At 42.1% G+C, this 71,483-nt stretch overlaps 3 protein-coding genes and 1 long non-coding RNA gene across 6 annotated transcripts; 3 read left to right on the top strand and 1 right to left on the bottom strand.

The window, feature by feature from the left end:
* Nucleotides 1-17,341: 17,341 nt before the first annotated feature.
* Nucleotides 17,342-20,698, bottom strand: LOC126398934 (uncharacterized). The gene is made up of 2 exons (XR_007570835.1): nt 20,339-20,698; nt 17,342-17,980 (listed from the first exon to the last, which is right to left on the bottom strand). It is a non-coding gene; the product is annotated as an uncharacterized LOC126398934 (long non-coding RNA).
* On the top strand, nt 19,143-34,045 carry paplnb (papilin b, proteoglycan-like sulfated glycoprotein). Of its 2 annotated transcripts, XM_050058592.1 has the most exons (14): nt 19,144-19,303; nt 23,109-26,484; nt 26,673-26,771; nt 27,122-27,231; nt 27,940-28,000; nt 28,112-28,214; nt 28,503-28,633; nt 28,750-29,103; nt 30,279-30,455; nt 30,556-30,706; nt 30,786-30,866; nt 31,200-31,356; nt 31,476-31,554; nt 33,413-34,045. In XM_050058592.1, exons 3-14 carry the CDS (start codon nt 26,715-26,717, stop codon nt 33,695-33,697), a joined length of 1,746 nt encoding a protein of 581 aa, XP_049914549.1. In that variant the 5' UTR covers nt 19,144-19,303; nt 23,109-26,484; nt 26,673-26,714; the 3' UTR covers nt 33,698-34,045. The 2 variants fall into 2 exon arrangements, with proteins under 2 accessions (XP_049914550.1, XP_049914549.1); XM_050058593.1 differs by having other exon boundaries at nt 19,143-19,296; nt 23,109-26,771.
* A 948-nt stretch (nt 34,046-34,993) lies between these two features.
* On the top strand, nt 34,994-37,660 carry erh (ERH mRNA splicing and mitosis factor). The gene is made up of 4 exons (XM_050057884.1): nt 34,994-35,143; nt 35,595-35,682; nt 36,668-36,788; nt 36,898-37,660. Exons 1-4 carry the CDS (start codon nt 35,141-35,143, stop codon nt 36,998-37,000), a joined length of 315 nt encoding a protein of 104 aa, XP_049913841.1. The 5' UTR covers nt 34,994-35,140; the 3' UTR covers nt 37,001-37,660.
* A 297-nt stretch (nt 37,661-37,957) lies between these two features.
* smek1 (SMEK homolog 1, suppressor of mek1 (Dictyostelium)) lies at nt 37,958-53,694 on the top strand. Of its 2 annotated transcripts, none has more exons than XM_050057883.1 (15): nt 37,958-39,114; nt 39,319-39,374; nt 39,471-39,569; nt 39,716-40,333; nt 41,353-41,430; nt 41,531-41,647; nt 44,907-45,023; nt 45,139-45,270; nt 46,670-46,772; nt 46,888-47,046; nt 47,175-47,344; nt 47,667-47,806; nt 48,782-48,972; nt 50,020-50,231; nt 52,485-53,694. In XM_050057883.1, the coding sequence occupies exons 1-15, from the start codon at nt 38,973-38,975 to the stop codon at nt 52,608-52,610; spliced, it is 2,460 nt and encodes an 819-aa protein (XP_049913840.1). In that variant the 5' UTR covers nt 37,958-38,972; the 3' UTR covers nt 52,611-53,694. The 2 variants fall into 2 exon arrangements, with proteins under 2 accessions (XP_049913840.1, XP_049913839.1); XM_050057882.1 differs by having other exon boundaries at nt 47,664-47,806.
* Nucleotides 53,695-71,483: the final 17,789 nt, after the last annotated feature.

Genomic DNA, 71,483 nt, shown 5'->3' with positions numbered 1-71,483 from the left:
CTAAACTGGGCAGTAAACTCAGAGCCTGTTTATCCTCCACACTCTGTTCACAACATGTTTTTTTAAGCTTTCAGCTTCAAAGTTAAATTTTTCCTTGGCTCGAGGGCATCTCAGTAACCTGTGTGAAAATGAGTCCCTGAAGGTCCTTGTAGGATTTACAAACAGTAGCTGAGGTCACATTGTTTTAGGTCATGTCAGGTGTCAGGTTCGACCTCTGACGAACATTCTGAGCAAAGCAGTTTTTCTCCGTTTACGTAATCTCGTCATATATGTCCAAAAAATGATGGAAACCTATAGTAACCAATAATTACATTCCCGGATGTGATCTTTTTGTTCTGATATCATTATGCACCCTTTGTTTCTAGATGTTACCAGATCTCTTATCATTGTATGATAAGGCAGAAGATTCCTTCAGTCTGATTAAATTGTTTGGCCTATAAAAGATGGTGATCATGATCATAATTTAGAGATTAGAGAAACTGGACTGAGGGCCTGACACTTTGGGCGCATTCAGTAATCCATCCATGCTTGCTAGCACCATCTGCAGAGATCATGTTGCTTTAAATGTACCACCTTGATAACAGTTAATACTTTTTTCCTTACGCTGACATTTACAGTGCCAGTAATTGATTCCAGTAACCTCCCTGCATGCACACAGAATGCAAAGGAAACCCAAAACCCAACTCAGTCCTTTCGTCTTTATTAACAGCCTATCATCTCGGCACATAAACAGTGTAGGGGCAGGACATGCCTAAGCTCACTGAATGGAAACTGGGCCATTGTGAGGAACCCACGGAAATGGTGAACTCAGTCCTGTACCTGTTCCTCATATCCGTGCCCCTCCTTCTTACTATATTCACACTTCATTGTGATCATGTTTTCTTGAGAAATACTGAAATAAAGCCACAGTTTGCAGCTTTCATAGAGAACCATATCACTTTGTTTGGACTGGTGAGTAATAACTTGGCACCGGTGAGGTCGCAGCCTAAATGATTGTCCCACAGGGGATAGGCTTGGCCCCGCAGCCTTTCCATACAATATCATCTTTCTCACAAGCAAGATGACTTCATTGTCAACCGAAACCGCTGAAATCCTGAAGGTGATAAGGATTTCCCCTCAGGTAGCAGCTGAACAGACAAACAATGCCAAAGCTGTCTGTTAACGGTGCTGTCCTCTCAACATGTCAGTGTCTAGTCCTCCAGTGAAAGAAATTATACTTGGCTAATAACTGTTTTACTCCTCACATGTATAGGCATGCCTGGCCATTTTCAGTAAGTCCCATAGTCCAAATAGTTTTGAGTTCATGTGGGAAGGTTGCGGTCATGAACCTTTGGCAGCCTGAAAACAATTACCAATGGTGGTGACTGAAAATATTCAGTTGTTGATTTAAATAAGGTATATAAATCTGGTTTAACTGCTGTGATGCTGCCTAATTTAGTCGTCACTTTACAATGTCCAAGCGCCCTGTTGTATCATGTGACGCTCTACAACATCAGGAAATTATGTGCTGCTCAAAAACAGGCATTTATCTCAAATGACTTGGGCTGTGAGACACACAAAATGACTTCCTGAGCTCAAGATAGATATTTCCTGCGTTTAACGATGTTTATGCACGTCTGATAACGTGGGTTTGAGTTGTTGTGTCATTTCCAGCCTTCTGTTTTGAAGAATGTTCTTGCTGCCATTTCTCCTAAATGATTGGATGTTTTAGCTCCTGTAAAAAACAGATGAGAAGTTGTTTTGTTTTATCACATATCATATGCTCTGCCCTGATCGTCATTGTCCGACTAGTATCTGACCCAACAATGATAAAAAAAAGTTGCTTTGTAGGCAGGCCTGTTGTTGTACATTCTTTTTTGCATCCAATGAAATGCTTTCTCAAATATAGACACAAGCATACCATTGAGATGCATCAGCTTTATTGCAGGAATGAGCTTGTGTATCTCATTTACCAGCAGCACTGCTGGCTTTGGATCTGGGCTCAAACATGTACAGCTCAGCTCTAAAAACCTCACGATGGTCATCTTCTTCCAATTCATCCCTCTTTGATTTGTTGTAAAATCCCCAGGCGTAGGCGATGGTGGTGGCGAGCAGTCCTTGACATTAGGCTGTCTTCATGGCTGTTGTACATGTTGAGCCAGTAGCTGCTACTGTTTATCTGAAATTTGGCAGTGGGGTTATAACGCACATTCAGCACTAACACTAACACAATTAATATTCCTTGGCTTCTTGATTTAACAGGAAACATGTAAATATGCAGAATCAAATAGCACACTGCCAGCTGTTTCATGACAGCTTTAACGTTTCTTGAACACTTAGTTGCTAGTAGCAACCACTACTGGCACAGTTCCACAGCAGTTACAGTTTAACTGTCATTGTTACATCCACCATTTTGTCAGATTTGTCAATTTGTCAGATTTGTCAATTCAAAAATTTGAATTACCTGTCATCTTTTATTTACTCCTCAAATGCTAATGGTAGCATTATCTGTGCTGCAGGTAGTACCAGTTGTTTTTGTGCTATCTATTTACTCCTAACCAAGCTAGTCATTAGCTGTCCAAAGCTAATTTGGTGCTAATACAACATTCTAGGTAACTGTTGTTTTCCTGTTATGTCAGGCCTATGTTCACTAGATTAATTGTACTGTGTTGTAGTTCCCCTGGGCCTTTCCCAAACCACTCCCTACACCCTCTGCTTACCTACTTTCACTCAGCTTCTGCACTCACGCGGAAGGTCCACCACATTGAGAGCGGGAACTGCCCATTGGTTCGACAGCCCATTGGTTCGACATCCCATTGTTCTGACCATATTAAACTCATTGTTCCGAAGTCCGTTCCGAAATCATCATGATGCCCTGTGGTTAAGGTCTGGTTAGGCTTAGGCACAAAAACCACTTGGTTAGGGTTAGGAAAAGATCATGGTGTGGGTTAAAATGAAAAAAAAAGGGACAAACACATAAGCCGTGAGCCTGCTCCGCCTCAAGCCGGTCGCGGCGCACCATACGCCCGCCGCAAGCCGTTCAGCACCGCGGACAGTCGGACTAATGGGATGTCGAACCAATGGGCTGTCGAACCAATGACATGGACCCATTGAGAGCCATCCCAAACCAACTAGTGAGGAGTGGAAGTGAGTTATAAAACTGAGAGTCTGCATTGATGCCGCCTCACTTATCATGTGCAATGCCATATTTTGTTTGTCATGGTCTAAGACGTTACAGATAAAGTTCCGAAACTAACCTTACAAACGTAACCTAATCAAACTAAGATAGACATTTAGCCTACTGTGATACTTATGTTAATATCTTACAGGTTACAATGTATTTAGGATCAAATATATCCTTCTTTAATCTGTAGAAATCAGTAGAGTTCATATATCCTACACCTTGATGGAGGGTGCTTCATTCAGCGGCGAAGGTGACTTCAAATTAGGTTACACTCCGCGATGGAGTGGGAGTGGGTAGGGTCTGGTTTTGGAGGCTCACTGTTAACATTTCTGTGGTGTTTCTACTTTGTCCAGCTTCCTTGTTACTGTACACATCTATTTCTACAGTTAGATGTACTGTTGATCCAACTAGCTTTTGTTTATGATATCAAATATCGCCCTAAACTTTTGAAGTGGTCTTAGCTCACTATATATCTAGGCCACATGCATAAGCAAAGAAAAGAATCACTCTACTAGTTGTGTTTTAAGGGAGTTGTATAGCAGGATGCTATGTTCTCATTATGCATATCAGTTCATGTTGTTATCAGTGAAAGTACGTTATATACCTAAAATCGTGCAAAATTAGAAAGTGGGGCAATGAAGTAGCAGATTAGCATCTGAAGATAATGCGGCTTTATGTGCTAGAAAATGCTGTTAAGTCCCTATATGCCATGTCATTACCAACACAGGAATGTGGAAAGTAACTCCAAGGGCCCATCCTGTTTTGATTTCATGAATATTAGTCACGTTTTACTGAAGACGAGGACGCACAGCACACAAGTTATGTTGTTCCAACTGTTCACATATATATAGCTGGTTATATAGCTGGTTGTTATTGAAAGAGAGTGGGAGGTGTGTGTGCATGGTTTAAGAGTTTCGCCCACTGCATTGGTGTGTCACTTAGCTGATTAGTGTAATATTGAATGGCAGCATGGTTTAGGTTGAGCTTATCTGTGGCAGACTGAGGAGGAGACATGGCAAGGACTGCTGTTGAAATGAGTCACGCCAGAGATAAACGATGTCTGCTGTGTTTATGGTGTAAAAAGGGCATTATGACAGATGAGATGCCAAAAATAGAATAGAGATTTTGCTGCCCCACAAACAAAGGCTGTAACTGAAAGAAAGATGAGGGCAGCCATAATAAAATCATTACAGACTTGACTGAAACTGCATGTTGGATATTAGATGACACGCAATGTTGGTTTTGGAAAAACTTCTCATTAAGCTTCGCAGACACAACAATACAGAAAAACATGCATTGCAGGTTCGAACACTGCTCAGCTCATGCCCCCATGTCTTAACCTGAATACATCCGTTTGTGTGAGCACTCACTTACAGACGTTTTTGACACAGATTCTGTGCAGCTTGGCATCAGTTTCACAATTTCCCAGACTGTTTTTCCCCCCGAGCTGAGCCACACTGTTTGTCCTCTCATACACGCACACACAAGCATCTGTGCATGTACACCTACACACATCAGAAAGCTTATCTCCACCATCGGCTGTGAAATAGTGGGAGCCCCGGTCTGCTGCTTTCGGTTCAGAGCCACGACTGTGTGCGAGAGAGAGAGAGAGCCTTTGTGATATCAGAGCCTGAGACAGAAAGAGCTGTCGAGAGTTTGCCAGGATTAATGGACATTAGCACATGAAGTCGTGAAGAAAGCAGGAAATGCCACAGGAAATGCCTCAGAGGGTGTGTAATGCTATCTCTGATCACTGCCCATGTGGCACCCGCATTATATGTGCTGATGTGGTGGGAAAATAGTGGGGGCTTTTGTACATTTGGCACACCCATGAGATGCTAAATATACCGAGATGTTTTAGAGAAAGTGATTGTATCGTTTCTGTCACAAGACACAAAGAGTGCCAGCAGAAATAACAGTCACAAAGCTCAAGTGGAAAGACAAATTAGATACACTGATTACATTTTCAACACAATTTGCTCAGAATCAAAGTTCAAAGTGTTTTATTGTCAAATGTAAAACAATTACAAGAGCAGTCTTTGCCACTGAAAATCTATTAACTCAGGCTCCCTCCGACAATGCAGCTAAATATAAAAAAGAAAATCACAAGAATAGGAACACAAAGAGAACTGAAGACATAAAGTAATGCAAATAAAAGGGATACATTAGAACACAAATACAATATGAAATAAAGTTATATAAATATGTGATAGACCTAACCTGCAAAATGCCACTCAGATTAACACGTACTGACCAATGATTCAAAATGACAACAAAGAGATTCAAAGAAACTACAGAAAAAGGAAAAACAACCACAAAGAGACACAAAATGACCAAAAAAGACACTAAATTACCTCAAAGAGACACAACACAACTACAAAGTATTACACAAAAACATGCATTATGACTTATACTAGCCTACGGTCTCCTATTTTTATAAGCTGAAACCATTTCCCCCAGTGGAAACAAAGCTTTTCTACTTTAATTTCACAGATAAGAAACAATAAATTATGAAGACAATAAAGCCTCAACTAAAATAGCATTTTAAGTCCTGTGTGTGATTTATCCTGGTTTCATATGAGCACAGGAAATCTCTGCTCGTTGCTAGGCTTATTCATACAATGTAAAATGCCATAGGCTTGTGCTAATCACGTTAGCATGTTGTATTTGTTCAGGAAACATGTTTAGTATAAGACAGTTGTTTTGTCGCTGCACCTTGTGAGTTGTAATGGAGCCAAATTTTGTGACGTTACCTTTGTTAAATGTTGCTGCTGTCGCTGGCTTCATATGAGTAGGGGAAGCATCCGCTAGCTGCTAGGCTAATTTATACAATGTAAAATGCCATAGGCTTGTGCTAGTAATGCTAGCATGTTATATTTGTGGGGAAAATGTGTCCAGCAAAAGATAAATGCTTTTTTTGTGAATGCTGCGAGTTATAGTGAAGCTGATTTGTGTACTTGCGTTTGAAATTGTCTCTATTAAGCCATGTTTAATGTGTGTTTAATGTGTGTTTTAAATTAACTAAACTGTACAGCACTTCACAGAAACCCCACTGCCAACTAGTGTTGTGGAGGTGTAACTGCAGAGTGACACAGACACACCACCTCACAAGTATAAATGTGTAGGCTACAGCATAGGCTCTGCATAGAGCTGACTCACAAGTATAAGTCCTGCTTGAACAACTAAGAAATGTGTGTGTGTGTGTGTGTGTGTGTGTGTGTGTGTGTGTGTAATAGTAATATACACAGTAATATGCAAAACGATAGGTATAAATAAATGTTTGATACTGGTTTAAACCATTTCATAGCTTATACAAAATATATAGACAACTGATATAGTAAAAGTAAATTATCATTATGCAAGAATATACAGCTGTTTATATTTTAATCTGAAATAATACTATTTAAATTTGAAAACCAGAAAAGAGAGCATTTATCAACTTTATATTACCCCATACAACTTTTTTCTCCAACATCAAAATTGTACATTCCTCTACAGTGATTTTACTTTTAGCTTCTCCTAGCTTTATTTTTACAATATATTTACAAAATAGGAAGTCCATGTTGAAAAATGTTTGATATCTCCAGGTATGTGAGCCCAGTCTCGTCCCCCATGTGTATATTTCACACTCAATGAAACGGAGAGATGGCGAGCTGCTATCTAATCAGCACAGGAAGAAACTATGTGCATCTGTCATCTCTGTCATCAGGCTCATGAAGAATCCTCAGGAAACACGAGTTCACACTTTGTTATTCTTCTGGGTTCACTGAGTAACAGTGAAACTCTTTTCTTTTTTAGCTCAGCCGTCGTGAGAGGATTAAATTAATCAAGGTGGATGTTCAGGCAGCTGGTTGGAAGGTGTCAGCATGAACTGCATCTCATGATCAGATCATGTTTTATGAATTCACTTTTTACTGTTCATCCTCCATGGGCCAATGATGCCCGCATGTACGCTATATACGCCAACAAGGGTACAACACTGGACGATAAATTTAAGGTCCCTGTGTAGGAATATGACAAGAGATGTTATGTAAGAGACATCAGTGTAAAAGGAGCACAGACCCGGAGCCACACAATCCATTAGTGTTTGACCTTCAGTAGAGAACGTTTCTATTCATCATATCTGCCGTCTCTGCCCTTTCCTTCTATTTTTAACATATTATTTGTTACATCACTACCTGGTGTCAGGTTGTCCGGAGATGATGATGTCATCTGGGTGACTGGCTGCAGTGAAAGGATGATCCTGGGAACTCCTTCACACATATCTTCTTGAACTTGACTCCAGATTCTGTTGTTCAGTCTATTCAATGAGTGAAATGAATCATCAAAAACTAATAAATGCTCGGCCTAAATGATGATGAATGATTCAGACTTATCTGAGACAAACAGCATGTTAGCACAAGAGGTGATTTCTTTCCTTTCTCAGTTTACAGCCTCCCACATTCACTTTGTATATTGTTGATATTGGCTTTATTTGCTCAGTGTTTGGGGTCCCACAGACTCAGACTACATTATGTGTACTACTACTACTACTACTACTACTACTACTACTACTACTACTAAGTACTCCAGGGTGTACCCGCCTCTCGCCCAATGTCAGCTGGGATAGGCTCCAGCCCTGGACAGGTCACCAGACTATCACAGGGCTGACACATAGAGACAGACAACCATTCACACTCACATTCACACCTACGGACAATTTAGAGTCACCAATTAACCTGCATGTCTTTGGACTGTGGGAGGAAGCTGGAGTATCTGGAGAAAACCCACGCTGACACGGGGAGAACATGCAAACTCTGCACAGAAGGGCTCCTTCCTGGACTCCCTCCTCCTCCAGTAGTAACCCAGTGATACTCAAATTGCGGCCTGTGGGCCAAATCTGGCCCATGATACAATGCCGGGTAGCCCACCGAACATTTTCTATTTCACAATGGAAATCAACTCATTCCAACTGGTATGTTTTTTTGGCACTATGAATGTTAATAACATACCAGAGTGCATTAAAAAAAACATTAAAAATGATTAATGTATTTTTAAAAAAACAACCAACGGAGGATTCCCTGGACCTCCCCCAAGTCCAGGCTATGTCCTCAAATCCTAGAAGGGCCCCTGCATACACCTGACCCATGTGGGGCTGCTGCAACTGGTTTTGTCTCTCCGCAAAGATCAGTATGGACTGGGGGCGTCTAGTTGCTTGGTGGGTGGAGCGGGCATCCCATGTGCAATAGCAGTGTCCCTGCTGCGGTGGCTGTGGGTTAGATTCCAGCCTGTGGCCCTTTCATTGTATGTCTACCCACCTGTCTCCACCTTTCACACGTAAACTGTCCTATCTAATAAAGCCAAAAGCCGAAAGAATAATTAAAAAAATAAAATAAAATGAGTGAGGACAGCAAATTTTGAAGGTTGAAAACAGGCAATTTATTTATTTATAGACAAGATAAGATAAGATAAATATTATTAAAGTTTGTTTATTCAAAATTGCTGCAATCTGGGCTCACACATTTGATGACGGTGACAAAGTACAGAGAGCAGCGAGGAGTGGGTCTGACTCAGAGCCTGAGGTGACGCCTCGCAGACAGCCTGTCATTTAAAGCAGCCACAGCCTTAATTATGTGTAACTGTAAGCCTTAATGAAGCTTACGTTATATAAAACTTCATCCTCCGCACAGTTGTTAATAATGGGGAAATTAGTTAAAGAGACCAAAACAATTTTTGTACCAGACTGTAAACATGTTAGTCTCTACTGTAAAGTTGATTTTAACATGGTTGTCTATGAGGATTGACTCTCTTTTCTCACTGTGGATCACTGTACAGCAGCAGCAACACACACCCTGACCTCTGATCTCACATTATACCTTTCACGAGGATTTCACTTTGCACCTGGACCGGACATTTCTAAACCAGGTGCAACTTTACCACCACCTCCTGTGAGTGATACGTTTACATGTTCACTTTAACAAGTAAGTTAGACGTTAAGTCCCACTGGTGCCCCATCTCCTCTGTAGCCACCCCTGTACGACCCCGCAGCTCAGTTTCCCAGAAACCTGATACGCTGCTACCTACAAACCTTGACTTTAAATCCTCCCATCGTAACTCTGCATCGTCTTTCTTGTACTGTCATCTGTTGCGTGTTGGTTGCATTACATATCATATTTGAGTCTCATCCACCCAACCTCAACTGCAGAAGGCGAGTGACAGGTGGGGGGTCTGTTGGAAGTGGGCGTCTGTTTTCTTCATCAAGAGAAGTCTAGGTCATCAAACCACAAGAGCCTCTGGCTCACCTCAGACAAACTTTGGTTTCATCTGCCACAAAGGGAGCGGTGTTTAACGAGCTTTAAACAAGGGCCATTATTATCAAGCTGCGAATGTGAGAACGTGTGTGAAATCTTTCAATCTGAAGACTTGGTGACAGTGCAAAGTTTTTTATTGCCTGTAAAAGTGTGCAATCTTATAAGTAGCGATTATGGCGAGTCTACGCAGTCAGAAAAAAATACTAGAAAACATCATAACGCATCAGAGCAAAGACATGGTTTTAGGAGTAGACTTTAAAGGGTTCACTTACTTTTATTTGCCCAGGTTTTCAGATCATCTGCCTCACTCACAGCAATGAAAACACGTGTTGAATCTGTAGAAGTGTCTATTTGCACCTGGGTGAGAGTAGTTAGGCTGCAGGTTTCATTTACACTAGTCCCCACAGCACATTGTTATGGATTCCACTATGTGCTGTGATTGGCTTGTACTCGTCACGTTGACAAGCAGTATTAGGGCAAAGAGGTCATAGTCAGGGCTAGTACCAGCCAATCTTGGATATACTCTGAAAAAGTGGTACATTTATGAGAAAGAACTCACACATGTACTGCTATAAGATCAGGTGATTTAGTATAAATAGTGACACAGTCCACAGAGATAGAGGGATGTGAGGTGTGTGAGGGTATCACAGTAGACTTGGGTTTCAGTCCTGTGAGGATCGTGTTCATTTTTAGACTTAGCTGACTTATTATTTTTAGTTTGAGTAATGTATGAAGTTGCTGAATGCACTCTGTGTACCTTAACTTTAGCAGAGTAGCTGAATAGACCTGTTTGTCCTAATGTCATTTCAACATTGCCATGACGCCCAGGAATATACATACACCAGGGGTGAATAGCCACATTGGTTATTCCACCATGGCTGCAAATAGCAATGTTGCCTGTGGCTCACTTTACCACCAAATAGCATCTGCCTTAATGTAATTTTACAATGCCATGAGCACAATAAAACATTTTCATTCTCCCACATTGTACTGGGATGGAGGCAGGAATGTCAGAGAAACTATCTGACTATCTGCTTGGATAAATACCATTGAAAGGTAGAACAGAAGATATGTTTCCTTTGTAATTTGAGTGAACTGAACCTTTAATAAGGTGTAACAATACACATGTAAAGTAGTGTATGTGTAGCTCAGTGGCAGCTGCTGGTCTTTCAAACAGGGGAAGCTCAATTTAAGTTTACATCATAAAATCTGTCATTGTAGCAAGGTAGTAACTTATAAAAGGAACATTTAATTGATTGAATTTATTGAACCACACTCATAGCTGCTTCAAAGTTTGTACATCATGTATGAATCCAGAGCCAGCAGGCAATTAGCTTAGCTTCGCATGAAGACTGACATCGAATAAGGGGAAAACACCTATTTGCAGTGGTGTAGTAATGGCTGATGATGTGGGTGTATCACTAGGTAGATTGGTAGGTTACAGAGCAGTATGAGGGTACAGAGTGGTCTGGAGATGACATTTCTCTGTAGGCCGACATGGAAGTTATCATCCCATTGGGTCCCTCATCAAAAAGCCTGAGGTCACTTTGTTACTCAGGTGAAACTTGATGGCAGGAGAGGAATGATCCTGAACACGGAACAGACAGGGTATCAACATGGAAAAAAACACACAAGGAATAAAGTTACTTAGAATATCTTACATGGCTGTGAGGTCCTCTACCACTTCTAGCAGTGAGTGGTTGAAGAGCCGGAGAGGACATACTGCAACTTGATGAGATGAGCTGATGAGGCAAGTGAGTATGGTGAGCAAAGCAGGGAAACCAAGGAGGGGGACCAAGCTCACGCCACCACAAAGACAAAACTAAACACGGGAGGGAAGACAGACAGGAACACAGTGAAGGGGAAATACTGGGAAAAACACAGGTTACAGCAGATTTTGTCATTGGATTTTGGATTATTGCAGAAAATAAGCTCTGTGGCAAACAAACATCTAGGATATTTACACCTTTTGTTCAAAACAATAGTCTTCACTTTACACAACTTCCATGGTTATTGCAGTCTACATGCAATCACCAGAAGTGAAAGGTCAACATTAGGCTATAAACTAACTACACTTTGGTCACATGACCTAATGTCACCACCGTAACAAGACTGTAAAGCTGTGTTTGTCCCAGCTCGGTGTGATGACGTTCTGTGGTCTCTTTTAGCCACTTATTAGCAACCACCTTTTATGATGCACATAGTAGCTTCAAAGTTCATGAGTGGGGTATTTAATGCTGTATTTTATGCCGTAGAACAAAACATGAAAGTCTCTTACGCTTGTGTTAACCACAGACCTTATTTCAGGTCAACCAAAAACCCATTCAAAAAATCCATAGACTTTAAGACAAGTGCTAAAATGCTAAGTCATTTACAAGTTTTAGGACTCATTTGAGGGGCACTCCATTTCAGTGGCTTTTTGGCTGATAGGTGGGTATATTGAAATCTGCTAGAAAAAGAGATGGGTATACCTCATACACCTGTATATTAACCGTCACTAAATCACTGACTATTTGGCTGGGAGAAGTGGCTTTCCGAATTTGCCATTACCATGAGGTTGACGGAACCAAGACAGCTGTTTTACCACTTTCTTTATGCTAAGCTGGCTGCTGGTCAGCTCCATATTTAAACATGAGATTGGTGTTCATTGTCTCATCTAACTCTGGTTGAGAAACAGAATAAGCATATTTCCATTCGAGGTCCGACAGTCTAATAGATGCTCAGAGCAGCTGTGTTTCAACAGCTTTAGTTTGTCCATGCTCCAAGACACAACACCATGTTTGGAAAGTCTCAGTAAACCGGATACATAACTGTGGTCAATTGCAAAAGGTCTCAGTGTCCTTTAGTGTTCTGCCAAACTGACAAAAGATCATCCGAACCAGGCTGGACCAGCTCGCAGGCTCCCAAGACAAAAGTTCTTGCTAGAATATTCTAAAAGGAGCCTGGATGTCAGCAGCAGGCTCTACTCCATCTCCCTCCCTACTTTATAGATAGCGGACAGATGGAACTAGGCTGTCGCTTTGCTAAAGTTAGCAATGCAATTAGTTCACACACTAATTAGCTGTGAGAGGAGCAGAGGCGCACCAGATTTCCCCGGTGTCTCAAACCTGTTTCCCAGCCCTGAATAAGAGTAAATGAGGTCCTGGCAGCAGCAGCGGGAAATGTCCAAAAAGAAAAAGATGACATGAAAGGTTTATTGAAGAGTTCATGTACGTGTGGTTTAGTTATGGGACATGTTTTATTCTTCAGTGCTGCATGACAGGGACAAACATTTCACATTGCCTCATCGGTGCTAACGAGAACAAGTTTCTCAATTTTATAGAGCAGTGGTTTCCAACCACAGGAGGGCAGATCATCTCTCTAACCCCACACCCACAGATTCTTTACATTTTTAAACTTAAAGTCGTCAGCCTCAACCATCACCAACCCAAGTGACATCACTTGAGGCAATTTATCAGACAGTCTTTATACAGCTCTGTTTATACACGCAGTAGTAGTCCCCAGGGCCTGTCAACAAACTATGATGTAATGTTGGGAACTGCTGTTATAGAAGAGCAAATGGTTCATTTAATGTATTACAGTTTTTCTCAATTGCTAAGACATGCTTAATGAAAATGGGATCTCCTTGATCTTCATCATCACCTTCTTAACACAGCAGAAGTCCTTCCTTGCAAATGTGTTGACACAGCTCAACTTAGTTTTTCTGTATTATACACACACAAAAAATGAAACTATGCACACAGTTTGCTCAGTGACGCTCATGTATCAACAGCAAAACTCCAGACTGATGAACTCAAAGCACAACTTGAACAACACACCTTGTTCACCTGATAAACACCAGCCTTCAAAATGACACATCCTAATTACCAATCGGTCTCGCTTACGCCTACTTTCAGTTTGTTGAAACTCTATTGGCAAAACAGTCCAATCATGTGTCAGAGCATAGAGGAGGCCTCAGGTGACCTCTGCTGTGTTGGGGGGAAATGGAGCAGCATGGAAAACAGAGAGGAAGAGCTACCAAAATAAAAAATATTTACTTTGTAGTCAGTTTGGTCAGCTGAACAAACAAATGAATTGCTCTATTATCTTTTGTACTTGTGCGCTGATTTCGTCATAACAGAAAGACAGTCTAAACATTTTCTTAGTGTAGGGTTTCTAATTTTAGAAACAACACAGTTTTATACATTTGAATGTGTAAAATTCATTCATTCCTTTTTCGTAACTGCTTCTCCTGGTACAGGGTCGCGAACGTCTGCAGACTCTTCCATGTGACGTTGGGCGAGAGGTGCTCCTTCGCGTCGAAAGGGGTCAGTTGAGGTGGTTTGGGCATCTGATCAGGATGCCTCCTGGGCGCCTCCCACAAGAGGTGTTTCAGGCACGTCCAACTGTTAGGAGGCCCCGGGGCAGACCCAGAACACGCTGGAGGGATTACATATCTCATCTGGCCTGGGAACGCCTCAGGGTCCCCCAGGAGGAGCTGGAAAGCGTTGCTGGGGAGAGGGACATCTGGGGTGCCTTGCTCAGCCTGCTGCCCGCGGGACCCGGCCCTGGGTAAGCGGTTGAAAATGGATGGATGTTTTAAATTCATCACTCCAGTCTTTAATTTACGCTCTGTAAGAAATATTCATATGATAGCTGTGTGTATCATTTTGGTGGTAAGAATCAGTTTTGTGTTTACAGTTTTGACATACTGGGCTGCAGTGTCAGGAAATGTGTTTAAATGCTTGGGAAAAACTGTAATTTTCTGTGAGTAGAGTATTTTGCAAACAAAATGTGTCATGTTGGACAGTAACTTTCAGTTTAGGCCTGTGTGTGTGAGCTGTTTTGAAAATGTTACTCCTGCATGGACAAATGTGTTCAAGCAACTGATGAAAATGTGTCGACACATTTGCCAGAGAAGGTGACGATGAAGAACAAGTGGATTCCAGTTTCATTAAGCGTGTCTTAGCAAACTGAAAACATCTTTCATACTTGTCTGTCTCTCTTTACTCAACCCAGCTTGGATAAAATGTGGTTTCACTTTGGAACGAGTCATTCCTGCGAAGGCCACATTCCCGTATGCTTGTATTTGTTAGTACTGCTGGCCAGGCGTAGCACTTCACTGGAAAGGAAAAATAGCGTCTGATGAGTGTTGCCTCAATCTGATTGTATGACCACATGTGTGTGAGTGTGTGCTGAGGTGAAACGGCGAGCCCAAGAATGTGGAAGGGGATATAAAACAATTAAAGCTCTGTTAAAGGAGCGCAGCGCTGGCAGGCATCGCACATCAGGTGCAACAGGGACCACACAATGGAGCGCTCTGGGCTGGTGGGCAGATCAATGTCATGTGTATCGCTTATCATGAACGAGGCCAAATGCTTCACTTGACTGACACTCTGGACACATTAGACATTCATAATGGACACGAGTCACCAGAAGGTCAACTTGATGCAGTCCGCCTTAAATTACAAGCCTGTAATTTGAAAAGGATCCTCCTGGTTATCTCCTGAGGTCTTCGATCGGGGTCACTACTGTTTGCACTGATTTTTTCTGGCCTCCTCCACAGATCAGGTCACATGTTGAAGGACAGCTTTATAGGCCTTACTTATGTTAAAGCATCCCACCGATACAGCTGATACTGTAAGATAAGTCATCTCTAGTTTCTCTCAACATGTGCCAATAAAAACATAAATCTCACATTTTCCCTAATCTTGGGGTTTTCTTCCAAACAAATCAGGAAGGAAATATTTAAACATGCCGTCTGACTCAGGCAACTATAGTTTCGAGACGACACATTGTTGCTCCTCTGACAGTGAAGAAGAAATTCTCTGGCACCAAATGAAAGTGGGGGAGGTCTCGCTGGAACATTAGCTATTCATGCACTTGTATTCCCCTGGAGGGACGGGATCAGGAATCCCACCCATTTACGAGAAAAAGGCAACGTCTCAGGGAAACTGATCCAGATCTGAGGGCCCGGGGTGGAGCGCTGCTTAGCTGTTTTTCTTTCTTTTCCTTTAAGACTAAATCTTGCTTTTCTACATTGCTTTTCAACATTATCTCAAAAGGTATTGACTCTTTCTTTTGTGAGGATTTAACTGTTGCTCACAGTCAGAGTGAGTGGCATTTGAAAGAAACTGTGAAGGACAGTTTAAATCAAAATATCTCAAATATTCAAGGAAAAAAAGCTCCCTGTCTAAAGGTCAGCTTGTTTTTGTTACATCACTTTCATCCACAAAACATTTCTCAGATTGCTTCACACTGCATCTTCATCATTCTTTAGATAGATAGGGAATACCAGCAACAGTTGGTCCTTGATACAAAACATGAGACGGTATGTGAAGGCCTACATATACAAGAGGTATGTCATAGCGGTGGAGTGTGTCCCTTATCAGGAATATGAACGCATAGATGGTGTTATTGAGGTGCAGTCAGATGATGAAGATGCTAGAGAGGGTCAATGGTGAACATGATGGTTCTTCCCTGTTTTTATCCTTTTTATTCATTCATTTTTAGAATCATTTTAATGTTTTTAACATAACATCTGTGATATCAGTTTTTATGGAAGCCCATTTGTGCCAGTGTGATGAAAATGATAATGAGAAAAGTTCTCAAAATAATGATTTACTAATCCTACTATAATGACATAGTATATCAATTTAATGAGAAAGAATACATAGTCATTTTGAGACACTAAATGAAGATTTAGCACTAAGTTCGGGAACAAAGATTACACCTCAATCTCATCCATTTCCGCATTTTTTAAGCACACCTGTTTCATTTCCCTCCCCTTTGACTCCGTTCTTATATCATTCCCCCCAAAACTCCTTTTCTTTGTTTTTCTTTTTGCTGTTGTCTCTCCCTTTTCTCACCAGGGGGCTCTATCCATAGTAGAACAGGTGAGGAGACGACCCCTGACTCTGTCTTAACTTCCCTGGTTCAGTTGCGCCCTCCTCCCTTCAGCCGACACTGGACCGCCATGAGATTCCACCCTCCAACTGTCTGCGACCCTAATTTCTCCCATCATCCCCCACTGCCTTCCTTCCTTCCCTGTCTCTACATCCCCTCAACCCTCCATCTCTTCGACCCTCATCCCTCGACCTCATCTCTCCATCCCTCAACCCTAATCCCCATCATCCATTATATGTAATTAAAGAATTGCAAACTATAACTCTATTGGTATAGTCTTTGTTAGTGAAGTTATTGTTTTGAGAAAGTTATGATTGTAATGACTTCCAGCAGTAGTTCCCAACATAATTTATTTTGAAGTACAGTGAATTTCCAGCACAGAACTTTTATTTTGAAGTGTCGTTTCTTGCTGTAGAGTGAGTGAATAACAGAAAGCTACTTAACAGAAGCACCAAACTAGCTCGATGACAAGCAAGTATGACGCTGAATATTTCAAACTGTGTGGACCTTGAACTAATGACTAGGGAGAAATCTGGACCCCGTGGCTGGACCAGTCGGGAACCGCTGACTTACAGGATCTTATTTCATTACACTGGTGGAAATAGGCTTCCATAGTTTGGTGTCTTATGTGTATGTGCACTAGCCTATATCCACTTCTTTGCTGTTGTTTTTAAGCCCTGTTTACTTAAATTGGCAGTAGTTGATTTTTTGGCCACTTGGGGGCAGCACAACATACTGTCAACACAAACAGGCATATTATCACCTTATAAAGACAATATGAGGAACATATTGGCAAACTATTTTATATTTGTGCATCAAGCAGACACAGAGCAAAATTAGTGTTTCTTTGCATTTGTGTTTCAAGCAACCTGGCAGTGAAACAAAACAGTAAAAAAAAAAAAAGAAGAAGAATTAGCTGAAAGATGCTAAAATACTCCAAAGAGCTGAGGGGAACTGTAGAGAGATCCCTTTCACAACGTTTTGATATAAATATTCTTATAAGTACAGCTTTAACGTTTTTAATGCATTAAAGCACTTTGTATTGCACTTTTGTGATAAAGGCAGCAAACTTATCAACAACTTTTTTAGTTTAAAAAAAAAAAGTCCATAAAAGTGACAAAAACATTTATCTCTTCAGGCTCATTTTTCCTCACTCCTTTCCTTTCACTCTCATGTAAACTGACAAATGTCCACACAGCAGTTTAAAAGGACAGTAAATGTGATAAAGGGAGCCTAATGTTCAGAATTACACACTGATCCACACAATTCCAGCCACTCCATCTTTAACTCCGCGTCCCAAGTATTGACAACAATGTCCCCGCGGCACCAGATGGAGAGCCATAAATCACAGGCACATGCACACCCAGGAGAGTCCATAAATAGTGTAACAGTTCGGAGGCTAAAGACATCGTGGTGAGCCCCCTGGTCCCCCAAGGGTCCAGAGGGGCTCAGGCAGCATGTGAGCCACTGGCCCATAACTCTCCCACTCTCTCAGCGACACAGAGTCTTTTTATGCTCTCATTTACTTGTGAGTAAATCATAGAGGGGAAACACTGTGCACGTTTTCTTCAGCTACGAGCAGTGATGATGGTGGGTTGCCTGGAAGCGTTCTGCAGAGACAAACCAGATGTCTGGGTGGAGACTGTGAGAGACAAAGAAAGACAGAGATTAGGAAGAAGACATGGACGGGAGGGTAACTTGAGACAAGTTATTTTCGAGAAATTCGTAGGATTGTTTGGTTGAGTTTTGCCCCTCAGTTTGATGGACGAAGTTTTAGACAGCACCAAAGTTTAGAAACCCGAACCAATGACTGACATGTTACTATCTGCGCTACCTTGATTTGATAAACCTCAACTACCTGATGCTCAAATAAGCAAAAACAATCAGTAGGAAGTTTTATTTCAGACTAAACTTAACACATTTTCCATATATTTTCTTGTCTGTTCCTTGGTAATCAACACACTGTAACACCAGTCAGATATAACCCGGCACATACAGATGCCAAAGCACGAGAATTGATACATTTAATCCCTTCACTATCATAAAAGGAGTTCTAGCATGCTCATAATCTGAGGGGTCAGGTGGTTGCTGCAAGTGTGTTTCTGTTAAACCCCTGTGAGTGAATCTATTTTCCGAGGCACCTATGACACTCATCTGGACCACAACAATGCCCCCTTTCTCCTCTCCGCCTCACGCTCGGCTGGCTCCTCTGAATACGACCCAGGGTGAAATAATCCATACCCCTGAACCCCCCACACAGCACTCGCATACATAGAAACACACACATGAATAAACATGTTGGCACTTAAATGGTCACGCGTGTTGGGGCTCACTGAAAAGTAAAGTCTCGCTTGTTGTGGAATTTACAAGCACACACCTGAGACTGAGCTTAAGCAAACACCTACATACATGTATGATGCACTATTCACACTGAGGAGCAAATGAAACAGGCAGACAACACACTTAACACATGTAGGAACTCTCAGCAAGAGCAAAAACAGAACTCAGAATAACAACACTGCCCTCATGTGGACACAATGAAGAAATACAAAGGCTTAACTGAGTCCATTTCTACTTCACGCTTAAGCTCAATTCAATAGAACTTAATTTATCAGCTGTGAACATTTAAAAGTGACTATGTTTGGGCACTGATGAATTTAGTGTGTGAAATAATTCTGCAAGCATTATTCATCGGATTCAGTTGACCTTAGAAAGTCTGCACATGCCTTTGGGATGCAGGAATTACACAGATCCCCCCCCTTAACACTCACACAACTTAAGTTTCTCTCTGAATTGCTGATAATCAGCGCTCAGTGTGAAGTCTAAAATAGCAACATTACATAGGGAGTGAATGTAGTTGCTGAGGAGTGGGCAGGATCCATGCTTCACACACTATCTAATCTGCAGCCTGCATGTTGAAACATCCTGGATGCTCACAGCACATAACCACAGAAGCAAGTAAGTGGTGAGTTCAATTTCTCATTTCATCCTTGTAAATAATCATATTTGCTAAAATCTGTCTTTTTGTTCAGTCCTGTTTCTTTGTTATACTAAATGCAAATATTTGCAATGTTTCCTTGAACTTGCTCTGTTGTGTTGATTGCGTGTCTATCTGAAGCCTCTTAATGCCTCACTTTCTTCTACAGTTGTCATGTATTGTTATTTGCGTCAGTTTTGACGAGCTAAAGCTTTGATGAAGACATCCAAGAGTTAATGTTAATGTTATGTGGAGATACTGTAATAATCAACCTATTTTCACAAGAAAACAAAAGGTTGTTTCCTCTTATTACTTAAAAAGTTCACCAGAGATCAGGTGTCCCATGGCAGCATGCATAGATGGCGTTGTGATAACTGATTTAGGATGAAAATGTAGTAATACCCATTACTGATCAATGCATCTGACTGTATTTTATTCAAAGTTTAACACAGGCAGAAATTACTATCTTCTTGTTAGAGAAAACGTTCAGATCAGTCCTCGTATTTAGAGAAGACTAGCCTTCCAGCAACAAAATTCATTTTCTTGCTATAAATGATCTTGTTATCTCGAGAAATTAGCATTTTGTTTCATTGTGAATTACATAAATTAACCCATTGTTAGAAGTAAATTAGATTTGTTATCTTGAAATAAACACAATTAAAAAAAATTAACACATTACCTAGAGATAACAGTATTAAAAAATAATTGCAAACAGCACCATTTTTGGCTTCCGTACTTTTCCCTGTTTTACCTATAAAACTAATATAAGCTCCTCTGCCTTTCATGGTTTCTTTGCATTGATCTAAGGTGCAACTAAACAACTGAGTTCTTGTTTTGTGTTGTTTTTAACTGTTAGCTTTCGGGGTGCTAAGGTCTAAAAATTTTTTTACAATACTTGATACTGTTGCAACTATTTAACTGGTTCTCTGGGTGTTTTTATGGTTAATAATCCAAAGTCAGTGCCAAATTAATAACTAGTTAATGTTCTTCTGACACAGCTGATGTTTACATTGCTGTATTTACCTCTCAGTAGTGGCGTAATCTTCCCTCGACACTGGCCTCCCTGCAACAAGTCTGTTGTGATAAGAGACTGAAGGTGGTGAGGTCACCATTTAGAGTCCTTATCTTTACAGCCATTTAAAGGGCTGGTGCCTGTGTGCTCTTTAACTTGTTTTCAAACACGTGGAGTTTTGTCAGCACTTTGGTGTATTTTTCAGCTCTATGAGGTGACTGAAGGGAAAGCTGTTGTAATATGCTTTTGGAAAATGCCGCTGTCAGATATATTAGAGAATATGCTCATCAATGTTATGACTTTTATCTTCTAAAATATAAAAGTAATGGACACCAAGAATTATAATGAGGTGCTGATCACTGGCAATAGACTTGATTAAAGGAAACAAGTGTCACACACTCTGGCTCCATATGCATTTATTTTATTATGATGATGTTTCCACCTTTGGGCCATTTTCAAGATATGTTTGTTGATCTTGAAGAAGGCCCAGAGGAAGAAACATCATCAAAATAAAAGCAATGCATATGGAGCCAGAGTGTGTGACACTTGTTTTCTACAATCATCACTTCTATCTCTTACAAAAAAGCTAACAAAACAAACAGTCAGTGGTATTATTTGAACATCAGTACAGTTTTATCAAATTCAGATAAAGGAGCCATGATGACATTTTCAACTGTGAAACATATTATATCCAAACACCTGAAACACAATAGATTTAGTTCATGTAATTTAATATGTAAATATATGTATAGGTTTGATGGCTTGTAAACTTACAATCTAACTTGTACTAACTTGTACTGTAATTTACTTAAAGGTTTGGTGTGTGAGATTTGGGGGCATTTAGTGACATCTAGTGGTGAGGATTGAAGATTGCAATGAGCTAAAACTTCTCCCACTTAGAATTTCTGCAGTGTTCAGTGCTGTTTTTTACCAGGAGCCATATTATCCACAGAAATCTCCTCCTCTCCAAAACAAACAGATCAGGTGATTAAAACTGGTAAAAACACTGAATAAAACAGTTTCACGTTATAAATCATTGTTTGTCCTATGCTGTTCAACATGTCTGAGACGGGCCGCTAGCCCAGCACCTACTAATGTGTGCTCATCTTTTATCTCTGATAACTTAAAATCCAGATATTCCGGAAGTTTTTACTATGAGCTGAATTATCTGCAGATGTCTCTTCCTCTCCAAAACAAACAGACCCTGTGATTTAAACCGATAAAACACTGAATAAAGCAGTTTCACATTAGTGTTGTTCCAACACTCTTGTCATAGAGGGGCTACTTACTACGGTGGCCAATGCAAAAAAGCAGAAATGCAAATGGCACTATCTAGAGCCAGTGTTTGGTTTGTCCGTTCTGGGATACGAAACATGGCAATCTCCGTACACAAGGACCTGCTTCCTATTGTTACCTCTCTCTCGGTGACAGCTTAATTTTAGCTTTGCTTGTTATTAGCTGGGAACTAGTTAATTTTAGCTTTGCTTGTTATTAGCTGGGAACTAGCTTCTAGCACTCCAGACCATTCTGCAGAACAACACAATGATTCTTATTTTCAGGTGCTTATACACTAAAGAAAACATACTGATTATATTATACTTAATTTCTGCCAATTTGTCCCCCTAAATCCTACACACTGAACTTTTAAATCTCAACATATTTCACATTTCACACATTTTTATTTTAACATTTGAAACATTTTTCTTGTTTAGTTTCACAGTTGGACACATTTCTGTCTTAAAATGCTTCTTAACATAGTCCCATATGTTGCTGTATGATGTGTAGCTCTGCTATTCCTTCTTGGTGAAGCATCCTGTACCAAATGAGCCATCAGAGGGCGTCATTTCACAATCGTCTTCCTCTAAAAGTCATTCCATATTGAGAATCCAGGGTAAATATTAGTATAAAACGGACACTGTCACACCCACCTTTTATTTTAAGGATTACCTAATTTACTTTCAAACATGTGTATGCTATTGATAGAAGAGTTTTAAATATGTAGGGTATACATAGCAGCACTGCGGAACAGTGGTGTTAAAATTACAGGACTCTGATAGATTTGGTTTGTGATGTAGTAAATAAAGATACATCTGTTTCACTGCTGCTGCGCTTTGCATCAGCTTTGTGTCCTCTAAATAGCCATGTCTTAAAACTGACTACTGTAATCACTCAACACATCAGTTTGGCCCAAACGCACACAGTGAGACGTCCATTATCGGAGCAATACCTGCAGGAAGGGGAGGCAGACACACAGGGGGATAGGAGAGAATAGAAAAGAGATTATATTGTGCGTATGAGTGTGTGCATGTGAGTGTCAAGGCCACCCACAGATGAGTTCACGAGGACGAGGGGTTAATCTGTCTACTCAGACGGCCGTTGCAGTGAAAAGACTGGGAGGAGGAAGAACCACATAATCTGATGTCCCGCCTGCCGCTCACTTGAGCCAGCAATAGTCTGGGCTGGGGAGGGTGTTGCTCAGCATAGCCTCCCTAAATGGATTACAGGACAGCACATGCCAGTGAAAGGGCACCTGGATGCGCATACACAAACATGCATGCACACACACACTGTACGTGCAGGTGCACAAGCAGAGGGGATTAGTTGGGAGTGCATTTTTCAACCTCTGCGAGGAGCTTAAAGTCATTACCAGCTGAGACAGACAAGAGGTGGTGGAGCTGCTCTGCATCTTTGACATTTCTCAACCTTTTCTCTCAGTGTTTGAATTCTTCCTACACTTTGACCTTCACTGGCTGCCAGCTAAATGATTCCCCTTTCTTCCAGATATCTGTTTCACTGAAGTCTGACTTGAGTATCAGGTGCCTGAGAGCTGCCATAACAGGAGGATGGAGGCAAAGTCAGACCCAGAGTCCGAGGCCCAGGGCACGTCTCTGGACACATCGGGGTTCGAGGTAACCGCCGACCGGCTGGAGCAGCTGATGAAGAGCATGGAGGTACTGTTGTCGGATGTGGAGCAGCTGCGGGGACACTGCAGCCACCAGGCCACTGAGCTGATGCGTGCGGCGGTGGAGCTGAGGCAGCAGCAAGACGAGCTAAAGGAGGGTTACGCTGAGCTGTCCAGAGAGATGCAGGAGATCATGGATTCAGTGGATGACCTGTTCAGCACCAAGAGTGCCTTTGAAGCCAAAGAGAAGCAAGCACAGAAACTGAACCGGCAGCTCTGAGGGACAGAAAGTGACTGACGGACTTTGTTTCTCATCGAGGAGAAAACTGTGAGGGGTGTGGTTTTGGATTTGGATGTGTGGGTCTGAATTTGGACAGGATGGGTTTGGAGGTGGGGAGAGATGCTGGGGTTTGCTTTAATGAGATTCTAAATGGCATTATATAACATTTTTTTGTGCAACCTTGTACTTTTTAGGTCTATATCTGACAGCCACGGTCACTGAAAATAAGTTTGTATATTGCAGGAATCTGTATCAGTACACTTAGTCCATTAACTATATCACAATGCATACAGCCTCAAAAATAACCAGGAAGTTGAATCAACACTCTCTGTTGTAGTTTTAATAAAACGTGAACATTATGAACAAAGGTACAATTTGTTGCATTGCTTTCATACTAGATTGCTATGTGGTCCTTTGTTAAATCAATAACAAGACCATACAGACCTGCGCTGCATATCAACAAATGATTTACTATAAGCCCTTTTACACTGCCTCTTCAAGATGGGAATTTCGGGCCATTAAGCCGCCAAGCTGCCTCGCCGATCTGTATAAAAGGTTTAATCACGGAATGGAGTGATAAAGTTGTCTCGCCTTTAAGTCAGCATTGGAGGTATTAACAGCGCCGAAACGACATCTGTATAAAAGGGATGGCCAGCAGGACAGTATCATGGGTGGCATGGATGTGATGTATTGCAACGTCTAATGTGTACCAGGAGATTTAAAAAATAGCTGATAGCAGCTAGCAGACAACTCAAAGAAGTAGAACAGTGGCCGAAAATGTTTGCAATTTGGGAAACAATGAGGTCTGGGTGGTCCTTACCCTCAAAGCAGAGGACAAGATCAACAATCATATAACAGGGATGATAAATGCCATGTTAATGTCATTGTTATTGTTTATAAAGCGCTGCCCGGCGCATATGTTGTATGTCACAACATACAGTGACACAGTTGTGTTAAACGTCACACCAGTAATGCCTCTTTTGCTTAGGATAGGATGGATGGCACGGGTGTGACATTTTGACAATGTCTTATGCGTGCAACCCACCACGGGAGATTTAAAAAGCAGCTAGCAACAGTTAGCAGCTAACTCAAAAAAAAAGAACAGTGGCCAAAAATGTCTGCAAATTGGGAATAAAATGAGATTTGCCCTCCAATCAGAGGATGAAATCAGCTGCCATAAAACAGGGATGGTAAATGATTGTTATTGCCATGTCAATGTCATTGTTATTGTTTAGAAAGCACTGCTGATGCACGTGTTATATGTCACACTCCATGATGCTGATATGCTGTCTAAAATCATACACTAGATGATGCTGCCGTTGTTTGGTTCTGTATAAAAATGGCATAAATAAGGGGCTTCGTGGCAGCCCTATAGTACAATCTCTGCGTTAAAAGGGCTACTGCGTGTTCAAGGCGAGAATTTCCTGCTGGGGGACAGAGTTGTTTTGCCTTTAAGCTGGCATCAGAGGTAGTAACAGTGCCAAAACGACAGCTGTATATAAGGGACAGCCAGCAGGATGGGTTCATGGATGGCACGGGTGTGACGTTTTGATGATGTCTTATTTGTGCAACCCACCAGCTACCAGCAGTTAGCAGCTAACTCAAAGAAGAAGAACAGCTGCCAAAAATGTCTGCTAAAATAAGGAGATTCAGGCGCCCCTTACCCTCTGAGCAGAGGACCAGATTAGCCACCATATAACAGGAATGGTAGATGATTGTTTTTGACTTGTTATGCTATTGTTATCAGCGGCTCTATAGCGTGATCCATTATGTTAAATGGGCTCATGACTTCTGCTATCACCATTTCTTTTCCTTCCCACCCACTAACAAACATATACATCACAGCTATCATCTCCCTCTAACAAGGCATTCTGCGCTGACAGTTAAAGTATACATCCACACCAAAGTGTACATTATACGTTGCTCTTGTCAGCCTTTATGGCTCCTGCAGCTTTTTCTCTGCTGAATTTATGGCACAGGAATGTTGCTCCTCACCGATGGCTGCTGGTACATCTTCCATATTCTTTTCCCATCCGCTCTTCCCTCCACTGTGGCTTCTCACTAAAATAAACCTAAATGGAGCCTTAAGGCAATGTTTACCTCCCAGAGGCTGTGTGCTGTGACTTACTGGTCTGTACTTAGTGGTTCTGGGATGTGTGAAGGGGACAATCAGTGGTCAGCGTCCTGAAAAAAATCAATCAGCGGGTAACATCAAGAGTTTTGACCCTCAATCATATTCTGGTGGATTTCTTATGTAATATATATGCAACAATTCATAGGTGTGGAGTCTGAAGAGGGTGCAAGGGACAAGTCCCCTTCAATCTTTAGAACATGTAGAACATTTTGTCCCCCTGATAAAAATATGAAAGCAGCAGAGGACTTTTTTGGACATATATAAAGAGGTTTACACCATAAATTGATGCAGAAAAAGCACAAATTGATGCATAAAAGAATGAACCAGACAGCAGAATTTTAAAGTGTTTGATGCTCAAACTTTTCTGGCGAAGGACCCCTGAAACCCCCCGTTTCATATGTCCTCTCCAAAGTTGAAATGAAGCCTACACCCTTGCAACTATTAAATGCTGCACATCAAAATATTCTCTTCCTTTTCTTCTGTGTTGGAACAATTATTTAAATCAGCTGCTACAGAAAAGCAGATTTTTGTTTTTGATCATTTCTCTAACTAAAACCCACGGGTGCTAATGAGAGGACTCGACATAAAACTATAACATCAGTAGTCCCACAGCCCCGAGGGTCTTAAGTGGAAAAACCCCTGTTCCAAATCCAAGCTTATATTCAGCGTTAAAAAAAGAAGTCAACATTTTGTGGCTGAAACCTGACACTTTATGGGCTGTGGTGTTGGTGAGCAAAGAGGGTGAGGAGATAGAAAGCTGGGCGTCAGTGCCTACCTTCACTACTGAGGTGCACATCCCTCTGGACTGCTGGTCGACCAGCTGGGAATTCACTTCAAGAAGGTAAGACGAATCTGATGATGATATTAGCTGTTTAATATCTGTTGCCTTGGCACATTAAATGTACGTGTGAAACATTAGCGAAGACATCCAAGGATATCAAGAAATGTGGATACTGTTTGATAAACATGTATTACTGCACTCATCATTCATAATAAATATAATAGTTGCATTTATTTTTTGTTATTTAGCTTCTATCCTCATCAGTAGTTCTGCAGTATCTCCTGGTGAAAATGAACATCCTACAAGTTCTGGGTCTCCTGCAGCTACTGGCTGTACCTGCCTTCACTGTGAGTCTCTCTTTTACCAATACTAATAATTCTGTACCATTTGAATGTCCATGTCAGTAATAAGTACACGGAAAATTGCAAAGAACACAATGTCCTAAACCTCTGCAGAAAAAAAGCAACGTATGTTCTTTCTGACACATGTGTTTATGTCACACAGCGGGTTTATGCAAAGTGCATACTGTAGGGGACTGTTTGTGGCTAAATGTTCCAGCGTCTATATTTGGTGTCTCTAGCATGCTCTTAGTGTGTGTTAGTGGTTCGTGGTGGGCTCTGATATGGTGTGTCAGAGTACTATGTGTTCCAGAGGCTGAGCAAGAGGGAGTTTTACTGCTTTTTTGGTTTTTTTTCAGCTGACACGTCCGACCGCTGACTACTGGGGAGAGTTTGGCGCCTATGGGCCCTGCAGCCGCACCTGTGGCACAGGAGTGGCTATGAGAACCAGGAAATGTATCACCTCCAGGTAAAGACGCAGGGTGACAGGATTGTTAAATATTTTGAATTAGGGATTTGGTTTTTAATAAAAGTAGCACAATAATTCTTATGTTTTAAATATATCTGTGCACAATAGACTCTATAAGGTGTGTTATCACTCTTATCATGACATAAATGTTTTTATTTACTAGTATCAAAAAGCAATTGACAACCAACTATTACTCATGATATATTTAACAAAATAATTTAAAAATTTACTTTAAAATTAGGTTCTCCGTGAAGGTTTTTTAAACTAAATTAAATTAAATTAAATTAAATTGAATTAAATTACATTTTTTGGTAGAGTTTGCCTCCTTATTAGAAATGGGTGTGCACAATATACTAATACAGTAAATTAAAAATTCTTTCATAACTTTTTGTACAGGCCCAGTTGAATACTGCATTCCAATAAAATGTATCACAAAATCCCATGGCACACTGGGATTTGCATCACGGCACACCGTTTGAGAACCAATGTTTTATATCATAATCAATCATCAATTATATTGCATTGCTTTTTTATTTTTAGTTACTCCTTGACTCTATAGAAAACACCATAAGATGATGTTCAAAGTTATGTTCATGATCTGCATTTAAACGTGTAAGACAACACCAACACAGCCAAATGTATTTCACAATAAAGAGAAATATTTGGTTTGCAAGTACAGTAAATATCATTCTTTCCTCTCTCTTACAGGACAGACGGAGGACATAACTGCTTAGGGTCTTCCAAGTCCTTCCGTATCTGTAACACACAGGTAATTATCCTTAAACTTTATATATTTTAATTGCCTTTATATAAATTGCATCCACCCTTAACCTGCACTAGTGGTAAAAGATGCCGATAATCCAACACTGTGTCACTGCAGGAATGTCCGGCTGGATCCAGAGACTTCAGGGAGGAGCAGTGCTCCCAGTTTGACAGAGCAGACTTCCAGAGCAAACGCCAGACATGGGTGCCTTATTATGGAGGTATGGGACCTGTTATGCACTGTACATCTACACTACTCGAGTCTAAGTGGAGTAATACTTTCAATTAATTCCTGGTGCTTAATTTAACCTCCTTAGATTTTCACTTACATTAAAATTGTATATAGTATTGTGTATAGACATACATACTGTGATTGTCTTATTTTCCTGACTTCCTCTCTGTATTGTGCTACAGTATATAGAAAGCCCTGGTTCATAGCAGTCAAAACATATCAAAAGTTTGTGCAGATACTATTTAATCTATTCATTTATCTACTGTTTGTTCTGTAGCAACCAATCCATGTGAGCTGACCTGTGTCCCAAGAGGAGAGAACTTCTTCTACAGACACAGACCTGCAGTGGTGGATGGGACAAAGTGCTACGTGGGCCGCACTGATATCTGTGTGGATGGTGTCTGCAGGGTGGGAACACTATAATGACAGACTCTCAGAGCTCTATATTTTCCTTAATCAGTCACTTTTATTTATATTCACAAGTGCACAAGTATTGTAATTGAAAGTAGTTTATCTCTCTCCAGATACTGACCCAGGGAGACTTTATGGGCCTGGATGAAGACACTAATTCCGTACACGCCGCTGCCTCTGTTGCTGTAGCTCCCCACCCAAGAGAGACACTCACATATGTCTACAAGACTGGTGTCTTTGGCCAGTGCTCTGCCGCCTGCAATGGAGGCATGCAGTACCGCACCGTGCAGTGTTGGGTTCAGGACCCAGCGAACCCCCGTGTGGTGGAAGAGACTTACTGCATCACCCAGCGCCTGCAGAGGCCACAGAGCCAGCAGGCCTGCAACATGCATGCGTGTGCTGGTTCTGCTGGTGCTACTATTTCTTCTGCTCCTGCTGCTGAGTACAGCGTCTCCAGCTTCAGTGTGGTGTGTATCTTACAGTAGAGAACTTTACATTTTGACTCTTATACAGACAGACAATGACATATTGTCTCTGGCAAAGGAATAGGAAAAAGTGAAAGACCTAACAAAAACATACCTCTAGTGGAATTACAACATAAGTGTACCAATCAGTGTGCACTTTTGCTGCATTTGTGCACCGTCCATTGATTGATTTTATTTGATAAATTAAGAAACAGCACACAGATATGCATGAAGTACTAAAATTCATTGGGATATCACAATAAAGTCTCATGACTTATTTCCACTAATACACCTATAATGAAAATAAAATAAAATAAAACAAAATGAAATAAAATGAAATAAAAATAAAATAAAATAAAATAAAATAAAATAAAACAAAACAAAACAAAACAAAACAAAACAAAACAAAACAAAATAAATAAAATATAATAGAATAAGATAAAATAAAGTAAGAATCATAAGTATTATACAGTCAAGAGAATAAAAAAAAACAATCCAAAACTCAGAGTGGTCCAAGACAGGACGTTTTACTATACTAATCCATTTTTGTCTGCTGTTTTTTAAAACTTGTCAGAGAATGGACAGAGAAATGTCCTTCTCCCTACTTTGCTTTTTAGAAGGGGGTTGTTTCAGGTTAGACGGACTGGCTCTTGTATTTAATCTATAAGAGTCCCGATTCCGAACATTTTGAAAATACCCAGTAAAATAATTTTCACTGGGTATTTTATCATGGATGGGTTACTGAACAGGCCTACAGGGCACAGGCCAAGGGGCACAAGGTGTCAGAGCCCACAAAAAGTGACAGAGAGCAAGTACAAAAAGATTAAAGATGACTACAAAGAGACACAAAACAGTAACAAAAACTGGCAACACAACCACAGACACAGAAAAATTTTGACATTGGGGAGCCCTCTGCATGTCTATGCTTAGGGCCTTTTGTCTCATAATCCGCCCATGGTAGAAAGAAAAAGTAATAATATAGTCACTGAAACATTGAGGTTTATAGTCATTATTATAACATTTTGTTCTATCTAGTTTGACATGGCGACTACAAACTGTCTTGACTATGGTCCTGTATCTATGATCATTATGTTGAGGTATCAAAATTTATTTTGTCATGACATGATGTTTATTTTCTTGTGGGACTGACAAAAATCTTTGTCGCATGTGACGGTCAGTGCTCTGTGACTTGTGGGGAAGGCCAGCAGACGAGGGAGGTGACCTGCGTGGGTGCGAGAGGTGAACGCCTGCCTGAGCGTGCCTGCAGTGGACTGGCAAGACCCGCCTCTGTCCAGACCTGCCGACGACCTGCCTGCCACACATACATCACCTGGCATGTGACTGACTACGGACTGGTGGGTGAAATGAAGCAAAAGGGGAGAAAAGTGTTTGACTAGGTGTCTCTCCTTATGTATTATTGACCCTGACCCTATTTATCCTGTCTTGTCTCTACAGTGCACTAGGAGCTGCGGTGGTGGTGTGAGGGAGAGGAGAGTGGGCTGCTTCGACACCGATCTGAACCCTTACCCAGAGGACCAGTGTGGCCCAGCTAGCAAACCCGTCTCTGTGGAGACATGCAACGCTCAGCCATGCCCCAGGGCACAATGTGAGCTAAATCTGAACACACACTCTTTCAGTTTAATTGTCTGTGCTTGCTTGTATTTAACCAGTGTACTTTATGTCAGTGGTCCCAAGTGTGCAGGACCCCAGGGCACATGAAAACATCATAAGAGGATTTGTACCTCATGTTCCAGCAGACCCTTCAGGTATGTAGAGTGTGTGGAGGATGGTAAATGTTATTCTCTCTCTATGCATGGTTGAATGTACATATTATGTTCAGGTGAATGCATCTTCAGGCAGTAAAGAAAATGTGCCCTTACGTTGTAATTGTTGCTGTCTAGACCTTGATTGCACTGCTTTCTCATCATCTCCCTTGTTCACAAACCTAAAGCCCAGAGTGCTTCTTTTCCTGCCTCACCGCTGAAAGTCATATTTACATTCTAAAAAAAATATCCATCCAAACTTAACTGCAGCCAAATTTAATCTGGTACAGTGTGTTTGTTTTACCATGTCTGCGTCTGTGTTTACTTGCTTTATAGCTTCCAGGCCACAAACAAACATTGTATATGATCCCTATCCTGCTGCGGTCGGTCCTCACTGCACACAGTCATACTATGGCTGCTGTCCTGACGGCTACACCTCCGCCACGGGGCCCGGGAACGAGGGCTGCTACCAGAATGACTGTGTTCGCACCAGGTAAGACTGCTGCCTGGATCCAATTCTTGTAACCAATGTGACGTCAATGAAACTGATAAATAATGAACTGGCTCAATATAAAGTGTGTCCAACATAAAACAAAAACCTCTCTTCTTTAGGTTTGGCTGTTGTCTGGATGGGGTGACTCCAGCTCAAGGATTTGGAAGGATTGGATGTCCTGAGTTCCTGACAACTGTGGTAGGAATCACATCCGCTTCTTGTCTTTTTGCAGTTATCTCACAATGCAGATTCATTAAAGGGACACTCCACTGATGTTACAAGCCAAAGTTACTCTACTCTTCATGGAAAGTGCAACTCATCCTGTAAAAGTAGTTGTCTTTTTTGGCTGTGGAGAAGCTTTGGCAAGTCTGAGAAAATAACCTGATTGATATCATTATGACATCATTGAGGTTATCTTAGCTTTAAGTAACGAGCGAGAAATTACAGCTCCAACAGTTAATTTCACCGTTTTTAAGTTTAAGCCGCGCATATTATATTCTGAACCAGTTAGCATGAAACTTGTCTTTGGACTGCTGCTTTATCTTAGTAACATTATGGCCCAGACACTCCAAACTGACATCAGAGCTCTAGTGGTGATGAAGGCTGACTGTTGCCACTCCTCTTAACGCCTGTGTCTTGGTCAAAAAGTTGCACTGTGACCAACTACCATGAATGCTCTGTGCCTGCATGAAAGGGAATTACTCAAGACTGCAACAGGTAGCAGTAGTCTGTATTCGTCATTCAAAAAGGGAAACTGGAAGACCGAAAGGAAGGATTCAAGAAGCTAGTTAGCCAGTTAGCACATTAACAACACGCCCTGATTTTAAAAGAACAAAGGACATTTATCGTGTTAGTGAACAATAATGCAAACAATTCCGAACCATTTCTGCTAAAGAGCTCAATGGCTAAAGTGTGTTTCAATCTCACTCCCTCTTGACTTCAGCCGTTTGTTTACCTTCCTCATTTCCATTTCTCTTCTTATCCACCGAGCCGAACTGCCAATCAGAGTGACTGTATTCATTGACGAGCTCCGCCGTCTCTAACACTGATTCGACATGCTGAATCGCTGGAAGAAAAGCCAACAAGGGCAACAAGGGACACACCACAAAAACTAGGGCGACAAATGCTCACCACTGGCCCAACGTCACCTTAATGTGTCAGGGCCCTTACTGTTACGTGTTAAAGGATGCTGGGGATTACTGTTAACGCTGACATCACTAGAAATGCCATTTGTGCTAGTCTTTTCAGGCTCCATCAGTAGTCCATCATGTTTGCATGCCTTCAACTTTACATTATTGAAACTTGTCTGTGTATAGCAAGTGATGCTGCAACAGCAAAGGGGGCTCATATAGAGAGGGAAAGAGAGTGTGCCAGGTGTGTTGTCCAGGGGGCTGATGCAGCGTTTCAGTCTGTCCTCCAGTGCTGAAATTTATTAGACATCACTATAGATGTGTGCAGGAGGTGAACAAACAAGTACAGGTGCAAAGGGCTTCATTTAAATATTTAAACAAAATGGTTTTAAAATCCAGAATATAACTTCTATAGAAAGATTTATTTATTTTTAGTTTTTTTCTTGCTTTTTTTGTCTTTCTTTCTGTTATTTTTGTTGTTGCTGTTCTTTTAAGTCGTAATATTATGAGCTCCAGTACAGTAGGTGGCAGCATGCACCTTTAATGTTGGTCTGTAGCCTGCCAGTAAAACCAAAGAAGAGGAAGAAGAAGAATAAACGTGCAGGAATTTCATTATAAGCATTATAAGTGCTTAACTTGCGGTAATCTGTGAAATTACTTGCAATCCTGCACAGAAATTTAGGCCCTGTTTAAGTACAAATTTAGAACAGACAGCCTGGGGGTGTCACGGGTCACACGGGGGTGTGGAGTTTAAAACATGTGGACAATATGGGAAGAGTAGAATCCAGTGTTTTTGGAGCACTGTAAAGTACCTCATTTTAAAACTCAAATTAACCCTCTAAATAGTCCCTGTCATGTATATATACAGCATGTGAAATTTACTGGCCATACAGGATGATTTGCCATCTCTCTTCCTGTCCTTTAAGCAAAACCCACCACCTCCAGCCCCTCCATCCACCGGTAACGTATGCTCCTTGCCTCGTGACGAAGGCCCCTGTGATACCTGGAAGGTCCGCTTCTACTACGACTCAGGCACGAGCAAATGTACTGAGTTCTGGTATGGAAGCTGCCACGGCAATGCTAATAACTTCATGACCCTGGAGGCATGCCAGAGAGAGTGTGGGGGTGCGGTGAGGGAGACCTCACCTGCACCTCGCAGAGGGACCCCAAGGAGAGGGTCATCCAGCAGTGCTTCAAGGGCGAGGGCATAACCATGCTCCCCATTAATACCTCCAAATCAGTGCTGTCTCTGTGAAGCTAGCCACACATTGTACACGTAGTATTTACATACAGTATATAAAGTCACACACAGACGTGTATTGTAAAACTTACCACACCCTACCTTTCAGTTAAACATTAGAGTCTACATCATCTCGGTAGTCTCACGCTATAACTTACATGATTTCAGATTATGGTTCTGATTGTTACCTTTTAAATCTTTGGTATTTTGTTTGTGATGCTCACTATATTCACTTATATAGTTTGCCGTTTAGATCAGGACTATAATAAAATGATGTCAATGTGATTACCCATGTGAAATAATACACCTGATCAATAAATTCTCAGCTATCTGGTAACCTTGAAATAAAATGGCGTGGTTAATCTTTGTCTCTATCTGCTCTAGCAATGTTACCAAAATGAATTTCACCTTAATTTGACAATCATTTGTATTAAACTATTGGTCTGTTTTAATAAACAAAACACAGTGGTGTGATGTAACTCGCTGCATTTACTCAAGCAATGTAGTTAAATACAGTTGGAGGTGATAGTGTGCAAAAGATCCTTATTTTCTGTTAGGTCTATTTTACTTCTACGTTATGCTTTTACTCCATTACATTCATTGTTACTACAATAACAGTGATGTAATGGTAGTTGAGGAGGTGAGGATACTACTAGTAGACGGGTAGGTTACTGAGGAGGAGTGGGTGAGAATGGAATGTGGTCCATTGTTGTCTATAATTAACATTCTGACTAATGCAATTTTGACTAGGAGAAATGTTATTATGGATATCTAAAATATAATTACAGATAGGAGTGTGGTTCGATTAATTGATTGATTTATTTATTAAATGTCAAAAGGACTTGCCAAAGTATGTCATCATAATGTCAATCATGATATGGTAATAATAATACTTATTATAATAATTATATAATAATTTTTAAATTGTGTATGTTGTTTGTCTTGCTCTGTGCTATGGACCTCTCCTTGAGATGTGTCTTTAATAAAGTATGAATTAAATTGAATACATGTTGCAATATAAAACTGACAGAAGCCATTACGGTGCATAACATGTTCTTTTACTTTTTTATTTCTGATAATCAACTTAGGTAAGATCTTAATAAAAGACTTTTATGGGATTTCCTCTTTTAATTAAGTACAAGCATATCATTTTTTTCAACCGCAGACAAAATGTTTCTATACATTACAAATAAGATTTAAGCCTGTATTTTTAAGGCCAGACTTTTATTTTGAAACCAAAACTTTATTTTGGAGGCACCTCACTTTACAACCGGAAGAGACTTTATTCACATCCTCCAAATATTTTCCCTCAAACGGCTAGCTGCACCGCAAGGGGAATTAAGTAGCAATAAATATCGTTTTTTCGCAGCTTCGCATTCCCAGTAGATAGACAGGGTCTGCAGTCACCACAAACATGGTAAGAGCTTTTAGTTTGACGGTTCAAGCGGAAAAACACGGTGTGTTTGCTGTATTAGCGCCTGTTAATCCGTCGTAGCTAAGCTAACAAGCTAAGAGGCTAACGTGTACATTACGCTGTCAAAGGTGTATTTTGACCTACTTATCTGTTGCTACTGTGTCCTAGTTGTAATTTTTAGTCAGCTCTTCTCCGTTTGTTATCGTAAATATTATTAAAGTAATTTATACGGGACGTTTTTTTTGAAGATTAGCTTTTATGCTAGCGTTACAGTTAGTGAGCTGTTGCTAAATAACCATCTGTTTGAACGCCTCAGGGAGAAGGTAACGCTACTCGTAATGCTTTCTGTATCAGGGCAAAACATGAAACCGTGCATCAGTAATTAAGGTTATGTGGTGTAATATAACGAGCTGGCATTGTTGTGTGTGTTTAATATTATTAATCATCTTTACAGTCGCACACAATTTTGCTTGTCCAGCCGACCAAGAGACCTGAGGGCCGCACATATGCTGACTATGAGTCAGTGAATGAATGTATGGAAGGTGAGTCTGCAGCTGTTTCTAAATAATTTTGACTAATAAATCACATTTTGTCTTTAGTTCTGGTGTATTGAGTGTAGTCAAAACTTATATTCTGTTATTAGCATTAGTACATTTTTATTTTACCAATATCCTTCAATGAAGCCATTGAAATAACTGAATTTGGCTTTAAGCATAGTGATGGCTCCCAGTTATCGTTTGGATAGTCTCGCCACCAGACAATCAGAGATCTCCGGCTTCTGATGTAGTTAAGCAAAGCGTCTAAAGACTGACTTGTGAGTCTATCGTTTGGAGGGTAGGCTCATTTAATATCTTTAGCATAAAACATTATTTAAGACTATTTACAGGTTACAATCTGCCTGAGGCATATATAAAAATAATCAGCTCATTTGTTCTTAGATTTATTTTATGTGTATGTGTGGTGAATGTACAGTAGACTTTTTATTAATCCTTTGATATTCCTTTCTTGCTCCCCTTTTAGTGAAGTGTTATTTATTTTATGGTCTTTGCAGTGAATGCTAATACATTGTTGTGAATGCTGTGATATAGTCTAAATTAATGGTTCCCAACTAGTCCAGCCATGGGGTCCAGATTTCTCCTGTGTCAATAGTTTAAGGTCCACACAGTTTAACACATTCAGCGTCATACTTGCATTTGGCCATGTCGTTGAGCTAGTTTGCTGTCTCTGTTAAGTAGCTGTCCGTCATTCACTCACTCTATAGTAGGAAACGGCATCTCAAAATAAAAACTCTATGCTGGAAATTCATCGTACGTCAAATTAAAGGGGTTTTTTACAGCCTTGACATGTATGTGAGTCACTTGCGATCCATTCAGAATGGACCCATGACCCACTTTTGGACAGTGACCCACCAGTTGAGAACCACTGGTCTAAATTAAGTTTGTCATCTGTGCAATTTAGCTGTTTTCTTTTCGTGCACACTTTTAGAAATGTTTTTGCTTTTACTCATGTCCTGTGCCTCTCTTCCAGGTGTATGCAAAATGTATGAAGAGCATCTTAAGAGGATGAATCCAAACAGCCCCTCTATCACGTATGACATAAGTCAGTTGTTTGACTTTATTGACGACTTGGCAGATCTGAGCTGTCTTGTGTAAGTATGAGTCGGCTGGTAAATACCTGTCGATTTGAATCATGTGATCGCCCTTGCATTGAATGTGTTGATCGCTTCCAGTAACAGTATCATTTACATTTTTATACAGGTACAGAGCTGACACTCAAACATACCAACCATACAACAAAGACTGGATCAAGGAGAAGATATATGTCCTGCTGCGGCGTCAGGCTCAGCAAGCATCAAAGTAAAGGCACCAGTGAGGAGTTGTCCCGCTACACACATTTTGAAGGAGTTTATGCTGCACTACATTTCCACAGTGTCTTGAAGATCTGTGTACGAGGACAACAATGTCAGTTTGGCGAGGAAAGGGTTTACATACTATAGTGTACATGGGGAAAGGAGGGGGTTTGAAAACTGGAGAAAATCAGATGTTTGGGGATTTATATAGAAATGGGGTTCATGCTCGGCAGCATACCTGTGTTTGTAATTTGTTACATTAAGCTCAGAGTCACGCTACGAGGACTAACTTATTGATGGGGAGGGATCTGGAGGAATGCTGCACGGGTTTGACTTTTTTTTTTTGTTTTTTTTTTTGTTTGGGCAAATTTCTAGGTGTGTGCTCTCGGTTTCCCTAAACGTTACATGACATTTTTTATATACCTCCACTGGGCAGTTGGATTTGAACGTGCTGTGGATGTTTGAATGCAGGTGCTTTATTTTTGAATGAGATAAATGTCTGCAGACTAACCCATCATTTTTCATCGATTATTGTTATTATTGTTACTATATCCTATCATGTGATGTGAAATGCTCTTTTTTGTAATTATTTTGTTTTACATAGAATCTGATTTCAGCTACCCCCGTTTCTGTTTTCTGTGATTTAAACAAAATAAACAGTTGTTTTCTGACTGGTCTCCACTCTTGAATATACAACTGTAGTGAGGACTAGATTTTCCTGTTTATTCAGTCTCAGTATTGAAACTGCTGGTTTACAAGGATCTACATTTGGATCCATGTATTTGTCAAACGGTTATTCTACCAGTTAAATATGGTGTAGAGTGGCTTGATGGTAAATGAAATGAAAGGTAAATGGCAGAATGATGTTGGATGTTGCTGGAGCCCATTTGTGCTGATGACCATCAGAAATTGAGTTTCTGTGCATGTTACTGTCTCTTTAAATGTGGCGGGCTGCCCTGTTGTTGCTGTGCTGGAAACCCCGTACTGACTCTGAAGGGACCCAAGATGGCTGAATACTCACGGGGGGACAGTTAGCAATTATCTGAGCAAGACGTCGGGAATGAATGGCAAATAGCACTATAATGTAAAGCGTAACCTTGGAGTAACTACACGACTGCAGTTTGTTGGTTTGCATAATTTTTGGGATGCATGAATACCAGTAAGGAGAGAGTGGTCTCTCCGCGGCCCCGAGCCAGAACATGGCGGAACACTTGGGGAAGAAATAGCAGCTAACGCTAGCTAGCTGTCGTATTATTGAGATACAATTGGAAACATTGGTCCGGGGTAAACACGGTGTCTGCGGTCCGCACGTTTGAAATAATGTTATCGGTGCACAGCTCTGGTCATTTCTCTTCAACGACTTTAACATTGAATATGTGGAGCGTAGGCAGTTAGCGTACTAGCTAGCGAGTTAACTCGTTAGGTTTTCTAGCTAACGCAACTGGCTAACGTTGCCCGCAAGCGTACAAACTGTACTAATAAGCAGGCAGATTGTTTTGAGGGGCAGAGATCGTAACATTGATGCTTATTCTGAATACTCCTCTCTCAGTTGTATGCTGGGGCTTCCCAATGTATTGTCAGCCCTTGTTTTGTCGATTAACACGTTAGCTAAAGTCATTGCCCTCCGCACTGTAAATTGTTAGCTTGCTACAATGGTCTGTAAGCTGATTTTGTGTGGTGCTTTGCCTACAACACTGGCGAGATAAGTTTTGAGGCAGCTTGTTAAAAAACTCAGATATTGTAGTTGTAACTGCATAATCGATAAGGGGAATCTTCCTGGGTACTCGTCCAGGTGTTCCGCTTTTAAGCTCCTTCAAAGACGTGTTAGCCTGGTTGACCCCTGACACTAGATAAGTTAGTGCTGCATTGTAGAAGTGATCAGGTGGAGAATAAAAGTGAATTGAAGTTGTGGCGTTACTAGGTGAAGTCCTGTAAAAGCCAAGAAGGTCCGGAAGGGGGAACTGGTTACAACTACCTGCCAGAATGACGGACACTCGTCGACGAGTCAAAGTCTATACCCTCAATGAGGACAGACAGTGGGATGACCGTGGGACCGGACACGTCTCCTCAGGCTATGTGGACCGTTTGAAAGGCACGTCTCTACTGGTGCGGGCAGAGAGTGATGGTGAGTAACCAGCTATGGCAGGAGGAATGACATATACCAACTTAGAGATGACTTGCAGTGTATTGTAGGTGCTCAGGTATTACTATATGTAAACAATACCTCACACACACTTATTTTAACCAGCTGTAACCGTGCATGTAACCATTGCTTGTGTGTAGCATGACAGTCATTTTAAAAACACTTATGGACCTCGTTTCCTGACAGGTTCCCTACTGTTGGAGTCCAAAATCAACCCAAACACAGCCTACCAGAAACAACAGGTCAGTACATAGCATGGTGCACTACACTCTTGAATATGTATTTATTTTAATTTCTCTGTACTGATTGTAAGTTGGCTTTGTTTTTCTTTTGGAAAGGACACATTGATAGTATGGTCCGAGGCTGAAAATTATGATCTGGCACTCAGCTTCCAGGAGAAGGCTGGCTGTGATGAAATCTGGGAGAAAATATGCCAGGTAGCTGCACTTTTCTGTGTGTGGGTGTGTGTTTGTCTGCTCCATCTGTATACGCGTTTGATGTTGAGTGTGTTTGGGTCTTCCTGGCTGTAGTTTCTGTAGCTAGTCACATCCTACATCAATCATATGTTTGTGTCATTGTTTAGGTGCAGGGAAAGGACCCGTCTGTGGACATTACCCAGGATGTGGTGGACGAGTCCGAGGAGGAACGCTTTGACGACATGTCGTCGCCAGGTCTGGAGTTACCGCCATGTGAACTGAACCGCTTGGAAGACCTGGCTGAGCTGGTGGCCTCCTCACTCCCATCTCCTCTGCGGCGTGAGAAACTGGCACTGGCTGTGGAGAATGAGGGCTACATTCGCAAACTCCTGGAACTCTTCCGTGTGTGTGAGGATTTGGAGAACAGAGAGGGACTGCACCACCTGTATGAAATAATTAAAGGCATCTTCCTGCTCAATCGTACTGCACTCTTTGAGGTTATGTTCTCCGAGGAGTGCATAATGGACGTCATTGGTTGTTTGGAGTTTGATCCAGCACTCCCGCAGCCACGGCGGCATCGGGAGTTTCTAACAAAGACAGCCCGCTTTAAGGAAGTGATCCCCATCTCTGATCCTGAACTACGTCAGAAAATACACCAGACGTATCGGGTGCAGTATATTCAGGACATGGTGCTGCCCACGCCCTCTGTTTTTGAGGAAAACATGCTGTCCACCCTGCACTCCTTCATCTTCTTCAACAAGGTGGAGATTGTGGGCATGCTTCAGGTGAGAAAGGCAGACATGTATTTAAAGGTCTGCTGGTGAAAGGTATTCTTTATTGTTTTCAAAAGACGTGTGTACACCACCTTTTCACTTTAAAAATGTTTTCTCTTTGCAGAAGCAAAAGATAAAAATGTATATGTTGTACAAGGTTTAGAAATACAGTCTTGCCATAAAATCAAAAGGCACACATAAGAGAATACTTTTAAAAATAGTGTTTATGCAGTGAGGACTGGAAATTACAGTAATTGTAGGATAGTACAAAGGTTTTATTTTTGGCTGATTGTGCTTTACCCAGTCTGAGTTTGTCTGCTAGTCTTTTATGGTCATGTGACCTTTGTGTTTTTGTACTGTGTCAACTCAGCAGTGTTTATGTATGGCTGTCTCCATAGAGATGGGGAAGTGTTGTGTAAATCAGTTATGCTGCGCTAGAGGAAAACTGAAACTGGCCTGCTGTTGACTGTGGTACACTGTGATATGTGGAGTTCTGGAGTCAAACACTACTGATATGGGCCTTTCCTTCCTCACTTACCCTGAGACAGTTTTTACATATGAACAGTGTTTTATTTATCTAAACAAGCACTTTATATACTGGATTGCAGATTTAATTAAACAGAACCGAGCTGTTGGTTTAAACAATCTTATGTACATAACCCTTCAGGAGAATCCACCAAAATTTTATGTGTTAGTTTTTGAAGACATTTTTGCATGCCATAGATTTTTTAGTGCAATCTGCAATTGTTAGATTTAGAATAAAATTGTGCTGACAAAGGAATAAAAACATTGTCATATGATAACTTCAAAATCAGTCACTGGTAAATACGATGGTTGTCATGTTTGTTTCCTGGTTATTTGTATCTGACTCACACCATTGCAAACTAACAACAACTTTGCTATGATAGATAAAGTGGAGTGCACAATCGGCCCTGGATAATCTGGGTCAAGTGTGATTTTTCCATATCCTTACTTGTTCACCCTCTCTTTGATACTCACGCCCTTTCATCTCCCCTCCTTCTTGACGTCAGGACGATGAGAAGTTCCTGACAGACCTCTTTGCACAGCTAACAGACGAGGCCACAGACGATGACAAAAGACACGAACTGGTATGCCAGACCTTTTATCAGAGATTATTTATCAAATATTGCCCTCATTTTTCTCCTTGTCCCTTGTTTCATTGAGCTGTTCTTTGTTTCTTCTTTATAGGTGAACTTCTTAAAAGAATTCTGTGCATTCTCACAAACGTTACAACCTCAAAACAGAGACGCCTTCTTCAAGACATTGTCAAACATGGGCATTCTACCTGCACTAGAGGTCATACTGGTGAGTGCAGCAGCCTCAACGTAAATCTGAATCAAGTCCATAGGGCAAGTTTATGCAGATGGTTTTATAGCTTCAAATTATTCAGTACAGCCCTAAATTAAAAGTTGAATGAAGTGACTTCCCACTAGCAGAAAGATATGAAGCAAAACACAGGGTTCCCACGGTCATGGAATTACTAAAAAATCATTGGAAATTTTGGGAAAGTCATGGAATTTAGTTGTGTGTAATGAAATTGTCACAGTCTGTGGATACCCCTCCACATAATGTATCATAAAGGCAATTTATTGTCTGAAGCTGTTATTGAACGTAGCACAAACATGCGTCTGTGTGATGTTTGTTAACAGTCATGTATGTTTCTTCATTTTCACCCTGTGTTCCGTCTCTCCCTTCATGTATGCTAACTAGTTGAAATTCTGTTTGAATAGAGTTTGAATCTGATGTTTGAAAAACTCTGGGCAAATAGGGCAAGAAAAAAATATTATGGGTCCTTTAAAAGTCATGGCAAAGTTTTAAAATTTTGTCCATGAAAATGTGTGGGAACCCTGAAGATGGTATTAGTGTATTGACAGTATGTTGTTACAACTGTGCATCTATTCCACACAATGCAGTTTGGTTACCAGGGATTGCGTACACCATAATAACACCTTGTTGACTGTAACTGTGGTATTAAGTTACATTATGTTGTAACTGAGGAGCCAGTTTTATGATTTGTGTTTTTTGTGTGCAGCTCTTGTTTGAAATGAATGACAAAAAGAGTGTAGAGTGTTAGTCTCAAGTTTAAGGTTATTTAAGTACTTCTCATTATGACCATGACACCGCATTTTTTATGAACAAGCAAATTAACTCGTAGTGCAATTAAACAAACCAAATATTAGTTTCGTCTGAACCTTGAGGCTTGCCAGACATTGAATATACATAGTTCAGCACACATACACACAAAACAATCAGGGCTGTTGCTGCAGGTTGTCATGTTATTATTTAGTCTGAAGATGAAAGCGTAGAAAGGAGCATCTACTGGTTTTGAGTTTTATCAAAGCTGATTGGCTCTTGGCCACACTGCAATCCTGTTTCAGATGTGTACATTTAGAGGTGGCAAGGTCACATTCCTGATCAGTTATGAGTGCTTATAAATCTGACCAGAATGTAGATATTGCAGAAATCCCAAGCTCTACAGATGCAAAAGAAAAAGAATTATGGACCCTCTTACCGTTTTTTAAACGATGACAGACATAAGTGTGCGCATGCAGTTTGGCAATAAAAGTATGGCGGAGTGCAATAGCTTGTCAAGCTATGCAAGGGACTTTGACAAATGATGAACAACTTCCAGATCCGTTTGCTATCATTGAGTGAGTAGAAGACATGAGCAAGTGACCAGATAATGACAGTATTCAGTGGCCAAATACACGTATTCGTTGGAGAAACCAAGCATAATACAAGTCACTAGATGCATACGGCTACGTTATCTGTGTTCATGTACAGAACATCAAATAGACTGAGAGTTTTGTGTCTTGAAATCAGAAATCCTCCCTAGCAAAAGACAGGACACAAGATCATTATGTATGAGGCTTGGATTATAGTTAAACCAGGAATCTACGTTCTAACGCAGCCTTGTAACATTACCTACATTATTTGTTTGCAAACTGGCATAGTTCAGAGCTCGATGATATAATTATGTAACCAAGAATTCTGCTTCTGTTTTACTGTAACCTGAGAATTTTTGATCGTGTCCTCCGTCCAGTGGTAGTCAACTTGTTTTATAACTTGCAGCTGTAGACGCCGGTGTTTTGATCTAATGTGTCTCTCTGTTAACTGGTGACTTTCAGCCAAATGCATCTGTGGTTGCTTGTTGTAACTTGCGCAAATGGTTGGCGTAGATAATAAACACAGATGCGTATTTATTTAGAATGATTTTAAGGTAAAATTGAAGGTTTTTACAAGGACAGCTACATGTTCTGTTCATGTTTTCAACAGCTGCCAGTGCTATGAGCAACAATAATGCATTTGACTGAGTCACCAGTTAATTTGATCATTTGTTAAACACCACACGCTGTTGCTCTGAAATGGTTGTGATCAAGTCCAAATTCTGTATAACGTGTGTCCGCTGTTTGAATACTGATTCTGAGAGTCGAACATGCAACAAGCAGAGACTTTGATACTCATAACAGTTTTAATTTAATGTTTAAAGCTTGCTCACGTGCCTGGATGGCTGATGCAAAATGCTGTTTACATTGCCAATATGCACGCACATATTTTTGACGACCTCGGCTGTAAAAGTGTCTATAAATAGGCTGTGGTGTGTGTAGTGGTAGCGTGTATGTGGCGATAGGGAGTTCACATCCTCAAAGAAGGGAATGCTCATGTATTTTTTTAATTAATTCAAGGGTGATTTACTAATTAGTACGGCGATCAGGTCATGGTTCAGTAGAGATCTCTCTGATTTGTCACGTGGACAGTTTGTGTCACCTGGTGAACACACAGAGGGCTGACTTGATTTACAGCTGATTCAGTTTTGACTCAAAGACCTGAGTTTAGGACCTCTCAAAACACAAGCCAACAATTTATCAGAACACCCAAACACGTGTTCAAGTGAACAGTTTTTGTTTTCACATTTCCAGTCACCAGATTTTTTTTGTTGATGGTTGGAGCAGTAACTTTACCAACACACTAGTGACTGCAGAAAACTGAGAAAGAATAATGGATCTGTTACAAGAGGACAGACTTTGTTCTTAGACAGAATGAACTAGCAGGTTTTTCTGCTCCTAGCCAGCCGCTGAGCATGCAGTCCGTTATGGTCTTGTTTTTGTACCTTCCAGTGCGAACCACTGTCTGTTTTTATTCGGTTTTGTGAAGAATTTAACCTTGGAATACACAACACTAGCACTTGGGAGGGAAAAATGTCTGAACAATTAAAGTAGATTAAAGCATCAAGCACTAGGCCGATCACAAACACATGCTCATATGTAGAGGAACATGTGTTACATGTGACATATGATTGTCCTTATGTCACATGTAGCATATGTACTCTCTGACACATACAGACATCTGTGAGTGTGATCGTCGCCTCCTCCGTTCCGTCTGTCAGCACACACACCTTTATGAGTAAACCAGGAAGAAAGGAAAACTAGTCAGTGTAGGTGAATTTAAATGCAGTTGGGGGTCCATTTGTTTTCATGTTGTATTTAAGCTGTATTTGAGTTTATTGATCCTTAAGAGGAAATTGTTATTCCACTGACAAATCTAATTTATGCCCATGAAACAGGGAATGGATGACGTTCAGGTGCGTGGGGCAGCCACAGATATCTTCTCTTATCTGGTGGAGTACAACCCCTCCATGGTACGAGAGTTCGTCATGCAGGAGTCTCAGCAGAATGATGATGTAAGTATATGAGCAAAGTCAATCAGAAATATAACAGAACAATACTCTTCATTTCACTACTCGGGAAGGTATAAACAAGTATTGTGTTCCTAATGATTATCCATTGGCCTCCCAGGACATCCTCCTGATCAACCTGATCATAGAACACATGATCTGTGATACAGACCCAGAGCTAGGTGGAGCGGTGCAGCTGATGGGCCTGCTACGGACTCTGGTGGACCCTGAGAACATGCTGGCTACTGCAAATGTGAGTTTGTGTGCTACTCCTAAACATGACAGTTTGTACTGACAAAAACTTGACGTCACTAGATACGTAGATCAAGCTTGTTGAGTGGTACTTTTGAATGTTGTTGTTGTGAGGAGTAGAGGCATTCCTTGCTCAAATCAGTTAAGTCTAACTGAATCAAAGAAAAACACCTTCATTGTCCTTCAGTTTCCTTATAAAAGATGCAAGAGTAACAATACAGACTGAGTTCACCACTCTTCAGCAACCTTTAGGCTCATTACTACTCCCTTTATTTATGAAAACAGATACATCCATTACAAACGTGACCGTCACTGCCCACATACCTCCATGTGTCCTTATGGTGGCATAGATAAAGCCAAAAGATGGCACGAAACGGTGGCGTCAAAGGTTTCTGACAACAACAAACATGCAACAGTGGAGGACGTCGTGATTTTAATAGAGGCAGCATTATAGACGGCGGTCGACTGTGTGGCCATTAAATGCATCGCAACACATGGATGGAGACCTCTTTTCACTATGACTGTGGTCTTAGTAAAAAGAGGTAGATCGAGTTGTCCACTAATCGGAAGATTGGCGGTCCAATTCTCAGCTCCTACAGTCCGCATGTTGACATATCCTCGGGGAAGATATTGAACCCCAAATTGCTCCCAATGGCTGTTCAATCAGCGTATGAGTGGTGAGTACGTGTGAATGGATACTGAGTAGCAGGTGGCACCGTGTATGGAAGCCTCGGCCACCAATGTGTGACTGTGTATGTGTGTGAATGGGTGAATGTGACATGTAGTGTTAAAGTGCAGTCCATTTACCATTCACTATGATTCTGTTTCAGTCTGTCCTGCCGTTTTTTTGTCTACGTCGTGTCCTACAGTCATATCTCCCTTGAAATATGCTACACTGCCCCCACGATTGCCGGTGGTATTACTCTGTTTTATCCATATCCATAAGCTTACAGAAAACCTGTAGACTATGAACAGAAGGCTCCGTCCGTGTCCATATTTGTGTCTTATGTTGAGCATTAAAGAGCCATTAGGCAGCACTGCAATGTTGAGGTTATTTAAGGGAGCAAAGAGAGGTGGTGTTCTTAATATGGAAGTACCTCATTCATTTCTGTACATGCAAAACCCAAAAACGTGATCCATATATGGATATAAGCTGTTGGAGCAGAGCACAGATACAATAGTTATAGCAGGAAAAAATGAAATGTCTGTACTGGATAGCTGGATTTTCCTCCTAGTGTTACTGAGAAGTTACTCTCCAGTCACTGAAAAAGTTGGTGGCAGGTTGGGCCAGAGCTTACCGTTGTTTTAAAGGGTAGCACATTGTAAAACATGTCATCGTAGTATATCAAAGTTGTGTTACTCAGTAAAAAAAATATACTCTGTGTTTTTTCCCCTTCCAGAAAACAGAGAAGACAGAGTTCCTGAGCTTCTTCTACAAGCACTGTATGCACGTCCTCTCAGCTCCACTACTGGCCAACACCACAGAGGAAAAACCTAGCAAAGGTATTGCACACCTGCGAGTGTGTGTGTGTACATGTGTGTTGGTTTTGAAAATAAAACTGTGAGATCAATGCCATGAGTATTTTATGTCACTTACCACCTTACTTCTTCTACCTAGATGATTTCCAAACGTCCCAGTTGCTGGCCTTGATCCTGGAGCTGCTGACATTCTGCGTTGAGCACCACACCTATCACATAAAGAACTACATCATCAACAAGGACATTCTCAGGAGGGTACTGGTGCTCACTGCCTCTCAGCACGCCTTCCTGGCACTATGTGAGTGGCATATAATCACTTAAATTCCTAGTGCCTGCCAACTCTTGACGCTTTGCAACATGAAACTTAAGCCAAGTTTGAATATGAATTATTTTTTGAGCACAGAATTCATGTTTGTCTGTGCCCAGGTGCCCTACGCTTCATGCGGAGGATCATCGGTCTTAAGGATGAATTCTACAATCGCTACATCATGAGAAACTTTCTCTTCGAGCCTGTCATCAAGGCCTTCCTCAACAATGGCTCACGCTACAATCTCATGAACTCAGCCATCATTGAGATGTTCGAGTATGTCCGTGTGGTGAGTATTTATTTTGGTATTCATCTGATCATGTCTACACTGCTTAGAAATTATGAGTTGATCTGAAAGGTTTCAGTTTCTGGATCAAATTTGAAGTGAAAACTTGCACATACAACATTTCATCAGTTCAATTTTAACTGGTTTGGTGTGTTCTCTCCTCTCTGTTTCTCTCTCCGGTCATTTTCTTCACACTCCTCCTCTGCTCTGCCTCTGTCCCAAACCCTCAACTACTCATCCCACCTTTCCAAACTCTTTCCCTCATTGTCCCCTACTACTCTTTCTGTACTTTCCTCTTTCTCTCTCCTCCCATTGCCCCTAGGAGGACGTGAAGTCTCTCACAGCTCATATAGTAGAAAACTACTGGAAAGCTCTGGAGGATGTCGACTACGTTCAGACGTTCAAGGGCCTGAAGCTGCGGTATGAGCAGCAGCGAGAGAGGCAAGACAACCCCAAACTGGATAGGTGAGAAAAGCAAGACTGCATTACTACTGCTACTACAACTATTAAATGAGTGATGCAATGACTGTTGTGACTTCCTGAGATTGCACAATGTACCACTTACTTATCTCTGACTCTGACTAAAGGACAGACAGTCAAATCAGAAAGTGAAACTGTGCAGAGCACGTCATTTATTTTGCTGCAACTTAAACTCCGCATACTTGCCAACACCAACAGGTGTTTCCTTTTTTAAAACTTTACTGTGATTTCCTGTGTTTTTTTTTTGTGTGTGTTGTTAATTAACTACTGCACACTGCAATCACTCAGGAGCAGTTCATGCTTATTGTGTCGCCCTTTGTCATACCAGAGCAAGAGTTTTAACCCTTCATATGCTTGTGGTTTACAGTTGAAACACAAACTGCTGCACTATATCAAACCTCCGTTTAGTCACGTCATGTAAGACAACAGTGAGAGCAGACTGAATGAATGGTTTGTCCATACATGTGTGTAGATAACATGTACTCTTAGAAGCAACTCCTCCTTTTAAACTGTGTAATAACAGTAGTTCCCAACTGATCCAGCCACGGGGCCTAGATTTCTCCATAGCCATTAGATCAAGGTCCACATTCAGTGTCAAACTTGTGGTCAGCCATGTTGTCAAGCTAGTTTGCTGTCTCTGACAAGTAGCTGTCAGTTAGTCACTCACTCTACAGCAGGAAACTGCACCTTAAAATGAAAGCACTGTGCCAGATAATTGTTCATAAAAATTGCTAAATGTAGAGCTAACAGATGGCCCCAGTGGTCATATTTGCTTCCTGAGACTTGCTCACAGAATTAATTGGACATTACCAAATGAAGCAGTATGAGTTAAGAGTTGTCACCCCCATTAAGAGCAGAATGCTCTTTCGGGGGAAAGCTAGTTGAAGAAACACAGACGTTATATATGAAAGTATGTATATTTTGGTTTTTGACGACTAAGTGGTGCATAATCCTCTCCAGCATGCGTTCCATCCTGAGGAACCACCGCTTCCGTCGTGACGCACGCACGCTGGAGGATGAAGAGGAGATGTGGTTCAACACCGATGAGGATGACCTCGAGGATGGCAAGGCCGTGGTTTCTCCCTCTGACAAGATGAAGAGTGAGGAAGACCTCATGGAACCAATAAGCAAGTTCATGGAAAGAAAGAAATGTAAGTACGGAAACACAGGGTTTTCCACACTTTTGGGTGGAAGTGTGCAGTTTGGAATAAATGATATGCACTTTTATGATGGTTATATACGGGTGGAGTAGGGTTGCAACGATATAAGGTTTACGATAACCATCTCAAAATATCATGGTTTCAGGGATCACAATATTGCAGAATTATTATTACTACCAGTAAGAATGAAACTTCAAGGAATTAAATTTAAATTTTATTACTATAATTGAAACTTCACACCATTTTTTTTAAAGGAAGTATGTGTAAAAGTCTCCCCTTTCAAAATGACTCAATGTGAGATTCTTCACTCAGTTGCTTTTTTTTGCAATTCGATGGAGGGTTGTGGCCGTATATTCTGCATGGAGCCTCTAGAGAACGACTGAGGAGGAGTTGCTATCGGGAAAACCCTTGTACTTTTGCATTCCCTGGCGAGGGAAACCAAACAAAGTAATGAGGATGTGAATAAAGCCAAAGTTATATAAAACCAAACTGGGTACATTTCACAGGCAAAAAAGCAGATTTGTAACCATAACAACATCATTAAATTGCCTCAATGTGCCAGGTTGCTGGCAGATTTTGTTGAAATCTGCAATTAGTCTAAATGCCATTTTGTTAGATTAACTTTTTACATTTTATATACCAGATACTTTGTGAAACATCACAGTTTTAGCGCTGTGTTTTATGCATTCATGATAAAAGCTCAGTGCATATTGTCATTACATTTTGCTGATCAGTAAATCTACCTGCCCTGTTTACCTACATAAGTCCAGGCACTTAAAGTTGTTAGTCTGCATTTTAGAGATTCATTACGGAAAACTGTAGCTGCTGTTGTTTAACATACAGGTTGGTTCTGTTCAAAATAGTGATTAGTAGAACAATCACTTTTTGGGTGAAACCCACAGTATATTTCTATAATAAGGGAAATGTTTCTTTGTTAAAGCATGTTGTGGTTATAGAAGATAAAGTTTGTTCACCTATATAATGGTATAAACACTGAAATTGGGGGAGAATGACCATTTCTTATCCACCTCTCCTCAGTGAAAGACACAGAAGACAAAGAAGTCCTGGGGAAGTCGAGCCTATCCGGCAGGCAGAACCCCAGCTTCAAGCTCTCCTTCTCCGGCTCCACTAAGACCAGCTTGTCCAGCCCTCCTTCATCTGCCTCATTGAACCCAGGTTCTCCAGGATCGCCAGGTTCTCCGGGCTCAGGGGCACGGAGTTCACCCTCCACCACAACTGTAACCACGAAGGTACCTGTCAGCATGTTAATGATTAAGGTGTGGGACAAAGTTTAAGAACAAAGCTGAAAATGATTTTGCACCATGTCTATTCCGCATCAAACTAAAAGTAAAAAAGAATTTGTTAAAAATTGAGCTTTAACTATGAATCTTCACACTTAGACTGTCAGTTTTCACACAACTCCCACCATCCTTGTTGTGGATTACAAAGAATGGTCATCACCACCAGCGTGCAGTTGGACTGTACAGATTTTGTACTTGTTAGCTTTATTTAGACAGGAGGGAGTGGAGGGAGGGAGACTAAGAACAGCACATGAACAAATCCATGTGATTTACAAGTCAAGTTTTAAAAAGTGTTTAACAAAGTTTACAACATTACCATACAAAAAGAGGAAAGTTGACAGGAAACGAGAATGATGAGCTAGGAAAGGAAACAACACTAACAAGTCTGGAGATGAGACAAAATCCCTTGATACAATTTGGGACAGTTTGTTGAGTTTGGTGTTTTGGATGTTGAAATTTTTCCCAGAACTGATAGATTGAAAAGGCACGAAAGAACACTGTTTATTATAGTTACCTATCTCCTAAATTTGCAGGTAGTAGAAACGAAATTGGTGACCCATTTATGTGTTTTATGTGCTGCCTGCTGATAGTGACAGTTAGCTGGTGACTTTCAGCCGAATGCATCCATGGTTGCTTTTAGTAACTTTGAAATATGGTGAGTTTAGATCAGTGTTTCTCAAATGGGGATGTGGGTACCCCTCTAAGTACTTTTGAGTACAGCAGGGGGTACCTAAGATTTTCTTTTTATGTTCATTTAAAAAACTTCAGTCACACGTAATCCTTAAAATAATTATACTGTAATAAGTTCAATAAAAAATTGTACATCTAAGCTAATAAACCACATTGAAGTCCAAGCCCTTTTTTCTCACAAAATTGTGTTTTCTATAAAGACACAGTTCAATGCAACTACACTGTCGGCTTAGTGTTATTGCACGATGTCAAAGAATTGGTTTGCCATGAATTTTGTGATGGATTCTAAACATTTGAAATGTAGCATTTGCATGTTTTTTTGGTTTGTTAAAGTGTATTTTTCAGTAAATCAGACACTGATAAAGGCATTTTTTCCTACCAGAAGTGGTTTGTGCCGGTCAGAGGGCACATGGCTGAAAAAATATCTCAAATGAGTACATTACTGAAAAGAGTTTGAGAACTACTGATGTAGACAACAACGGATGAATATGTATTGAAAATTGATTAAAGCAAAAGAAAATTATGAGGACACCTAAATGTCCTGTTTGTGTTTTCAACAGCTACTGTCACAACCACAATGCGTTTAGCTGAGTCACTGGTTAAACCAAAACACCAGACACTATTGTGCGTGTTCTTCTTTGTGATGCAGACCAAAAATGTTTACTTTGTGGTCACTAGGTTGCCCAAGTTAGAGTGACTTATGTTATGTTTCACACTAACACCACAGTTAGTTGAGATAGTTTATTCTGTGGAGCCACCGCAGCCCCTAGAACTACGCAGTTTTTCTTTTCCTTTTTTCCCCCTGAAGTTGTAGTTTGTTACCACTGTTGGAGCAACTGAGAACTGCACAAGTTCTTCCTGAACTCCTTCACATTGTTGTGAAATGTAATGTCACAGAAAGCTGAAAGAGTAACATTGGACACTTCAGGGCAGCTTGCATTTAAACACATGTTTAGACTAGGGAGATGGTATCACAGTAATGATGACTTGTTTACTTGCAGTGCCTCCCCAGATTTGTCTATAGCCTAGCAAGCCCAAAACAAGGTTTACCAGGTGGCCTGTAGTGGAGGAGTGCTTTGGGATTGCATTCCCGCAGGACCCAATAAAAATCTTGTTGGAGTGAGCTGTTTTAACTGTGCTGCGGGTGGGAGTGGGCTGTCAAAAAATAAACTGCAGGTCCCAGAATTGTTTAAATACAAAGGAAATTGGGAACACTACTCCTGATCAGTGCCTCAAAAATCTTGTAATGCGCCCTCTCTGTACGCCTGCATGACAGTATGCTGCATGTGTGTTGTCACAACCTAGCTTCTGATGTCATAGGCCCTGCCGTAGCCTACTCCGTTGCTATTGTTGTGGCTGTAAAACAGTGTATAAATTGAGATGGGCTGCGATAAATGTATAATCTGTGCATATGTACGTGACCCCCACCGGGTAGGAGCAGGATTAATAAAACTGTCAGGAAGTCTCATTCAATGGTCAGGATTTTTAATGTGTGTCTCCTGTCTTCTTCAGGGAGGTTTAGTGGGACTGGTGGACTATCCCGACGATGACGAGGAGGAGGAGGAGGAAGAGGAGGAGGATGGGGAGAGTAAAGAGGACCCTCTGCCACCTTCGAAGAAGTCCAAACTGAGCTCCTAAAGAAGCTTCACTGTCTCAGCGTGTGCTCTGCTCGGACAGTTTCAGCGCATAGACTCAACACAGGAATGATCAAACTTGTAAACAAATTGAATGAATGAGCGCCACCCCTCGCTGTCAGCGGGTGGCCCAACGAGGAGCAGACTGTGAACGGATACGAAGCCTCCTCAGACTAGCCCACTTCATACAAGTGCCAATCAGGAAACCAGGAGTGAAGACCCGTCTGAAACGTGGAACAGACGCGTGAACGCTGGGGGAGAAAAGATCACACTGAGTAGATGGTCAGCAGACAGTAGGAGACAGTTTGGTTATTTAGCAACTGGAGGAAAAGACCACATACAAACACACATGTACACACAGACTGAAATCCCAGAGAGCTCGCAGGCTCGGACCATAACCCACTGCCCCCCGCCCCCACCCACTCAGGGAAGGACATCACAGCGGCCCAAACGGGTCGGCCAATTCAGACCCAGAACCACCACTCGCACCCCCACCCCCTCTCTCCTCAGAATTCTCCTTCCTCCTTGTTTCTTTCTACTTCTTTTTCTCCTCTGCTCTTTCTCCCTCTCTTTGTCTGTTGCTTTTCGTCCCTTCTTCTTTTTTTTTTTTTTTTAAGTTAGTAAATAGGACCAGACGGGAGGCAGCATGTGGCAAAGAGCTGTCCTTGTTGTCGTTTGATGATGTCATCAGTGTCGTCGTTCCTCAGCGGACGTTTCTTTCTCTGAAGAGAAAAAAAAAAGCCAGCAGTTTCTTCATGATTTTCTTTTTGTTCTCTATTTGTCTCTCAATCTTTCTCCTGTTTTTTGTAAATGACAACAAAAAAGACCTGCCTTTAAATGTTCAGGACGTTTTCAGTCACACTTGAACAGGTTTTTTAAAGACCTCAGTAGGTGAGATAGTTTTACCCTTTTTGCCCTTTGAAACTGCAGATTTTTTGGAGAATTTGTAATCCCGTCTTGATTAAAGATTGAGTGGAATTCTAGATGTGATGAATTTTGTCATATCTTTTCTTTTTTTTTTCCTTTTACATGAGTGTACACTTAGTTGTTCAGAATATTTGGGACCATTAAAATGATCTTTGCTGTAAGATGTCCTATCACCCTTTGTCCTTATAACTCAAGTGTTGCTTGCTGCATTGTGCTGTTATTGATCAGTCTGGGTCTCCTGGGCACCGCAAGAGCTTGACTTTACACTTGTAGCACAGACAGTGACGTTGAGTTCCACAGACTGTATTGAACAAACATTTATACGCAACACTTTTGTTTTTGCTCCCATTTTTCACCGGTTTAAGTTAAAGGTCTCTGACTTTTTTATGCACACAGTAGATATACGTCTCTTAAATTTTGGTCACAGATTTGTTCAAATCCTGTGTTAGTATGCACTTCTCCTTTTCTAAGGTAATCCATCAAGTTGCTGATTAAACAGTGTCATTCCTCCACAGGTGTGCCTTGGGATGGTCACAAAGGTCACTCTAAAATGTGCAGTTTGATCACACAACACAATATATATATATATATATATATATATATATATAAAAAGGACCGAACCATTACCCTGGAACTTGATGTTCATTTCACTACCATAAGCCGTCTCCAATGTCGTTACATGAATTTGGCAGTACATCCAACCAGCCTCACAACTGCGGACCACATGTAACCACACCAGCTCAGGACCTCCACATCCAGATCGTCTGACACCCAAGATCTTCTGCACCGTCTAAAGAGTAGTTAATCTGCATGCTCATTGTCCTCACTGGTGATTTGACCAGACAGCAGCTTGTCATCGTAACCGACTTGTGGGTTGAGAGGCTGCTTGGATGTACTGCCAAATTCACAATTCACAGGCAACAGCTCTGGTGCACATACCTGCAGTAAGCATGCCAACTTTGGGACATCTGTGGCATTGTGTTGTGTGGTCATACTGTACATTTTTAGAGTGACCTTTAATGGTGACTGTCCCAAGGAACACCTGTGTAGTAATGAAACTGTTTAATCAGCATCTTAATATGCCACACCTGGCAGGTGGATGGATTATCTTGAGAAGAGAGGTGCTTAAAACGTGGATTTAAACAACTTTGTGACCAAAATTTGAGAAGTATCTCTTGAGTACCTGAAAGAAATCTCAGATCTTTAACTTCAACCTGTGAAAAATGGGAGCCAAAACAAAAGTGCTGAGTATAACTTTTTGTTCAGTATATCATCGGACCACCTAACTACACTAATCCAACACTAAATTAATTTTGTTAAAGTTTTGTGGTCAAGTTTTGTTGCGCTAAGACAAACACCAGTGTGTCTGCGGGTCCTTAAAAAGTCTGTTGTTCTTTTTTTCTGAAGGAGTCAGGCTCTTCTGTTTAAAAGACCAAATTTCTAGAGTCACACATCTTTAAACCTACCTCTGGACCCAAAAGTGTGTCTTTTTACTTTGTACTTGCACTTTCCTGTTGGCAAAATGCAGATGAACCTAACCCTAACAAACATATTCCTACATGGAGCATACCACTGCATGAAACCACTTAAGAAAAGGATGATTTGTCCAACACTTAAATTTAATGCTTTTTAAGACCTCTTAAGGATAATTATAAGTGTCTGATACCTGTTAACACCTTAAAAATGATTGGACTTTCAGGATTTATTTTTATATTGTGAAAATCAGACATTTACATTTACTTCTTTAGTTGCTGATATCTCCACAAGCCAGCAGGTGGCAGCCTAAGTCCATAAAAGAATTATCCAGCTGTTGCCTGTCCTCACGGGTCATGTTGAGTAATTTGTACAGTCACTGTGTTTGGGATGGTGATATGTAGCACAGCCCAGGTAAACACTGTCTGAAAATGATCTGTGAGCTTTTGATTCTATTGCCCATAGCTTTGGTTCAGTGTTTTCCTTACAGTACTATTATATAACAAGTCTTCCTACGCTGCTTTAGCAAAGACTGAAGGGCATCTTTTGATCAGTGGGGAATTTAAGTGGCAGGATAAAGTGTTCAAGAAAAGGCACTGCATATGCTGCATTTCTATAAACTTAAATATAATGTTCAGGTTGACTGTTTAACCATAAGTTTAAAGTTTTCCAAACCAGTTAAGACCCAGGCCAAGACTGTGGTGATGTGAAGGTTATCTTACAAGTGTGCCCTTCATTTAGATCATTGTTGAAAGTTTTCGTCATTTGAGTTTGATTAATTTTACCTACATTGTTTTGGTCCTAATTTCTGAAAGGTAGAGTCGACATACTCTCAGTACTGTAACTAAAGGAGTGAATCTAGTTTATGAAAGATGTCAGCACCTCCCAGCTTATGTGGTCACCTCAGTGGGAGTTTGAGCACGCCTCAAAAACAAACAGCATCAAGGCCACCAAGGAGTCACTGTGTTGTCCCTCCAAGTGCATTGTGGCCTTCAAACGTTGCTTATTAATTAAATAAGCCGACAGAAGAGGATCTCTCGGCGCCCAGCGTGCGGCGAGAGCCGTCACACAACGCCTATTAAGGCTCCCATTCACATGAAAGCCATCAACAGACAACGGCGGCTTTTCAGGAGCGGCCCTCCCCGCCAGCCTCCGTTTGCTCCTCAGCAGGAGTGTGGCAGAGTGTGTGTGTGATCTCCCTCTTTGCCACTGGAGAGGCCAGCCTGCTCCTGGTGCCAGCCGCTGCTCCACCAGAATGCCGGCTCCACTTCCAGTGCCAAGGCGCTCACCCGGCTCTGCCCGCCTGTATGTCTGCCAGACTGAAGAGTCCCCATCGGTGTCACTGCTGTCCAGCTTCCTGCTGGGGCCAATGAAAAGCCTCTTTGACAGCTCTCTTGATTGGCTCGGCTCCCTGAGCGTCCAGGCTGCCAGTTATCAACTGTCTCTGGATTGATCACATCAGTATATATCTGTGCAGATACTAACACTCATACAGCAGTGTGTGATGATGCAAACAATACTGTACTGTGTTGTTTTCATCAGACACAGCCATAATTGCATATTGGAGGCAAGGTTGAAACTAGAAATTATCCTGCTGCCATCCTCCCCAACACACACACACACACACACACACCTCCAAATATTTCAGACTCTACCCTGACAGCTCTGAGTGTTTTAAGCAGCAGTCACTTGTTTAAAGTGTTCCTAGGACAGACAATCGATTTTTATGTTGCGTAAGAAATAGTGAGCTATATTCTTTTGCAAAATCAATAACTTGAATATACTTTGTTGTTTCCCATTTGGACTTTTACTTGAGCTTGACTGTTTACCCTGGAAACAGCAGTTTACAAAAACAATCCTAACTCAAAGTCTACTTCCTCGCTTGTTCTGGAGCTTTTGAGCTATTCTTGAGCTCAGTCTGCTCCTGTGGTCTGCGAGTAACATTTCTAGTTTTGTACATTTTTACCACATCCTGTTTGAAAGATAAAAGTATACAAAGTTTGTAATGTCCAGTACCTAAAGACCGCCAAAGGTATTTTAGTCCAGATGCTTTGGGAGCCCCTTCTTAAAGGGCCAGTGTGTAGGGTTTAATGACATCTAGTGGTGAGGCTGCAGATTGCAACCAGCTGAAACTTCTCCAGTGTGCCGAGTGCGCAGGAGAACTATGGTGACCTATGCCATAAATGCAAAAATACAAACGGCCCTATTTAGATGAATGCGTAAACAGAGCATAGGATCCATGCTAAAAATGTAAGTACGAACAATAGCCACAAATGGCTTTTGGCTTGTGGCCCCTTTCAAGAAAACCAATGTCCTGTTGTCGTTGTTGTCATGATTCACACATCTATGAGTTGTTAATTCATTCATTTTCCGTAACCGCTTATGCTCTTGAGGGTTGCGGCGGGATAGGAGCCTATCCCAGCTGACATTGGGCGAGAGGCAGGGTACACCCTGGACAGGTCACCAGACTATCACAGGGCTGACACATAGAGACAGACAACCATTCACACTCACATTCACACCTACGGGCAATTTAGAGTCACTAATTAACCTGCATGTCTTTGGACTGTGGGAGGAAGCTTGAGTACCCAGAGAAAACCCACGCTGACACAGGGAGAACATGCAAACTCTGCACAGAAGGGCTCCCCCACCCTGGGTTGAACCCCCCAGCCTGGGTACGGTGGTATAGTGGTTAGCACTGTCGCCTCACAGCAAGAGTTGTTAATGTCACTAAAATTACTTTAATACTCATCTCTAAAGTTGTAAGCGGCGATTTAGCACGGCAAAGCCGGGCGAAGCGTTCAGTCAGGTTGCTTGTGTAGGTGGCCGTGCGTAGTGTCCTCTGGCTCCAGCAGTCAGATCCACCCCTCTCTCCTCCACAGCTCCACCCTCTTGTCCAAATATTTGCATGTCTTGTGGCAAAAATCCAAGATGGCGATGGCCAAAATGCCAAACTCGAGGCTTCAAACTTGTCCACAAACCAATGGGCGACGTCACGGTGGCTACGTCCATTATTTTTACAGTCTATGGCCCCAAACAGCTTCCCCCCTTTCCCCCCCTCATGAGCGGCCCTGGTGTTAAGACTTTTACTTGTAATAGAGTACTTTTACAAGGTTGTATTGGAACTTGTACTCGTATTTAATTTTACTTAAATTTCATATACGGTGGTATTAAAAAGGTCTAAAGTCTTAAATGTAACTAAATTATATCTGTAGACATCCTGTAAGTAACAACAATCAGATTTGTGTGTAGGATAGTCTGTAGGGGGCGGTAGAGACCACTTGTGGTGATAAACTGCAGCAGATAAATGGAGGAAGAAATGACTCAATAGACCAGAAAGAAACTACCTGTCAATTAGATTCAATTGGTCGCAAACTTTTTGAGTTTAAGTGACTTTAAATGATTTAAGTAGCACTTAAATGACAAACAGTGATGTATTATTTAATCCCATATAACCCTGGTAACCAAGTCACAGGATGTGAAATAGGAAATGTGGCGCACATGCGGTCTTTAGCCCAGGTTGTGAAAACACCGGCACAAAGTGCGGCCTCATGTCTGCCCACCGGGCCTGGCGTCACGGCAGACAATGACCTGTGTTTCCCTGGCACAAAGTGCTCTCTGTGTCCGCCGGAGCTCCCCCGCTTTACTGGAGCTGATTGGCCGTGTTGAGCACAGCACGTCCGCTGCTGCGTGTGATTAATCACCGCGGTAAAACGCTGCAGCTCAGCGGCGTCCCTGAGGTGGAGAGAGGGCGGCGGGCCGACACTGACCCCCGGGCGGCCGGGACGCCCCGGGTCAGCATCCAGCATCCGTCCGTGGTGAATGAAAGAGAGGAGAGAAGCCATCATCCGTCACATCTGGATTACATTAAGGCAGAGGTGAGATAAAGTAGAGTCCACCACACTGTTTCAGGAGCTCTCCTTTTAGGTGGCTTACTGAACTCATGTCTGACACATAAATTCAGTCACATGAAGGCCCCCAACTGGCATCATGATATTTAATATATCCTAAATCTTATTGTGTAGAACCATAAGCCCATGAGTTCTCCTGGTGATCCAGACCACTAGTAGGCACATCTCTTGGTTTGAAAGTAATGATGCTGGATGCTAAATAACAAGCCTAACTAAGGACTTTTATACAGGACTGTTTGAACTGTCTTGAATTGAGAAGGCTTTATGTGTCCTCTCAAAGTGGATTTCCTCTTAAAGGTCCAGTGTGTAGGATTTAGGGCAGTGATACTCAACTTGCGACCCATGGGCCAAGTGTGGACCCCAAACCATTACATTAATCCGCACAGCAAACACCCTGACCACCACCTACCTGCAAGAGCATTTTGAAAAAAGCAAAGCGTCCTTAAAGATAGCTGATGCCATGACGGTTAAGGGCTGCGATGATGGGCAGGTGCTTCACTGAACTTTACTGACAGAAGTGCAGGCTAGCTTGGTGCCATGTAAAGATGATGATTGCTGGATAATATGTATGTTGATGTCCAATATCAAGTCTCTGTTTGTGTCAAGACAATACATGTGTGCACTGGGGCCCGTCATAACTTCCTCACGCCACTGGCTGGCCTTATAAGTTGCTAATATTGTGTTGTGCAACTCTGGGTATTCAGACAACTCATTGTCTTTGTGCTGTTATTTGATAGACCAAAGCCAAGCTCCTACTGCCAGAAGTTCAACGTAGTGAACAGTGAGCGGCAACCGCTTCATACCCCTACTGTCATGTTCAAAACCGCCTCCCCTCTGCTGCCTTCCCCTCACTGAAATGACTGGAGTTTGCCAGTTACACTACAGCGGTGTAAAAACAGCTTCAGGTGCCAGAGTTAATAAAAAAGCATCAAAATAGAGCCTGTTTATCAAAACAAGTACCAGGGGAGGATCCCAGCGGATCCCCTGACAAACATCCAGACTAAGCCCTGAATATCCTTAAATCTTTAAACACCCCTGCATACATGTGCAGGGGTGCTGACCGGCCCCTGACCTTCTGTCATTTCACAAAAGTGGCCCCTGGGCAAGGCAAGATTTTTTTTTTTTTTTAAATGCCAAAATTTCACCATTCATCACAGACAGAAACAGTAAAAACAGAAAACATAACTGGATTTTCCTCCACCATTGTTGAATGGAAACCTATGCTCCTGCCTGTGGGACATTGTGATGGGAAAAAGGGAAAACAATGGGAAAGGAAAAATATGGATAATGAAAGTTCTGCTTGCAGCCATGTTTTTCCCTCTTAGATTGTCACACTTGAAGGATTTCTAGGGGGCTGAAAAGGTATCCAGTATTTCATCAAATTGGACAAAATAAATGAATACATTGTAAAACAAATGTAAATTTGTGCAACAGAAATGTGTTTTTACCTTCATTATCCCTTTAATCCTCTCGTGACCCCTCAGATTTATCTGTGGAGATGTGGGGAACCTCTCTGCACACATGCCCAGGCTCATAACTTGCATTCACTGCAGCTCAACACTTAAGTTCAGTGCAGATACAACTGTTCCTTAATGCTCCCCATAAACCAGCAGTAAGCCTGCGCTTCCTTTGTTTCTCGGTAGCAGGCCGCGGTCCCATCATAACTCTTGTCGCTCTAAATCAAAGATAAATAATGAGCTTTCCCATGGCTGTGTCGGGAGTGGAAGAATTCGGGGCTGATCTGCCATCGCTAAATGTTAAGTGGTTGGTATTGTGCCTCAGCATGGGGCACAGGAAACATGGATGTGAATGTAAGAGCTCTTGGGCTGCGTGTTAAATGGAAATGTCACAGTGATAAAGGGCGCACCTTCCGCACCCAGGGGTGTGTGAGCGACACTGTGTGTGTGTGTGTGTGTGTGTGTGTGTGTGTGTGTGAGATGGGTCGGAAGTACACTCAGGAGGCGCGCCGTAAATCCACACCGTGAGCTGCAGATAGCTGGTTCACACACTGACTCTCGCACACACACGCACACTTGGATCTCTTCCTAGAAGCGGCGTACTTTCCAGGAGTTTACATAACGTGGAGTCGCACATCGGGATCCAGCAGATAAAATCCCCAACCGTATAAATTTCAGCGCCTATTAAAAGCGCGTAAAACTCACACCGAATAAAATAAAACCAACTGGACCGGCCCTCTGGGCGCGTATAGCCGCCTGAGCTGGAGGTGTTGTTTGAAATGAGGCTGTGCAGCAGAGCGCTGGGAGACAGAATTGCTTCTGTGAGGGGGAAACGCAGACATCCAGCATGTAAAAATCACCCAGGGCAAGAAGGTGAATGAGCAAACCATGATGCCTGGGCTATTGAATTTACCTCACGTAATGTAGCATGAATGAAGCCCTTAAAGGTATCAGCTTCCAGTCAATAAACAGGGGAATCGGACCAATGGTTCAGCTGGAGTTGAACATGTGGGACCAGTCACACACACACACATGCACACAGCGCCCCGGTCAGGATACTACTGTGTACATTCAACTTAACAAATCAAACCTCTCGCTGTATGTTAATGTCTTGGCAGGCTCTGAGTTCTCGCCGGTAACACAAAACTAACCAAACAGAGCTTTTCCCCAAATACAGTAGCACTCAAAATGGTGTTTGACATTCACAATTTGTGTCCACTTTTGTTTCCACAGAGTGAATGCCTGTTTATAATCACAACTGTTTGATTTTCTTCCTCCATGCAGCCGTGCCTGATGGCTCCTGCTGCTGGAGTGTCTGAGGCTTTTGACGGCAGCTCTTGTGTCGTGTGGCGCTGGCGTCCGCGCCGTGCCAGGCGGCGTGTGTGGTCAACAGGCGGCTGGGAGGCTGTAGGAGATCGAGAGGGCCCGCGGGTCAAAGCCGAACCCCTCCTTCGGTTCAAGTCAGTGCCTCGCCATGTATCTGTTCAGTGTCTTTTATTCCTGCTCATCTTTATATCCCTGGCTGACCTTAAATAACTTCCACCGACTGTACGCATGTGCCTCTTTTATGATATTCTACATCCTGTGAGGACATATTATCAACCCCCGCCCTCCCCCCTCCACCCTCACACACTTACACCTCATCTCTCTCCCCTCCCTCCCCCCTCCCTGTGGCCCAGGGGCATATGGTTTGGCTGGGCAAGAGATAAGAGAGATGTGTCAGCCTGTGGTACTGAACAAACACATCTTTCATTTCTCCCTTTCTTCTCTCTTCCCTTTGACTCCTCCTCCTCGCATTACTCCTTTCTCTTCTCCTCTTCTCCTCTCCCGAGCTGCTCACCTCTTCCGTCTCCGTGACGTCTGGGTACAATTAGGAGCGAGAAGCCTTTCGTCTTGTCGCGAAGAGAGACGTTGTTATATTTGCGGGTGATGGAGAGGGGAGGGAGAGGGAGAGAATGGGCTTCAGATGCTCTCTAGGAGTGAAGACCAGGGGCTGGGTGGGTGGGGGAGCGATGAGGGGCTAAAGGAGAAGAGACAGATCTCCTCATGCTGAATGAAAGGCCCTCTTTCCTCTCCTTCCTCTCTGGTAGGGCACATCAGAGGCATGCGCTCCTCGCTTTATGGAGGGAAAAGTGGTTTCCACCAAACTCTGCTTCCATTTATCTCTGGCCCGCTCGCCCGACTCCCCGCACACACACACACACACACATCCGCACACGCTCACATTTGTGCGGCACATGCACGCTCATGCACATACTGTACACATGCTGGATTTGCTTTGATTCTTGATTGCTTTGGTTTCTGCGGTGGCTTGATCAGGTTACTGTTCAAACTGTGTGCCAAGCCAGTGTGTGTGTGTGTGTGTCTGTCTGAGCCCCTGTGTGAGTATGTAGACGTGTGATGATGGTTCCTCAGCCAGTGGTGGGAATAACACAGTTTCAGCTTCTATTATTAGCTCTCTGTTCCACAGGCCTGATTCTTTCCCCCCTGTCTCCTGTCTGACACCAGCGTTTCATTATTATCTGGCTCCGGCGCAGGACGGGCTACGCTATCGCAGCATGCTACAGGGAGGACGGCCCCGCTTTCATTCCAACAAGGCTTTTTATAGGCTCCGCCACTCCTGCATACATTGTGTTACTTAGTCAGTGTGTCAAGGACTTGGGGTGTAATAGTTCCCAGAGCCAGGCGACACACTTACTTAGTCTTTCATTGTGTTGCTCAAACACTCGCGCCAGCGCACAGTTGGCAGACGCACCCTTGACCGGTCAGTATTCCAAGGGCGCAGTCCTGGCTGTGATCCTGGTGTATCACGCTTCAATCATTTGAACACAGTCACACATGCCAATGTAAATGCATACACACACATTTGCTCATAGCACCCGGTCCACGACCCCCCACCTGACTGTCGGCAGCACAAAGTGTCTTCCATTACAGATAAGTGCAGCAGTGATATTGACAGGGTCATGACGGACCATCGCTGCCTTGACCTTTTGAGACCACTATCCATTTGACCAGCCAGATGGTCAGAGAGAGAGACGGAGAGAGTGTTGACCTCTTGTGGTCTCTTGTCAGTGAAAAAATGTGCAAAGACATGTTCTTTAAAACACATGCCACTTACTGTAAGGCCCTGTCGACACAGATACTGATACTTCCATACACTGATATAGTCTTCTACATTTTGGCCTCTTTTTCGCACAAGCAGAGTTTATGTCACGAAAACCAATTTTTTTTTAGAATGCCTTCTAAGGTGTAGATTTCGAACACTCAGAGAGCTCCTAACTTAGCCTAAAAACTTTGAGTAGGAGTCTCGGAGCAACTCTGAGCAAAGAAGGGACAGAAACTTTTACCTTAGTGATGAGGTGTGGTTGACCCTGTTGCTAGGTATGATCCATTCTTTTAACAGATGTGATTGGTTGTCACAGACACACCCTTTTGTGAACCTGCAAGGTGTGGACACCCAGTGAAAATGAAATGAACTGCTGACTGTGAAAGTGTTGTCATTGTTAGTGTGATCACTCCGCTGATGGAAGGTTGGGACAGACCAAAGTCATCACTCCAGTTTTTCAAATATCTTAGTATTGGTGGGAAATGTGTGCGTACCCCTAATGAAATTGACCACAAATATTCTCCCTGCACAAATTCATCCGTAGCATTTCAGTTACTCACTGTCATCCAGCGTTTGGATGATCCCTTTGTCTTTCCGCCATTTTCTCCTCTGCTTTAGGAACTCTTAAGCCTCCTAAAAGTCCTCCTCCCTACTTGTAACAGTAGGGCTGTAAATAACTTTTATCTTTACATGATTTAGTCTTAACTTAAAGGGGAAATAGTAGGAAAACATCACAAGTCTAGAATTCGTCACTCGGAGCAACTCTTAGTACTAGGAAGCTTTGTGAATATGGCTCCAGGTTAGGATTTTGGGGAAATGATAATAGGCATGCCCATTCAATAGAAACCAACAATAGTAGACTACTGGTTTACTAACGTTCTGTTAGCACTGCTTGGTCTAATGTCTACTTTACACTTAAACTTAGTTTTGCTTCCGACTTCCCAGATGAACAAAGACATCTGTTGCACCCAGTGTTTTTGCTCCATCTCAGCGTCTGCAGTTTAAAGTCTACCAGAAATGACAGCTTTGGATAAGACCCATTCGAACCAGCAGATGGTGGGACACTTTCACATGTCCAGAGCATCACTCATATCTTTGAGTGAGCTCCTTCATCCTAAACTGAAAGGGAATCTGTGGTGATGAGATCTCTAGTAGGCATTCTAAAAAAGGTAATGTTAGCTTGTATACTTTGCCACCTTTGTGACGAGGTAGACCACTGAAGATGGCTAATGCCGGCAAGCATTTAAAGTCGTTTTTGCGTTCTAGTGTGGACAGAGATATTTTGTAAAATGAAAGTTGTGTGGACAGAATTATTCTTTAAAATTGAGGGGGAAAATATCCATTAACAGAAATGTCTGTATAGCCTTCATGTAGACAGGGCCTAAAAGAACAGTAGAAATGTTGTGGGGGCTATAGGAAGGGAACTGATGTACAGATCATCACAGTGAAAGCTCTTTTGTCTGCTGCTAAGGGGGGGGAAAGGATAAATAAACACAATATCCAGGGTTGTATAAGACGTTAGCGCGACGTAGCGAATGAGGGTCAGAGGCATTTCCTTGCTAATCACTGGTGTATATGTTTGTGTGCGAAAGTGTGCATGTGCAGTTATGTCCAGGGGTGTTTTGATTGCATGTGAGTCGTACGGCTCTGAACAAAAATAAACTCCCAGTGAAAAGCGCCGAAATCGTACCGTAGCCCCTCTTTTCCCTTGTGTTTAATTTCCGACCTGAGACCAGGGAGATGTTGGTTTAGCAATGTTGTAGATGTGTCCCGCGAGCTACTGAAAGCCGACCTGGGACAAGAGGACTGTGAGTACAGGGATCCTGTGTGACGGGTCCTTTGTGGTTTTTGACTCTGACCTTGGATCAGAGTAAGTTCAGAAGTTCAGACTGTGGAGTGTAAAAAAAAAAACAAAAAAAAAAAACTAAAAGTCATGAATGTTTAAAATATATTTTCATTATGTCTTTGAACTTCTTCAAGGACCTTTTTTTCTCATTATAAATCAGTCAGTGACTCATCCTGAAACGCTGTACATGGGATAACCTCTAAACGTGTCTCTTCCTGGTGGGACGTGTTTCTTTCTCTCACCCCCTCTTTCTGTAACACACACTGTCATGTAGAGGATGTGACCTGTTAGCTACGGTTTCCCTTAATCATTTCATCAGCCTCGATTTCGGGTGTGAATTTATGTGAAATAGTAGCAGGAATAACAGCAGGGAAGAATCCGTGGGGATCCATATTTCCTCTTCCTGTTACAGTACCAAGCTTTTATTGTTCCAGCAGAAGCCAAAAAAGGAGGTGGTGATGGTGGTGTTGGGGTTCAGTTAAATCCTGGACCCGCTGGTCATGTCGCTCACGAGGTGCCGCAGCGTGAGGATCTGATGCCGGCTAATGGGCTGAAACGGCTCACTGTAAATGTCAGCGGCCTGCTGGGTGGTCATGTTTGTCAGGTGGGGTTATAAACCCAACTGGTGCTGAAAAGGTTTTGGGCCGGGTCCAGAAAAAAGTCCTTAGCTGGCCCTGGGACTCCTCCTGGAAAGATATGAAAAGATTTGGCAGAGCATTTGTACATTTTCTCGACCTCAGTGGTGGATTCAAGGCAGAATTTATTTGTACCTTGCTTGAAATCTCATAAATTCGGTAACTTTTAATAGTATCATGGTTCAGCAAACTGTTTGAAAGTGTTTTTTCTCTAGAAAAAGGACCTGGGAGTTGCTGGATTGAAGTCGGGCTAAAATGCAGCAGAATCTGGACTTGAATGTAACATGAAGCAAGAAAAAAGAACTTTAGCACGATGCCCATGTTGACCTGTTTCTGCTCGACAGGTCAGGAATGTTCGGCAAGTGTTTGCTAGCATGTGGCCAGAGGAAATGTACACTGTGTTTTATCTTGTCTGTGTGGTCTGTTTTCATACACATATACTCTCCACGCTAATTGTTGTATCAATCTTATGTCATCTGTCCTCGAGTCTCAATCTTATCAGTGCTCCTACTCACCCTGCCCAAATACCACAACCTGCAGCCCCGCACCGGAGGGTCAGAGTTCACCTGTTTCTGATCTGACCCCTGCGTGACCTTTCCTGATGTGACTGACCGCACACACAAAAGAGCCCCAGTGGCCTGTGGACGCTGAGGTTCTGGGCCATCCGTTAGCCACAGCAGGGGCAGATAGGGGGAAAGGTTTCCGGGTCAGGGGTCAGCGAGATGCCACATGCTCGGTCGTCTGTCACATGGCTCGGCCCTCCTCTCGGATGACAGTGGATGGCTTTGAGAGACGAGCCCAGTCCCCCCCTCGCGGCCCACCACTTACGGGTGGATGTGAGTCATTCAGGCTATCAGTTCCCTCTGATGAGGGCGGCATGTGACTTAGGGGGCGATCCAAATTGGACAAAGTGTTTGGATGCCATGTGGTGGTAGAGCAGAGCAATAAAAACCAATGTGACTCGGCTGGGTGTTACTTGACTTGTTATGAATGATCTCTTATCAAATATCATTTTATCCAGTGTGTTTATCTAGTGTTGTGTGTTTTATCAATTTCTGTCAAAATCCTTGAAGAATTTGATAATTTGTTGCACAATGAAAGCAAGTCTGCATTTTTTTAGAAGGAAAAGTATGATTCTAAAAATTCCAAACTGAATATCACAGATATCTCCTTCAGATCTGTTTTCCTGTGTCTGTCTTACACACACACACACACACACACACACACACACACACATACAAAGACAGACACATATAGAGTGGAGGTGACCCTGTCCAGACGGGATATAGGGCTCAGTTCCATGGCAAAGCGCCGGTGTTACTGCTGAGGAGGTGAAATGTGAGCCAGCTCACTGTCCTGGATCGATGGACTCGCCTCTGCTGCTGTCCCAGGAGTCCGCTCGGTCTCTATCACTGTCACCACCCCCCGTCTCTCCCTCTTCCTCCCTCTCTACTTTCTCTGTCTCTTCCTATCTCCTCTCTTCTCTCCTTCACTCATTCGCTTTTCTTCGATTTCATGCCCCTCCCTTTCTTTGTGTATGTACAGTATATCTCGTCCTATGTTGCCAAAGCAAGTGATTACACTACAAGTGATACAACACCAACACAAGCAAGTAAAATTAAACACACAGTATTAACAAGTAGAATTAAATCGATAGTTATTGATATATCATAGCATATATACATATACATGCTTACATGTATATACAAATTTTGCCTCTACACAGATATAACCTTATTCTGTCATTTTCTCCTCTCCACATCCTGCCCCGACCTCCTCCCTCCTTCCTTCCTCTCTTCTTCTTGCCTTTCTCTATTTTTTCCTCCGCCACTTTATTCTCGGTGTTCGTCTTTCTCTTCTATCGATCCACTGCGGATGCAACTGGTCTGTCTGCCTGCTGCTGAGGAGGAATGTGGCAGGGAGGGTTTTTTATTCATATGGATTCAACTTGTGTGTGTGTTTGTGTGTGTAGATGATGGCGAGTACACAAGAAGTTCACTGAGGAGGCAGGCTGCAACACAAACTGTAAATCTGGTTTGTGTGTATGTACTGTGCATCTTTGTGAGTGTGCATGTGTGTTTAAGATGTAGTCATACGGAGCAAGAAAGAGGAGCGCCCAGATGACAGTGCAGGTTTTAGCAAACCCCCAGGTTAGGTCATTTGTAAGAGACAACAAAGGCGACACAAGTCGTGGTTTCGGCTATATGGCCAAACTGCTGCCTTGTTTACAACCTGCATGATCATCTGACCACTCATGTGTCTCGACCCGTTGGTCTTTGTTGTAGTGACGCAGGCTGTTCTCATTCACTGTTTGTACTTATACCCATGCAACGTAACGCACTGTAATGCGTAAATAACCCACATAATGGTGAGTCAGGAGGCTGTGATCATGTGACATATTCACTGCAGGCTGTTGTCTCTTATATGACAGGAGCAAAGGAGTGACAGAGTTCACGTAGGGAGGTAGTTGGGGGTGGTGGTTGGGTCAAACAAACACAGGACTTTGACTCAGGAGGCCAAGTTTGTGTCTTATGTGAAAGTAAAAGTCAACTTTGAGTTGTTTTAAATTAAGTATGGTGTGCCAAATCATTTCATTCACGATAATACAGGTATAATTTTTAATTCATTCATTAATTTATTTTCTGTAACCACTTATCCTGTCGAAGGGGGTCTGGAGCCTATCCCAGCTGACATTGGGCGAGAGGCAGGGTACACCCTGGACAGGTCGCCAGACTATCACAGGGCTGACACATAGAGACAGACAACCATTCACACTCACATTTACACCTACGGTCAATTTAGAGTCACCAATTAACCTGCATGTCTTTGGATTGTGGGAGGAAGCTGGAGCACCTGGAGAAAACCCACACTGAGACAGGGAGAACATCATTATTCAACATCATTATTACAGACTCAAAAAGAGGAGCAGCCTCAGTAGTGGGGAATAAACTGTGGCGTCATTAGGCCTGGACGTTCTTATTGTTTTATGAACAGCTCCGAACTTCTCAGACTCTTTAAGCAAGTTACTGCTCAGAGGGAACACATTCAGCGGCTCCTCTGGAAGCAGCACAGCATCTCTCCATCTCCTCTCTCGTCTTGGTGCTGTCATTCGTCTTTAGTAATGTTAAGCTATGTGATGCTTGCGGCTTAACTAAAAACTATATAAATGTGAATGTGTAGTAGTAACTGTATCATAACAGCCTGTCACAGGTTACAGTGTAAAAAAAATCAAATTCAGTCATTTAGGAGTTTGCTAAAAGAGAAGGAAATCACCTGTTGATTTATATATATGTGGATCCAAGGGTCCATTATTTGTATTTGGGAGCTGTGTAATTTGTGGTAGATTTTATCTTGTTGAACTATTAATATTGTGTACCGAATCTAGCTACTCTTGTTGTTGTAAAGAAATGAGAGATAATTTTTGTTTAGATTTTACAAAATTTTTGAAGTCAAGAATATCGTTACTGCAAAAATGCCTTGAAATATTGTAATATTAATATTATTTAGGGCCGTATCGCAATGGTAAACCAGTTGCACTATACACTGTGGAATGAATATTGACAGGTTTCTTATCAGATATGGCATTATAACAATGCAGACAGATTAATGATATCACCTTTATTTTATTTATTTTCCAAAGGGAAATATTTTGCACATACGTCCATTAAAAACAAATGGTTTCAAGTTTTGGTCACAATAAAGCATTTGTTTGACAAAAAAAAACCACTTTTGTTTTCATTCCTTTAAGGGTAATTGATTGCTGATTTTAATAAAAATAATCACAGCCCTGATCCTAATACACCATGACTCATAAGTCTTTTTCTAAACCTAACCTAACTGTAAGGGGTACTATTCATAAGGTACCATACGAGTGTTTGTACGAGGATGATGTTGCCGAGCTCAAGCTGTTGCAGTACTTTGGTAAACACTATGGTATCAAAATCAATCAATAGATGCAATGGCCAAAACTATTAGAACTAGACTCAAGTTGTAATAAACCAGAACTACTCTTTGAGATCAGGTTCAGGTCGAGGTTAGACGAAGGGTTAGGGTTAGGCATGTCGTTGTGATTGTTAAGGTTAGGGGCTAGAGACTGCATCATGTCATTGACAGCTCCCAGAGGTACAGGAGTACAATCATGTGTGTGTAAGTGTGTGTGTGTGTGTAGCGATACGCACAGCAACATTCCCTTCATTATCACTTGGGGAACACTTTGGCCCAGCGCAGCCATGACTGTGACTCTGTGTTCTGAGTCCAATATAAAAAAAGAAGGAGAATTCCAGCCAGGAGGATTTTCCTGTAAACGTCGTCCTCTGGGTGAGAGCTATCAATCCGCCTCTGGCAGCGTTCCGCCCGGAAACAAGGATCACATCCAGTCAAAACAGGCCAGTGTTTGGTTTCCACCGCAGAACACGGCTGGACGCCAGTGGCGAGACCCTTACAGCGAGTGTGTGTGTGAGAAAGGGAAGGGGAGAACCTCTGGTCGTCTGAGTGAGACACAGGTGAATAGCAAACTCCTTGTATCTAATTTGTTAATTTGCCCGGAAGCAAAGAAAACCCTGACAACCTTGCGTTCTTAATGCCGTGAAGCTTTCATCTCTCAACACTGTAATTGCCTGCCAGTGCCAGTTGCTGGGCTGCATGAACACACGGAGGATGCCTGGTCTTCTCAACACATGTTACTGTGCTTTTGTAATGAGTTGAAAACTCCCATCTGTAGCTGACTCTCTGTTCTCCTTTCTTCTCTGGGTCAGAGAATATAAGCCATTAATCATCACCTGGGTGTGTGACAGCCAGCGTTTGATTGGAGGTTTGATCCCGGCTCTTTGACAGCTTTCTCTCTCTGGCTGGCGTTGCTAGAGGGGTAAAGGCAGGGAGGCACGGTGGCGGGGGTGTTAGGGGGGTTGAACACACATCACAGGAAGCATAATTGGCCGTGAGTGTGCGCTTACTGGATCAGCAGCGAGCTCCCTGACTGAGCGGTGTGTGTCAGCCGACCTGGACCCCCTCCAAGCAGCCAGGGATATTTTTAATTTACCTCCGACATCAGGCCCCAGGAATGTCCCCCAACCCCGCCTCCTCCCCACCTATGGATACCATACTCCAGCCCCCTCTCCCTTTCATTCACTCTTGCTCTGCTTCCCATTATCTTTATTTGAAATGCAGATCTATATTGACTCATCAGAAACACATGTTAGCGACACACGTGCATATGTGCACATAGCACATACGTGGACAACATACATGTGCACTTATGCACACAAATTCACTTACTTTGAGTTTGAAAGCCGATATGCCGGTTCACTGTAAAATAGGCCCAAGGTGCACTCCGGAAATACCTGGAAGTAGGAGCCAGGATGCATGTTGTTTTATCCTGCGCTGCCAGGTCACCAGAGTTCAGACTTTCTTCACGGGCGTACCTCGCTGATTGATCTGGATCGGAACGGAATGGCTCTGCCCTCAGGTACAGTAGATCGAGTTGGTTACTAATGCACAACCAGGTTGGCTCTGGTTGGACGCCT

The sequence above is a fragment of the Epinephelus moara genome, chromosome 12 (genome assembly GCF_006386435.1).
Source record: "Epinephelus moara isolate mb chromosome 12, YSFRI_EMoa_1.0, whole genome shotgun sequence".
Taxonomy (NCBI): domain Eukaryota; kingdom Metazoa; phylum Chordata; class Actinopteri; order Perciformes; family Serranidae; genus Epinephelus; species Epinephelus moara.
The sequence above is the reverse complement of the archived record's forward strand: the minus strand, read 5'-3'. Positions and strand labels throughout refer to the sequence as shown.

Excerpts from the sequence above, each read along its gene's own strand:
- paplnb (XM_050058593.1), top strand. The coding sequence starts at position 26,715 with ATGAACATCCTACAAGTTCTGGGTCTCCTGCAGCTACTGGCTGTACCT. Across the intron at positions 26,772-27,121 it reads TGGCTGTACCTGCCTTCACT|CTGACACGTCCGACCGCTGA; the intron begins GTGAGTCTCTCT and ends GTTTTTTTTCAG. Across the intron at positions 30,707-30,785 it reads GCCATGCCCCAGGGCACAAT|TGGTCCCAAGTGTGCAGGAC; the intron begins GTGAGCTAAATC and ends ACTTTATGTCAG.
- erh (XM_050057884.1), top strand. Across the intron at positions 35,683-36,667 it reads AGTGAATGAATGTATGGAAG|GTGTATGCAAAATGTATGAA; the intron begins GTGAGTCTGCAG and ends CCTCTCTTCCAG. Across the intron at positions 36,789-36,897 it reads GCAGATCTGAGCTGTCTTGT|GTACAGAGCTGACACTCAAA; the intron begins GTAAGTATGAGT and ends ATTTTTATACAG.
- smek1 (XM_050057882.1), top strand. The coding sequence starts at position 38,973 with ATGACGGACACTCGTCGACGAGTCAAAGTCTATACCCTCAATGAGGAC. Across the intron at positions 41,431-41,530 it reads ATGACAAAAGACACGAACTG|GTGAACTTCTTAAAAGAATT; the intron begins GTATGCCAGACC and ends TCTTCTTTATAG. Across the intron at positions 46,773-46,887 it reads AGAGGAAAAACCTAGCAAAG|ATGATTTCCAAACGTCCCAG; the intron begins GTATTGCACACC and ends TCTTCTACCTAG.